This window comes from Nerophis ophidion, linkage group LG18, assembly GCF_033978795.1.
Source record: "Nerophis ophidion isolate RoL-2023_Sa linkage group LG18, RoL_Noph_v1.0, whole genome shotgun sequence".
In the NCBI taxonomy this organism is placed as follows: Eukaryota; Metazoa; Chordata; class Actinopteri; order Syngnathiformes; family Syngnathidae; genus Nerophis; species Nerophis ophidion.
The window spans coordinates 24,846,000-24,897,804 of NC_084628.1; the positions used below are offsets into that span (position 1 = coordinate 24,846,000).

The window sequence follows — 51,805 nt, forward strand, 5'->3', positions numbered from 1 at the left end:
CTGAGATAGGCTTCAGCGACCCCGAAGGGAATAAGCGGTAAAAAATGGATGGATGGATGGATGGCATTTTCTTCCAAAACTGCGTGACTGTGTGCATCCAGCAGGGGGGGCTCCTATATCACGCACCTACTGAACCGCTTGGGGTCACGTGACACGCATTTATCAACAACAACCCCCCCCCCCCCCCCCCCTCCATTGTTTCTCATTCAATTTGCTGTTTATTCCTTGTTCCACTCTTCATATATTATCTCACTCCATCTCCAATCTGAGCCAGTCGGCTAAAACCAGCGCGTTCTCAAAGGATTGAGAGGTGGGCGGGGGGGGCGGTTGACGTCAGGGATGACGTCAGCCAGAGTGTCGGGGTGTGTTTGTTTGTGAGAGGAAGGGGGCTGGCTGACGCTGGGCGGGTCTGAGGAGGGACTCGGCGCCGCCGCTGCAGCTCTTCCCACAGACGACCAGGCGAAGGGGAAGGAGAAGAAGGACGCACACACCGGAACACGGGAGGATGGACCGGCGGGGCAGCCGTCGGTAGCGCTCTGTTTTCGGCGAAGGAGCTCCAGGATGAGCGTGGCGCTGCAGGACCTCCGGAACACCGTAAGTACACGCGCGCGTGCGCACACGCACACGCACTCTCAAACACGCCCAATCAATCGCCGCTCCGCGTGACGTCACCGAGGGATGGGAACAAGTGCAGGATGGCAACACCAATGACGTCATTGATCATCAAACGCCGAATGACACGCGGGGGACGCGTCGCCATAGCAACTGCAACTTAAAAAAAAACAAAAAAAAACCGAGGCCGTCACGTCGGAATTCTCACGCGCGCCGCAAATCACCATGCCCTTAGCTTGACCTTTGCCCCGTCACGAGATTGACGATTGGCGGCCGGGCTGACGTCAGAAGGAGTCTACTTCCTGTTAGACCTTTTGAAGACGATGAGTTGAGGAAATGTTCCGGACCGGTTTGTCCACCCTTTTAGTAAAATGACAGGATGTGGACCTCGTGCACGCCCTGCAACTGTCACTCACCTCAGGCGGGCAATTTGATAATGTTCACGCACGCGCACGCGCACTGTGGCGGGGTCAGGCCTTTGGGTTTCCCGTCAACAGTCTCCCGCGTCCTGTCTTAAGACGCCCGCCTTCACCAGAGACACAAAAGAAGACCAAATGTACAATTTCACACACTGGAAAGTCAAAAGATGCTGTGATATTTTTCTATTTCAAAGGCCTACTGAAATGAGATTTTCTTATTCAAACAGGAATAGCAGGTCCATTCTATGTGTCATACTTGATCATTTCGCGATATTGCCATATTTTTGCTGAAAGGATTTAGTAAAGAACATCCAAGATAAAGTACGCAACTGGAGAAAAGCCCTGCCTCTACCGTAAGTCGCAGACGATGACGTCACATGTTGATGGCTCCTCATATATTCACATTGATTTTAATGGGAGCCTCCAACAAAAACAGCTATTCGGACCGGGAAAACGACAATTTCCCCATTAATTTGAGCGAGGATGAAATATTCGTGTTTGAGGATATTGATAGCGACGGACTAGAAAAAAAAAAAACACGATTGCAATCGCGTTGCATTGAGACGGATTCATATGTTTTTAGAGACATTTACTAAGATAATTCTGGGAAATCCCTTATCTTTCTATTGTGTTGCTAGTGTTTTAGTGAGTTTAACAGTACCTGATAGTCGGAAGTGTACGTCCACGGCCGGATGTTGACGAGCAGTGTCTTGGGGAAGTCGACGGCAGCTGTACGGGAGGCGCAAGCTTAGCTGATATCCGGTAAGTGGCGACTTTTTAATCACAATTTTCTCACCGAAACCTGCTGGTGAAGTTCGGTCGGGATCCATGTCCGCTGTGATCCATAGTAAAGTTTCAACTCCGTGAATTTTAAACAAGGAATCACCGTGTGTTTGTGTGGCTAAAGGCTAAAGTTTCACAACTCCGTCTTTTTACTTCGACTTCTCCAATATTAATTGAACAAATTGCAAAAGGATTCAGCAACACAGATCTCCAAAATACTGTGTAATTATGCCGTTAAAGCAGACGACTTTTAGCTGTGTGTGTGTGCAGCGCTCATATTCATAACAGCCCATGACGTCACGCATACAAGTCATCATTATGCGACGCTTTCAAGAAAAAAGTCCCGGGAAATTTAAAATGTCAATTTAGTAAACTAAAAAGGCCGTATTGGCATGTGTTGCAATGTTAATATTTCATCATTGATATATAAGACTATCAGACTGCGTGGTCGGTAGTAGTGGGTTTCAGTAGGCCTTTAAAATCAATACATTCCTTTTTTTAACCATTAGGGTTCTCCAAATTTTTAAATAAATGTATTTATTTTTACTTTCAACACTTACATCTCTACACCAACCTCAGAATCCATCCATCAATATAAAGTAAATTTTTTGAGAGTGTTTATGCTTTTTTGTCAAAGAAAACCTATTTTTATAGCAAAAATACACATATGCAATATTGCCCCCCCACAACCAAAAAGAACAACAAAAAGCTCATTTAAAGAGGATTTACTGTGAACAGTGTGAAGTAATTGGAACCTTCCATATCTAAATAATTCATAATTGCATTGCTTCTGATTCATTATTATTTTTTTGAGCAATGGACAGTTAAAAACAAAAACAAAAACACGAAAAAAAAACTAAGTTTTTTAGGAGATCAGAAACGCCCCCTCTCATAAAATTGATAAAGGGGAACTGCACTTTTTGGGGGGGAATTTTGCCCCTCATTATGAGAGAACAAAACACATCTTAGTATTATTATTATTATTATATTTATTTATTTATTTTATTTTTTAGGATTCTAAAGATATTTAAAAAAAAAAAATGCTTCCACGATGCAGCTAACGGGAGTACCTTATGTTGCCTCTAAACAACTTAAAAGCCCTCCATCCAACTTATTATACACACGCTTAAAGTACAAAACCCCAAAACCAGTGATGTTGGCATGTTGTGTAAATGGTAAATAAAAAACCGAATACAATGATTTGCAAATCCTTTTCAACTTATATTCAATTGAATAGACTGGCAAAGACAAGATACTTAAAGTTCTAAGTGGAAAACTTTGATTATTTTTTTCAAATATTAACTCATTTTGGAATTTCATGCCTGCAACATGTTTCGAAAAAAGCTGGCACGTGGCAAAAAAAGACGTGACAAAGGAATGCTCATCAAACACTTATTTAGAACATCCCACAGTGAACAGGCTAATTGGGAACAGGTGGGTGCCATGATTGAGTATAAAAGCAGCTTCCATGAAATGCTCAGTCAATCACAAACAAGGATTGGGCAAGGGTCACCACTTTGTCAACAAATGCAAGAGTAAATTGTCCAACAGTTTGAGAACAACATTTCTCAACGAGCTACTGCTAGGAATTTCGGGATTTCACCATCTACGTTCGAAATATCTTCAAAAGATTCAGAGAATCTGGAGAAATCACTGCACGTAACATTAAATGCCCGTGACCTTCGATCTCTCAGGCGCTACTTATCAACAACACCCAGAAACGACGCCGGCTTCGCTGGCCCCAAGCCATCTAAGATGGACTGATGAAAAGTGGAAAGGTGTTCTGTGGTCTGACGAGTACACATTTCAAATTGTTTTTGAAAACTGTGGACGTGGTGTCCTCCGTAACAAAGAGGAAAAGAACCATACAGATTGTTTCTAGGCGCAAAGTTCGAAAGCCAGCATCTGTGATGGTATGGGGGTCTATTAGTGCCCAAGGCATGGGTAACTTACACATCTGTGAAGGCACCATTAATGCTGAAAGGTACATACAGGTTTTGGAACAACATATGTTGCCATCCAAGCAACGTTATCATGGGACGCCCCTGCTTATTTCAGCAAGACAATGCCAAGCCACGTGTTACAAGAGCGTGGCTTCATAGTAAAATAATGCAAGTGTACTCGACTGCCTGCCTGTAGTCCAGACCTGTCTCCCATTGAACATGAGTGGCACAATATGAAGCCTAAAATACCACAAGGGAGACCAAATTAAGTTGTACATCAAGCAAGAATGGGAAAGAATTCCACCTGAAAAGCTTCAAAAATGTGTCTCCTCAGTTCCCAAACGTTTACTGAGTGTTGCTAAAATTAAAGGCCATGTAACACAGTGGTAAAAATGCCCCTGTGACAACTTTTTTGCAATGTGTTGCTGCCATTAAATTCTAAGTTGATGATTATTTGCAAAAAAAAAAAAAGTTTCTCAGTGTGAACATTAAATATCTTGTCCTTTGCAGTCTATTCAATTGAATATAAGTTGAACAGGATTTGCAAAATTGTACTCTGCTTTTATTTACCATTTATGCAAGATGCCAAACTTCACTGGTTTGGGTTTTGTACTGTATTTCCGGACTATGGAGTGCAAATGTATACAAGCCACACCCACTAAATTTTAGAAAGAAAACAAACAATCCACATATTGCCTGCACCGGGACTGTGAGCCGCAGATATACAGAACGATTTTAAAATGTTTATTTACATACCTTAATTGTTTCCAAAAGTGTCTGTAACACAGCAGTAAAACGGCTGATCAAACAAAATAGAAGTCATCGTCATGGACCCACTAGCTGCGGAAGCTAGCTGTCCAATCAGCTAAACAGACTCAAAAACTCCATGTGATGTTTTGGTGAATTTACTGAGGAATTTGTGAAACTAAAAACAATACTAAATAAAATGTAAGTTAATAACACTAACCCAGACACTCGTAAATGTGTTAGCATAGTAGCTAATGCTAACTACGCTAGCGTGATCGCGTTACGATAGCACGTAACAAATATGCATGGAAACACTTCTACAGACACATGGGACAGTTTGGTAAGTAAAACTATGTTTAAGTTATATTGTAACACTTACAACCGTTGCTTAGAGTGATGAATGAAGAATCCATACAAGTAGAAACGCTGTGGATGGCTACAAGACAAAACGGAAACTGTACTTCCGGTAGGTTTAAAAATAAAAAGTCTGAACAGAAGGGCCATGCAGTACCTGCATTAGCTAAACTTGTCCAAAAGATGGCGCCACAGCACTACTAATAACATGCCTATTCAGTGTGCTTGCTGTTTTTTTTTTTTTAACTATTTACTTTATAGCCCGCTGTCAGCACCATTTTATAAACCGCAGGGTTCACAGCCGGAATTTACTATTTATATATATATATATATATATATATATATATATATATATATATATATATATATATATATATTTATATAATATATATATTGTATATACATATGTATATATGTGTGTGTGTATATATATATATATATATATTAAATATATATATATATATATATATATATATATATATATTATATATCCATCCATCCATTTTCTACGCTTATTCCCCTTTTTGGGGCCACGGGGGGCGCTGGCGCCTATCTCAGCTACAATCGGTCGGAAGGCGGGGTACACCCTGGACAAGTCGCCACTTCATCGCAGGGCCATATATATATATATATATATATATATATATATATATATATGTATATATACATATGTGTGTGTATGTATGTGTATATGTTCATAACAATACATAATATTTACCGTATTTTGGTCATTTTTGCATTACTGGAACTTTCGTTCCGTGGAACCTTTTTTTCAGTGCCCATAACAACGCACGTCCTACTTCCGCGTGTGTTTTCTCGGTAGTAGACAACAAAGATGGCTATTTTTGGACAAACGAGGATTCACAACCTTATATTTTTGAAGATGTTTTTTTTATAAATGGTCAATAAAATTTAAGTGCCAATGAAAATACAGCTTCTCCACTTCAGTCATAATTTTTGCGTTTAAAAAATGTATTCTTTTTTTTTAAATTAAGAAATGAATGAATACATTTTATTTATATGAAAAAAAAACTTTCATGGCAGGTTTGTGTTATTAGAGTCAACATTGCAACTTTTTCTGTTTACATTTCACCTGTTTTCTCTTTTATGCCACCACGTATGTTTTTTTTTAGTAATAGTATTTTTAGAATGTGTCGCGGGCCGTTCAAAAATGAGCTGCAGGCCACAAATGGCCCCCTGGGCTGCACTTTGTACATAAAATCATTAGATTATCATCATTATTTGCCCAAGGATCAAAGTTTTTGGAGATGTAAACAAAGGACAACATCATAAATATTTAATAGAATGCAGAAGTATGTGAAACATATTTTAGTAGTGTTTTTTTATTGACCTTCAAAAAGATATATAGATAGATAGATAGATGGATAGATAGTACTTTATTGATTCCGCCAGGAAAATTAAAATGGTAAAATTAAAATGGTAACAACAAATCAAACTCATTATTAATATACATATTTATTACGGTAGATATTCCTACAATGTACTTTGTCACCAATAACACATAGCTAGGAGTTTTTGATCAGGTAGATTAGCATATATTAGATTAGCATATACAAGGCGGCCCTTTGTCACCGATTCTGTTCATAACTTTTATGGACAGAATTTCTAGGCACAGTCAGGGCGTTGAGGGGATCCGGTTTGGTGGCAGCAGGATTAGGTCTCTGCTTTTTGCAGATGATGTGGTCCTGATGGCTTCATCTGGCCAAGATCTTCAGCTCTCACTGGATTGGTTCACAGCCGAGTGTGGGAAGAGAATCAGCACCCCCGAGTCCATGGTTCTCCCCCGGAAAAGGGTGGAGTGCCATCTCCAAGTTGGGGAGGAGACCTTTCCCCAAGTGGAGGAGTTCAAGTACCTGGGAGTCTTGTTCACGAGTGAGGGAAGAGTGGATCGTGAGATTGACAGGCGGATCGGTCCGGCGTCTTCAGTAGTGCGGACGCTGTATCGATCCGTTGTGGTGAATAAGGAGCTGAGCTGGAAGGCAAAGCTCTCAATTTACCGGTCGATCTACGTACCCATCCTCATCTATGGTCATGAGCTTTGGTTTATGACCGAAAGGACAAGACCACGGGTACAAGCGGCCGAAATGTGTTTCCTCCGCCAGGTGGCGGGGCTCTAGCTTAGAGATAGGCTGAGAAGCTCTGCTATCTGGTGGGAGCTCAAAGTAAAGTCGCTGCTCCTCCACATCGAGAGGAGCCAGATGACGTGGTCTGGGCATCTGGTCAGGATGCCACCCAAACGTTTCCCTCGAGAGGTCTTTAGGGCACGTCCGACCAGCAAGAGGCTACGGGGAACACCTAGGACACTTTGGGAAGACTGTCTCCCGGCAGGCCTGGGAACGCCTTGGGATCCCCCGGGAAAAGCTCAACGAAGGGGCTGGCGAGAGGGAAGCTTGGGCTTGCCTGCTTAGGCTGCTGCCCCCGCGACCCGACCTTGGATAAGCGGAAGATGATGGATGGATATATATACATACAAGTATATGACATACAAATAATCAAATGTCAATAAATTGAAATAGGTCATACACTATATGGAAGTCTAGCTTGCAGCAAACTTGAGTAAAGTTGTGTATAAACAAATATATAAAAGGCCATGCAATGTTCATTCCATTATTTTTTACATCAGCGACTTATGTTCAACGTTTCAAAAAATCTTTTAACTAAGTTTTATTTAAAAAACAAAATAACACATTCAAAAAAAAAAACACATTCAAAATAATATACTTTGTAGAAGAAACATTTTTGCAGATAACGGTTACATGTACCTCAAGTATAAATTAAATGTGCATGTGAAAGCAACATAAGCATTATTAACAGTAATGTGGCAGAAACAAAGTAACATAAATAAATACAAATAAATGTAAAAAATGTGAAAGATGGCCATAAGATGTACCTGCATTTGTTTTCCTAGTATACAACAATAGTGTTGATATATATAAGAGGTCTATCTCCTCTTACACACATCAGAGAACATCTCTGAACTAGTTGAAAGTTTGTCTATGAAACATGACAGCGCTGCAGTGAGGTCTTTTGCCATTTTTGATGAAGGAGCATAAGCAGCTGCTTCTTGAAGACATCAGGTATTATATGTGTGATGTCGGTAAATGATGTACTATAACTGTGGCATCCAACTTTCCCGCTGCACGCCCACTCTGCAAAAAGGGAAAAGCAAATGTATCATTATATTTAAAGGCCTACTGAAATGAGATTTTCTTATTTAAACAGGGATAGCAGGTCCATTCTATGTGTCATACTTGATCATTTCGCGATATTGCCATATTTTTGCTGAAAGGATTTAGTATAGAACATCGACGATAAAGTTCGCAACTTTTGGTGTTGATAAAAAAGCCTTGCCTTTACCGGAAGTCGCAGACGATGACGTCACAAGGGTGAGGGCTCCTCAGGTCCTCACATTGTTTATAATGGGAGCCTCCAGCAGCAAGAGCTATTCGGACCGAGAAAACGACAATTTCCCCATTAATTTGAGCGAGGATGAAAGATTTGTGGATGATGATATTGATAGCGAAGGACTAGAAAATAAATAAATAAAGTTGAAAAAAAAAGGCGATTGCATTGGGACGGATTCAGATGTTTTTAGACACATTCACTAGGATAATTCTGGGAAATCCCTTATCTTTCTATTGTGTTGGTAGTGAGATTAAATAATACCTGATAGTCGGAGGGGTTTGTCCACGGGTGTCTTGAGGCCAGTCTCTGAGGGTTGCCGACGGCAGCTGCATGGACGGCGCAAGCTCAGCTGATCTCCGGTAAGAGGCGACTTTTTACCACAATTTTCTCACCGAAACCTGCTGGTTGAAAAGTGGTCGGGATCCATGTTCGCTTGACCACTCTGATCCATAGTAAAGCTTCACCTCCGGGAATTTTAAACAAGGAATCACTGTGTGTTTTTGTGGCTAAAGGCTAAAGCTTCCCAACTCCTTCTTTCTACTTTTACTTCTCCATTATTAATTGAACAAATTGCAAAAGATTCAGCAACACAGATGTCCAAAATACTGTGTAATTGCGCGATGAAACGAGACGACTTTTAGCCGCAAATGGTGCTGCGCTAATATGTCCTCTACAGTCCGTGACGTCATGTCACGCGTCATCATTCCGCGACGTTTTCAACAAGAAACTCAGCGGGAAATTTAAAATTGCAATTTAGTCAACTAAAAAGGCCGTATTGGCATGTGTTGCAATGTTAATATTTCATCATTGATATATAAACTATCAGACTGCGTGGTCGGTAGTAGTGGGTTTCAGTAGGCCTTTAATAGATGCTAATTATTATTACGATCATCTGACTGACACACACCCAAATGCCAAAGTTGTACAAACAAAACACGTTGCAATGTTTTTGCTATGATTTGTTTTTAACGCTGAGTTTTAAAAAGTATGGTAAAGTAGCAGCGGTCATGAACAGCACAAAACAGAATTACATTTCACTCCTCGGTCTTACCGATTGCGCCCAATAAAAAGCAACTTTATGTAACACATGAGTGTGACTATAAGAAGGTTTGACAGACCAACAATGACAATTTCATTTGCCAACACTTTCCCTCTTGCATTCAGCTACAAGTTGACGTGCCTTGCACTCGACGTGGAGTTCTGACTGTTCCTTCCCAAATTGGCTCCACATGTTCAAACTGTTGCCTCCCTTCACAGGGACTTTTTCCCTGCATTTTCTGGTGATGGGCCGACTGTCCTCAATTATTTTACCTTCAGCATGTTTTACCAATTCCAAAATACGTCCAGACTTCAGATGTTGTCTGTTTACCAGGAGAGCAACATCTCAAGAGCGAGGTCGGCGTGTTGTTTTCCACCATTAAAGGCCTACTGAAACCCACTACTACCCACCACGCAGTCTGATAGTTTATATATCAATGATGAAATATTAACATTGCAACACATGCCAATACGGCCGGTTTAGTTTACTAAATTGCAATTTTAAATTGCAATTTAGTAAACTACGGACTGTCAGGAAATATCAGCACAACATTATTATTAGCCAACACCATTTGCGGCTAAAAGTCGTCTCTTTCCATCGCGTAACTAAACAGTATTCTGGACATCTGTGTTGCTGAATCTTTTGCAATTTGTTCAATTAATATTGGAGAAGTCAAAGTAGAAAGATGGAGTTGGGAAGCTTTGGCCTTCAGCCACACAAACACACGGTGATTCCTTGTTTAAAATTCCCGGAGGTGAAGCTTTACTATGGATCAGAGCGGTCAAGCGAACATGCTTACCGACCACTTGTCAACCGGCAGGTTTCGGTGTGAAAATAGTGTTAAAAAGTCGCCTCTTACCGGAGATCTGTGGAGTTTGCGCCGTCCTTGTATCTGCCGTCGACTCCCCTCAGACACTGGCCTCAAGTAACCGTGGACACACCCTCCGACTATCAGGTACTATTTAATCTCACAAAAACACTAGCAACACAATAGAAAGATTAGGGATTTTCCAGAATTATCCTAGTAAATGTGTCTAAAAACATCTAAATCCGTCTCACTGCAATCGCCTTTTTTTTTTTTTAACTTTATTTATTTTTATTTTTTTTCTAGTCCTTCGTTATCAATATCATCATCCACGAATCTTTCATCCTCGCTCAAATTAATGGGGAAATTGTCGTTTTCTCAGTCCGAATAGCTCTTGCTGCTGGAGGCTCCCATTATAAAAAATGTGAGGATGTGAGGAGCCCTCAACGTGTGACGTCATCGTCTGCGACTTCCGGTAAAGGCAAGGCTTTTTTATCAGCACCAAAAGTTGCGAACTTTATCGTGGAGGTTCTCTACTAAATCCTTTCAGCAAAAATATGGCAATATCGCGAAATGATCAGGTATTACACATAGAATGGACCTGCTATCCCCGTTTAAATAAGAAAATGTCATTTCAGTAGGCCTTTAAGTTACGTTAAAGTACCAATGATTGTCACACACACACTAGGTGTGGTGAAATTTGTCCTCTGAATTCGACCCATCCCCTTGTTCACCCGCCGGGACGTGAGGGGAGCAGTGGGCAGCAGCGGTGCCGCGCCCGTAAATAATTTTTGGTGATTTAACCTCCAATTCCAACTGAGTGTCAAGCAGGGAGGTAATGGGTTCCATTTTCATAGTCTTTGGTATGACTAAATAATGAATGACGGTTTTTCGAGAATTAATGAATTAAATAGTATTACTAGCCGTCAGGAATTTTACCGCCTTTTATCATTATACCGTTTACCGTTATATCCCTCGTCCATTAACAAGTACAACAGCAAGGGCGGTCATGGCATGTTCTTTCCGTAAATGCTGGTCATTTTTTAGGGCATTACGGTGGTTGCTGTGGTTAAATTGGAGCCCTGTATGTGTATTTATTTATATGTGTATACAGTCATAGTCAAAAGTTTACATACACTTGTAAAGAACATAATGTCATGGCTGTCTTGAGTTTCCAATAAGTTCTACAACTCTTTTTTTTTTGTGATAGAATGATTGGAGCACATACTTGTTGGTCACAAAAACAATTCATAAGGTTTGGTTCTTTTATGAAGTTATTATGGGTCTACTGAAAATGTTTAGCAAATCTGCTGGGTCAAAAGTATACATACAGCAATGTTAATATTTGGTTACATGTCCCTTGGCAAGTTTCACTGCAATAAGGCGCTTTTGGTAGCCATCCACAAGCTTCTGGTAGAATTTTTGACCACTCCTCTTGACAAAATTGGTGCAGTTCAGCTAAATGTGTTGGTTTTCTGACATTGGACTTGTTTCTTCAGCATTGTCCACACATTTTAGTCAGGACTTTGGTAAGGCCATTCTAAAACTTTAATTCTATAGCCTGATTCAGTCATTCCTTTACCACCTATGACGTATGTTTGGGGTCATTGTCCTGTTGGAACACCCAACTGCGCCTAAGACCCAACCTCCGGGCTGATGATTTGATGTTATCCTACAGAATTTTGAGGAAATACTAATTTTTCATTGTCACAATTACTCTCTGTAAACTCTCCGTGAAGCACCAATTTTATTGGCAGCAAAAGAGGCCCACAGCATAATACTACCACCACCATGCTTGACGGTAGATTGGTGTTCCTGGGATTAAAGGCCTCTCCTTTTCTCCTTCAAACATATTGCTGGGTATTGTGGCCAAAAAGCTCAATTTGTGTGTGTGTATATATATATATATATATATATGTATATATATATATATATATATATATATTTATATAAACATGTGTGTATATATATATATATATATATATATATTTATTTATATAAACATGTGTATATATATATATATATATATGTATATATATATATATATATATATATATATATATATATATATATATATATATATATATATATATATATGTAGGTGTGGGAAAAAATCACAAGACTACTTCATCTCTACAGATCTGTTTCATGAGGGGTTCCCTCAATCATCAGGAGATTTTAATGGAAGCATTCACATACAATGGTTTATATAGAGCACAGGGTGGGTGGGTACAAGCAGGCGTAGGGTGTGGTGATTGGCTCATGTGTTACCTAGGAGGTGTTTCCGTCTATGGCGGCATGTTGAAATGATTTCACTGCGCTTGTTGAGGGATGATAGATCTGGATGATATATAATAAACGTAAGAAAGTAAGCAACCTCATCATAGCCGCCGATAAAACCACAAACTTCTACAGAATGGACATACCAGGACATAACTCTTTACTGGACAAAAGCATCACCAAATCATACAAAAAAGCGCAACCCAACACTTTACAGAACATCCACCTGGAAAACAAGCGGATCGCAACCGAACTGGACATTGAGGACAGGGTGGACGCCACAGCCAACAAAGAAGCCTTCATCACATTGAAGGACCACAAACCCAACTTCGCAAATAACCCAACATGCCGACTAATAAACCCAACTAATTCCGAAATAGGAAAAATCAGCAAAATAATCCTGGACAGAATCAACGCAAAAATCAAGGACAAAACACCACTCAACCAATGGAGAAATACAGCAGCAGTAATCAAATGGTTCAACAACATCCAAGACAAACAACAACACAACTTTATCTCCTTCGACATCGAAGAATTTTACCCTTCCATCACGCAAGACCTACTGACCCAAGCACTAAACTTCGCCTCGGACTACGACTCAATCACAGGCAACGAAAGAAACATCATCATCCACGCAAAGAACTCCATACTCATCCACAACAGTACACCATGGCAAAAAAAGAACAATTCAACATTTGACGTTACAATGGGGAGTTTTGACGGAGCAGAAACGTGCAAACTCGTTGGGAGTTTCCTCCTCTCCCAGCTTGCTAGCCTCAACCTGAACCTTGGTATTTACCGTGATGATGGACTGGCAGTGTGCCGCGCCTCGCCAAGGAGCAGCGAGAACACCAAGAAGCGCATATGCCAAATCTTCAAAGAAAACGGCCTACGGATCACGATTGAAGCCAACAAGCAAACCGTCAACTTCCTCGACGTCACTTTCAACCTGAGAAATAACAGCTACCAACCATTCACGAAACCCAACACAACACTCCAATACGTGCACCACGACAGCAACCACCCACCCACCACCACGAAAAGAATACCTACCGGAATTAATAAAAGGCTATCGATGCTGTCATCCAGCAAAGCTGAATTCGACCAAGCAACCCCCCCGTACCAGAAAGCACTTGATGAAAGCGGATACAACTTCACCCTCACCTATGAACCCACCCCAGGAAACCAACCAAAAAAGAGCAGAAAACGAAACAACATCATCTGGTACAATCCGCCATTCAGCAAAGACATCTCAACCAACATCGGCCGCAAGTTCCTCACTCTGATCGACAAACACTTCCCCAAAGGCAACACCCTAAGAAAAATATTCAACAAGAACAACATTAAATTGAGCTACAGCTGCATGAATAACATGCAACAAATCATTTCAAACCACAACAAAGCAATTGCAAAAGGACTGCCTACCCCCAGACTAAACGACTCTGAAACCAATAATGAATGTAACTGTCGCAAGAAACCTGATTGCCCTCTCAACGGAAGGTGCTTACAGACATCAGTCGTTTACCAAGCAAAGGTAATACGCAAGGACATTAACACATCCGACACGTACGTAGGATTAACCGAAGGAGCGTTCAAAACAAGATGGAATAATCACAACGCCTCCTTTAGAAACCAGACTTTGCAGAATTCTACAGAACTCAGCAAACACATTTGGAACCTCAAAGACAATAATGTTGAATATTCAATAACATGGCAAATTCTTGCATCCAGCACACCTTACAACAGTGGTAATAAAAGATGCAACCTATGCTTAAAAGAGAAACTGTTTATTATATATCATCCAGATCTATCATCCCTCAACAAGCGCAGTGAAATCATTTCAACATGCCGCCATAGACGGAAACACCTCCTAGGTAACACATGAGCCAATCACCACACCCTACGCCTGCTTGTACCCACCCACCCTGTGCTCTATATAAACCATTGTATGTGAATGCTTCCATTAAAATCTCCTGATGATTGAGGGAACCCCTCATGAAACAGATCTGTAGAGATGAAGTAGTCTTGTGATTTTTTCCCACACCTACATATTGCGCTCTACCACGGTATCGAGCACTATTCTCCAGATAATCCAATCAAGACATATATATATATATATATATATATATATATATATATATATATATATATATATATATATATATATATATATATATATATATATATATATATATATATATATATATATATATATATATATATATATATATTCTATTCTACGTCACTTTCATGTCGTGTGTTTCCATGGTAGCTCAGTTGGGGGATGTTGGGGTTCACTGAAAGTTCAGGTGTGTGTGTGTGTCTTTTGTGTCCTCCTCTGTTGCAACATTGGCTAACACTTTAGTAAACGGCACCTTTGGGATTTTATCAACCCTGGGAGACCCCGCAAATGTTGTGAATGTTAAAGGGTTTCAGCCATGAAAGGTCATATTTATAAATGTGGGGTTTTTTGTACTTCCAATGCTTAAATGGGGAACATTATCACAATTTCCGAAGGGTTAAAACCAATAAAAATCAGTTCCCAGTGGCTTATTTTATTTTTTTAAGTTTTTTTCCAAATTTTACCCATAATATCCCGAAAAAAGGCTTTAAAGTGCCTGATTTTCGCTATCTGTAAATCAAGCTTTCCATTTTCCTGTGAAGTCACTGCGTGACGCCAATACAAACAAACATGGCAGATAGAACAGAAAGATATAGCGACATTAGCTCGGAATCAGACTCGGATTTCAGTGGCTTAAGCGATTCAACAGATTACGCATGTTTGAAACGGATGGTTGGAGTATGGAGGCAGATAGCGAAAACGAAATTGAAGAAGAGACTGAAGCTATTGAGTCATATCACGACAGACAAAGGCAACGCGGACGAATTTGGCGATCGCCTTCTAACCAACGATTGCATCTTTTGACAACTGGTGCAACTTGAATCTGTCGATTGGTATGTGTTTGTTTGGCATTAAATGTGGGTGGAGGGAAAGGCTGGATGCAAATATAGCTACAAATGTACATACAGCTAGCCTAAATAGCATGTTAGCATCGATTAGCTGGCAGTCATGCCGTGACCAAATATGTCTGATTAGCACATAAGTCAATAACATCAACAAAACTCACCTTTGTGATTTCCTTGACTTTATCGTTGGAAATGCATCTGCTTTGAGTGTCGCAGGATATCCACACATCTCTGTCGTAGCATCACTATCGTCGGTAAAATGTGCAGAACAAACGACGGACTTTCGCATCTTTTGACACTGGTGAAAATTGAATCCGTCGATTGGTGTGTATTTGTTTGGCATTAAATGTGGGTGGAGGGAAAGGCTGGATATAAATATAGCTACAAATGAGGCATATTGATGCAATATGTACATACAGCTAGCCTAAATAGCATGTTAGCATCGATTAGCATGCCGTGCTAATCGATGCACACTCCACGTAAGTCAACTTGAATCCGTCCCTGATCGTGTTGTTACACCCTCCGACAACACGCCGACAAGGCATAATGTCTCCGAGGTACGGAAAACAGTCGAAAAAACGGGAAATAACAGAGCTGATTTGACTTGGTGTGTGTAATGTGTTTGAGAAAATGGCGGATTGCTTCCCGTTGTAACGTCACGGGTGAAAGGTCATTGCTCCGACAGCAAACAATTGAAAGGCGTTTAAATCGCCAAATTCACCCTTTTAGAGTTCGGAAATCGGTTAAAAAAACAAATGGTCTTTTTTCTGCATCATCAAGGTATATATTGACGCTTACATAGGTCTGGTGATAATGTTTCCCTTCAGGTGGACTTCGATCTAGCCGTCGATATAAAGTTTTTTATAATTTTTGTAGTTTTATTCCCTTTTTGTCCAAAAAAACAATGCAATATTTATATATATATATATATATGTATATATATATATATATATATATAAATTGTATGTTTTCTACCGCTTATTCCCTTTGGGGTCGCGGGGCGGACTGGTGCCTATCTCAGCTACAATCGGACGGAAGGCGGTGTAGACCCTGGACAAGTCGCCCCTCATCCCAGGCTATATATATATATATATATATATATATATATATATATATATATATATATATATATATATATGTATACACTTACAATATTTTTAAGACCACATTCACGCAACTCTTATGTCATTACCAAGTAGGGTTGTACTGTATACCGGTATTGCTATACTACCGCGATACCAATAAATCATATTCGGTATTATACCGACTCTAAAAAGTACCGGTCGTCCACCCCCCCAGTCGTGGTCACGTCGTGTCATTGCTGGTTTTACGAGCAGAGGAGCATGTTCGGCAGTGCACAATCACAGAGTACTTACAAGCAAACACGGTGTGTAGACCTTAAAGGGAGAACGGACGCATTTTGGCTTGAAAACTAAAGATAAAGGTGAAGTTAAAATACTGAAACTCCCTCAGGAAGAGGTGCTTTAAGACATGGCTAGCTAGCTAGCGGCTAAAGTCAGCAGTGTTTTAGCTATTTCTAAATCACTAATCCTTGTCTCCATGGTGACAAATAAAGTCAGTTTTTTACAAGTATCATCCCCGAAGGACAAGGAATAACCAAACATGCTGCACTACACGCCGCAGCTCACCAGAGTCACAATGTGAACAAATGCCATGGGTGGAGATACACCTAACATCCACTGTAATGATACCAGGTATAGGAACGTATGTAGTCGATACTGCTATTATTACATTGATATTTTTTGGCATTAAAACATTTTTCATTTAAAAAAAAAAATGTATTATGTTTATAAACTCCGGACATATGTCCTTGGACATATGAGGACCATGAATATGACCAATGTTTGATTCTGCAACTACTTGGTATCATTGATACCCAAATTAGTGGTATCATCCAAAACTAATGTAAAGTATCCAAACAACAGAAGAATCAGTGATTAGTTACATTTTAACAGGAGTGTAGATAGAACATGTTAAAGGAGAAAGTAAGCAGATATTAACAGTAAATGAACAAGTACATTAATAATTCATTTTCTACCGCTTGTCCTTAATAATGTTGACAAAATAATAGAATGATAAATGACAATATTGTCATGTCTTGTGATCATGTTTTGTTTAGTTATGTTCTGTTTTGCTTAAGACTCCATTGTTTCCTGTTTTTGCACTTCCTTGTTTGCTTTGTTTCCATGTCAACCCATTAGTTTTCACCTGTTCCCATGTCACGCACCTGTTTTCACTAATCATGTAATTATTATTTAAACCGAAAGTTGCCAGGAAGTTAGCCTGGCGACTTTACCTCTGTTCACTTCATGCTATGCTACTGTACCTCTGATACTGTCCATAGCTTTGCTTCTTGCCATGACACGTGAGTTTTTTTTTTTCTTTTTATGTCACAGTTATCAAGTTTTGTTCCATGTTCATAGTTTCTGCCTTTGTGCAAGTTTTTGTTTTATTAGCCAAGGCTTTGTAGTTCCGCCTTGTGCGCGCCTTTTGCTCCTTTTTTATAGTATTAAATAAGTATGTCCCTACCTTCACGCCTTGCCCGCGGCAACTTTCCTTTGCATCCTGAAAAAACAAATCCCAAAGTCCACGTATGAACAAATATGTTACTGCATACGTCAGAAGCTAAATTAGGAGCCTTTGTTTGTTTACTTACTACTAAAAAACAACTTGTCTTGGAGGTTCACTATTTTATTTAAGGACAAACTTGCAATAAGAAACATATGTTTAATGTACCATAAGATTTTTAGTTAAAATAAAGCCAATAATGCAATTTTTTTGTGGTCCCCTTTATTTAAAAAAGTATCAAAGTACAGAAACATATGGAAATCCATTTTGGTACTGGTACAGGTACCAAAATATTGGTATCGGGGCAACATTACTCCCAAGTCACCAACATGGTTTTTATGACATATACTGTAAGTTGTTTGTAGATTCAAAGCAACTATGCATCTAATATGAATATATGGTACTTTAAGGTACTCTGGCGAGTGGTTGAAGGGTGAATTTATATTTCAAAGTGAAATGTTTGCATTCATTTGGTTTTCATGGAAAAAGCAGAATAAAATAACAGCTTTACAGTATATGGAAAAATGGTCATTATAAAAGGGAGTCAATGGGGGACAAAATATATACCTCAACGTATACTCACTTCAAGAAACTTAGCACATTTTTGATTAATTCCTTTACAACTCCTGTGGCCATATTTCATCCCGCTAACTTTTAAAACAAACATTTTGTTGTATGATGTCATCTTCAAAGGCAATAAAAAGACCCATAGAGGTCCCAGGTCTCCCTCATTTAGCACTGTGGTGGTGAAGTAGGAATTATTCATTAAAAATCTAATATTTTCAAGCATATAAAAATTATTGTGAGACTTTCTAAATAAAGTGTTTGACAATATCAGAGCCTTCTAGACATGAAATAACATCGGTACGTGATAGTTTTAGTTCATGTAGACGTTTTTATGCTTAAAGCATGCTTAATTATACTTGAAATAGGATTTAAAACAAACAAAGCAGCCCAAAAAGTCAGCGACTTGAAGCTGCAAACTGTGAAGTGAAGGACCACTGTACCCACATAACTACTAATACTTTTACATAAAGTACTTTAATACTTAAAAATACTTATTTGTTTTCTTTTTCCAACATTGTTAACTCTGTGTGACTCTACTCTGATTCTATTGGAATTATATTTTATTATATTCTGATTCTATTCTAAATCTGATTTAATAAAATTCCTATTCCATTGTGATTGTATTCTTAGCCTATTCAAATCATTTTCTAATCCTAGTTTAATTCTTTTCTGATTCAAATCCTTTTCTATTATATTTCTATTCTGATTCAATTTTAATCATATTCTGATTATATTTTAATTGTATTTTAATTAAATTCTGATTCTATTCTGAATATATTCTAATTCAATTCTGATTCTCTTCTAATTCTATATTAATTCTATTCTGACTCATATATGTTTCAAATTTAATTCAATTACGATTCTATTTTAATTCTATTCTGATCATATTTTAATTGTATTTCATTTAAATTCTGATTCTCTTCTGAATCCTTTCGGATTCAATTCTGATTATTTTCTAACTCTATTCTAATTGTATTCTTATTCAATTATAATTCTACTATAATTGTATTCTGATTCTATTCTAATTATATTCTGATTTATTTGGATACTATTCTAAATCTATTCCGATTCATTTCGTATTCTATTCCAATTATATTCTGATTGTGTTCTAATTTCGTTAAAATTTTAATTTTATTCTAATTTAATTTTCATTCTATTCCATTCATATTTTGATTCTATTCTGACTCAAATCTGTTTCAATTTTAATTATATTCTAATTCTATTTTAACTCTATTCTGATTCTATATTAATTGTATTTTATTTCAATTCTGATTCAATTCTCAATCCATTCTGATTATTTTCTAATTCTATTCTAATTGTATTCTGATTCAATTCTGATTTTATTCCAATTATATTCTGATTGTGTTCTAATTTTGTTTAAATTCTATTTTAATTATATTCTGATTTAATTTTCATTCTATTCCATTTATATTTTGATTGTATTCTGACTCAAAACTAGTTCAATTTTAATTATATTCTGATTCTCTTTTGATTCTATTCTAAATCAATTCTGGTTCTATTGTAATTAAATTATGATCCTATTCTGATTTAATTCAGACTCCATTTGGAATTTATTCTGCTTCTGTTCTAATTCTGTTTGAAGTGTTTAAAATTTTATGTTAGTTCTAATCTGATTCTATTCTATTTACAGTATTTCCTGATTCTATTCTGATTCTATTCCGATTCCATTCTGATTCTGTTGTAAATGTATTATGTTTCTATTCTAATTCTATTCCATCAATATTCTGATTTTATTCCGATTCAATTCTGTTTCTGTTGTAATTCTATTATGATTCTATTCTTATTCAATTCTGATTGTTTTCGGATTCTATTCTGATTCTGCGGACTACCTTCAGATGTCCAGCTACAAGCGGGCCACTCTGGAAGAGGACGAGGTGTCTGACGCCCCGGCTGAGGCGGCGTCCTCTCCAGACAGAATGGAGGTCAGTGAATGCAACACGCAGACTGGAGTAGCGTGGACCACTTAGTCTCACGTGGTCACGTCTCCTCCAGGTGGGCTTCAGGAAGACCGGTGAGAATGTTCTGGGCAGAAGAACCAAGCTGGAGTTCGTGTTGTCGCTGCTGCTGCTCGTCACCCTGCTGGGTCTGCTGGCCTGTTTGCTGCTCCTCGGACTGGGCCTGGCACCAGGTAACGGCGCGGATCAGTGCCGTGCCGCGGCTCGCCCTGGCTTTAATTTCTCTCGTCCTCTTTGGTGGCGGCCAGGCAGTGGGCGGGGCCTGTGCCTGACAGAGGGGTGCGTGAAGGTGGCCAGTCAGATGGTGGAGGCCATGGACCGTGGCGTGGACCCCTGCCAGGACTTCTACCAGTTCGCCTGCGGGGGATGGATACGGAAGAACCCGCTTCCCGACGGACGCTCGCGCTGGTCCACCTTCAACAGCATCTGGGAGCAGAACCAAGCGCTCCTCAAGCACTTGCTGGGTGAGGCAGCCAGCGGCATGGTCGGGGCACATTTCCATAACAACTCTTAACGTCTGGTCTTTCCAATCAGAGAACGGGACGTTTAACGGCAGCAGCGAGGCAGAGAAGAAGACTCAGTCCTACTACCTGTCCTGCCTCAATACCCAGAGGATCGAGGAACAAGGGGCGAAGCCTCTCATCGACCTCATCGCCAAGGTAAGCGACTGCACCCGATCGCCCCATCAAGAGTTCCACTCCCAGCCGGTCGTCAGCTGTGGGCCTCTGTGCTTCTTAGATCGGGGGCTGGAACATGACGGGACCCTGGGAGAAGGACAACTTCATGGAGGTTCTGAAGATGGTTTCGGGGCCGTACCGAGCCCAGCCCTTTTTCAGCGTGGGAGTCAGCGCCGACCCCAAGAACTCCAACAGCAACGTCATCCAGGTGAAGGACGGCCGTCGTTCGTAGGAAACCCAACTTTTTAAGAGTTCCCTGATTGGCAACAGAACCACCATCTGATGTAGTCCACTAGGGGCGTGACTCTTTGGGCAACTAACCATCGGATCCTGGGGTGACGATTTGATTCAGAGACGAATCTCGATTCAAACCGATTCTCCCGATATTTGGTATAGTACAGGGGTCGGCAACCCAATATGTTGAAAGAGCCATAATGGACCAAAAATACAAAAACAAAACCGTCTGGAGCCGCAAAAAATTTAAAGCCATATTATATACCGATAGTGTGTCCATCCATCCATCCATCTTCTTACGCTTATCCGAGGTCGGGTCGTGGAGGCAGCAGCCTAAGCAGCGAAGCCCAGACTTCCCTCTCCCCAGCCACTTCGTCTAGCTCTTCCCGGGGGATCCCGAGGCATTCCCAGGTCAGCCGGGAGACATAGTCTTCCCAGCGTGTCCTGGGTCTTCCCTGTGGCCTCATACCGGTCGGACGTGCCCTAGACACCTCGCTCGGGAGGCGTTCGGGCGGCTTTACTTTGAGCTTCTCCCGGATGGCAGAGCTTCTCACCCTATCTCTAAGGGAGCGCCCCGCCACTCGGCGGAGGAAACTCATTTCGGCCGCTTGTACCCGTGATCTTATCTTTTCGGCCATGACTCAAAGCTCATGACCATAGGTGAGGATGGAAACGTAGATCGACCGGTAAATTGAGAGCTTTGCCTTCCGGCTCAGCTCCTTCTTCACCGCAACGGATCGGTACAGCGTCCGCATTACTGAAGACGCCGCACCAATCGTGACCAATAGTGTGTCATAAGATATAAATTGAATTAAGAGGACTTACAGGAAACTAAATAAGCCTTAAATATAGCTACAAATGAGGCATAATAATGCAATATGTACATACAGCTAGCCTAAACAGCATGTTAGCATCGATTAGCTCACGGTCATGCAGTGACCAAATATGTCTGATTAGCACTCCACACAAGTCAATAACATCAACAAAACTCACCTTTGTGCATTCATGCACAACGTTAAAAGTTTGGTGGACAAAATGAGACGGAAAAAGAAGTGCCATAACACACATCTTAGAAAGTCGGAGAAAGTTATACATGTAAACAGACTACGGTGAGTTCAAGGGCTGCCAAAATTGGTAGGACAAAACGGCGCTCGCCAAATATTCGAATCAGTGAAGCATGTTTAATGTAAACAGTGTGCTTTATAACAGTTAGGGAGGTTTGTGTCATGTTTGTTCTCCAACAGAAACTATATTAACACCAAAAAAATATGTTTTTTTCCCCTCATCTTTTTCCAATTTTCATACATTTTTGTTAAAGCTCCAGAGAACCACTAGGGCGGCGCTAAAGAGCCGCTCTAGAGCCGTGGGTTGCCGACCCCCGGTATAGTAGTTATAATAAACATTTTTCAAAATAGTTTACAGGTTAGAATAAAATAAAATGAACTTTATTGTAATTATATTTGCATATTACGAGATTAAGGACTCCAACTTAAGGTGCGGTAGTGGGAACAAATATGGGGTAAAAAATAAATTACACAAGAGGTAATAAAGAAAAAAACTAAGAATTGAAATAAACAGACTACTCTCCAATAAAAATAATAAGCAATCCTGTACAATATACATAACACTATACAAATACAAAATACTGTACAATATACAGAACAAGACAAGAGTACCGGAGTAATAAATAACAATCAGTGTTGGAAAAGTTCCTTCTGGTTCCATGGAGGTGGCTTAAAAATATTTGTAATCTTTTTTTTTTTTTTGTATATGAAAAATATATAAGTATATATTTTCGAAAATTAAGAATAGATTTAGAATCCGGGATAATAAGAATCACATTTTGGATGTGAATAGATATTCCATCCATCCATCCATCCATCATCTTCCGCTTATCCGAGGTCGGGTCGCGGGGGCAGCAGCCTAAGCAGGGAAGCCCAGACTTCCCTATCTCCAGCCACTTCGTCTAGCTCTTCCCGGGGGATCCCGAGGCGTTCCCAGGCCAGCCGGGAGACATAGTCTTCCCAACGTGTCCTGGGTCTTCCCCGTGGCCTCCTACCAGCTGGAGGTGCCCTAAACACATCCCTAGGGAGGCGTTCGGGTGGCATCCTGACCAGATGCCCGAACCACTTCTTCTGGCTCCTCTCGATGTGGAGGAGCAGCGGCTTTACGTTGAGCTCCTCCCGGATGGCAGAGCTTCTCACCCTATCTCTAAGGGAGAGCCCAGCCACCCGGCGGAGGAAACTCATTTCGGCCGCTTGTACCCGTGATCTTATCCTTTCGGTCATGACCCAAAGCTCGTGACCATAGGTGAGGATGGGAACGTAGATCGACCGGTAAATTGAGAGCTTTGCCTTCCGGCTCAGCTCCTTCTTCACCACAACGGATCGATACAACGTCCGCATTACTGAAGACGCCGCACCGATCCGCCTGTCGATCTCACGATCCACTCTTCCCCCACTCGTGAACAAGACTCCTAGGTACTTGAACTCCTCCACTTGGGGCAGGGTCTCCTCCCCAACCCGGAGATGGCACTCCACCCTTTTCCGGGCGAGAACCATGGACTCGGACTTGGAGGTGCTGATTCTCATTCCGGTCGCTTCACACTCGGCTGCGAACCGATCCAGTGAGAGCTGAAGATCCCGGCCAGATGAAGCCATCAGGACTACATCATCTGCAAAAAGCAGAGACCTAATCCCGTGGCCACCAAACCGGAACCCCTCAACGCCTTGGCTGCGCCTAGAAATTCTGTCCATAAAAGTTATGAACAGAATCGGTGACAAAGGACAGCCTTGGCGCAGTCCAACCCTCACTGGAAACGTGTCCGACTTACTGCCAGCAATGCGGACCAAGCTCTGACACTGATCATACAGGGAACGGACCGCCACAATAAGACAGTCCGATACCCCATACTCTCTGAGCACTCCCCACAGGACTTCCCGAGGGACACGGTCGAATGCCTTCTCCAAGTCCACAAAGCACATGTAGACTGGTTGGGCAAACTCCCATGCACACTCAAGAACCCTGCCGAGAGTATAGAGCTGGTCCACAGTTCCACGACCAGGACGAAAACCACACTGTTCCTCCTGAATCCGAGATTCGACTATCCGGCGAAGCCTCCTCTCCAGTACACCTGAATAAACCTTACCGGGAAGGCTGAGGAGTGTGATCCCACGATAGTTGGAACACACCCTCCGGTCCCCCTTCTTAAAGAGAGGGACCACCACCCCGGTCTGCCAATCCAGAGGTACCGCCCCCGATGTCCACGCGATGCTGCAGAGTCTTGTCAACCAAGACAGCCCCACAGCATCCAGAGCCTTAAGGAACTCCGGGCGGATCTCACCCACCCCCGGGGCCTTGCCGCCGAGGAGCTTTTTAACTACCTCAGCGACCTCAGCCCCAGAAATAGGAGAGTCCACTACAGATTCCCCAGGCACCGCTTCCTCAAAGAAAGACGTGTTGGTGGGATTGAGGAGGTCTTCGAAGTATTCCCTCCACCGATCCACAACTTCCGCAGTCGAAGTCAGCAGACCACCGTCCGCACCATACACGGTGTTGATAGTGCACTGCTTCCCCTTCCTGAGGCGGCGTATGGTGGTCCAGAATCGCTTCGAAGCCGTCCGGAAGTCGTTTTCCATGGCTTCCCCGAACTCTTCCCATGTCCGAGTTTTTGCCTCCGCGACCGCTAAAGCTGCACACCGCTTGGCCCGTCGGTACCTGTCCACTGCCTCCGGAGTCCTATGAGCCAAAAGAACCCGATAGGACTCCTTCTTCAGCTTGACGGCATCCCTCACTGCTGGTGTCCACCAACGGGTTCTGGGATTTCCGCCACGACAGGCACCAACAACCTTGCGGCCACAGCTCCAATCAGCCGCCTCGACAATAGAGGTTCGGAACATGGTCCACTCGGACTCAATGTCCCGCACCTCCCTCGTGACATGTTCAAAGTTCTCCCGGAGGTGTGAATTGAAACTCTCTCTGACAGGAGACTCTGCCAGACGTTCCCAGCAGACCCTCACAATGCGCTTGGGCCTGCCAGGTTTGTCCGGCATCCTCCCCCACCATCGCAGCCAACTCACCACCAGGTGGTGATCGGTAGAAAGCTCCGCCCCTCTCTTCACCCGAGTGTCCAAAACATAAGGCCGCAAATCCGATGACACAACTACAAAGTCGATCATGGAACTGCGGCCTAGGGTGTCCTGGTGCCAAGTGCACATATGGGCACCCTTATGTTTGAACATGGTGTTTGTTATGGACAATCCGTGACGAGCACAAAAGTCCAATAACAAAACACCACTCGGGTTTAGATCCAGGCGACCATTCTTCCCAATCACGCCTCTCCAGGTTTCACTGTCGTTGCCAACATGAGCGTTGAAGTCTCCCAGTAGGACAAGGGAATCACCCGGAGGAGCACTTTCCAGTACTCCCTCGAGTGTACCCAAAAAGGGTGGGTATTCTGAACTGCTGTTTGGTGCGTAAGCACAAACAACAGTCAGGACCCGTCCCCCCACCCAAAGGCGAAGGGAAGCTACCCTCTCGTCCACCGGGTTGAACTCCAACGTGCAGGCTTTGAGCCGGGGGGCAACGAGAATTGCCACCCCAGCCCGTCGCCTCTCACTGCCGGCAACGCCAGAGTGGAAGAGGGTCCAGTCCCTCTCGAGAGAACTGGTTCCAGAGCCCTTGCTGTGCGTTTAGGTGAGTCCGACTATATCCAGCCGGAACTTCTCTACCTCACGCACTAGCTCAGGCTCCTTCCCCCCCAGTGAGGTGACGTTCCACGTCCCAAGAGCTAGCTTCTGTAGCCGAGGATCGGACCGCCAAGTGCCCTGCCTTCGGCTGCCGCCCAGCTCACAATGCACCCGACCTCTATGGCCCCTCCTATGAGTGGTGAGCCCATTGGAGGGATGACCCACGTTGCCTCTTCGGGCTGTGCCCGGCCGGGCCCCATGGGGACAGGCCCGACCACCAGGCGCTCGCCATCGTGCCCCAACTCCGGGCCTGGCTCCAGAGCGGGGCCCCGGTGACCCACGTCCGGGCGAGGGAAATCTGGGTTCATTTTGTTGTAATTCCATAGAAGTCTTTGAGCTGCTCTTTGTCTGATCACTCACCTAGGACCTGTTTGTCTTGGGAGACCCTACCAGGGGGCATGAAAGCCCCCAGACAACATAGCTCCTAGGATCATTGGGACACGCAAACTCCTCTACCACGGTAAGGTAGCAGCTCAGAGAGGAGTGTGAATAGATAGATTCCAGATTTAACGACTAAGTACAACTAGTTGGACCCATACAGTAGATGACGGAATTTTCACACACAAGTTCTCATTGTGTATTTTTTGCTCCTAAAATTAATCTTGTAGCAATTTTCTCATAAAATCAATTAGTTTTTGAGTGTTGGTTAGAAAACATTGGAGAAGTCTGATCTACAAAACTTGCAGGCAGCATACCTTTTCCCCTACGCGCTGTCTTGGATGAATTTAAATTATTTTTTTCCAATCATTTTGGAACTTAAAAATGTACTTCTTCATCTTAGTTGTGCTAGCTATGCTAACTCTTTTAGCCACTTTGGCTGCCATACACCAAGTCATATAGCTTGGTACGTGACATATGCTAGCTGTAAGTATGCTAACATTAGCATGTTAAGATTTTTAGCCATTTTTACAGCCGTACATCTCCGAGTCATATAACTTGTTACTTGACATATGCTAACTCTTTTAGCCACTTTTGCTGCTATACACCTGAGTCATACAGCTTGGTGACATACTAGCTGTTGGCAAGCTAACAATAGCATGCTATGTTTTTGAGTTTATTTGACGGCCGTACATCTCAGAGTCATAACTTGACTCATTGTAGCATTTACATGTTAAGTTTTTTTTAGCCAATTTTGCCACCGTACCTCAGAGTCATATAACTTGGTATGGGACATACGCTAACAGTAGCAGTCTAGCATGCTAACATTATTGTGCTAACTTTTTTAGCCACTTTGGCCGCCATACACTCTAGTCATACAACTTGTTACTTGGCCTAGGCTAACTCTTTTAGCCACTGTGGCTGCCACACATCTCCGAGTCATATAGCTTGGTACGTGACATATGCTAGCGGTTAGCATGCTAAAATTAGCATGGTACGTTTTTGAGGTAATTTTAAAGCCGTATCTCAGACTGATATATAACTTGGTACTTGACATACAGTTTGCTAACTGATAGCATGCTAACTTTAGAATGCTACCATGCTGACATTAGTCTGCTAGCCTTTTTAGCCACCTTTGCCGCTGTACACTTTAGTAATATCACTTGGTACTTATGCTAACTCTTTCAGCCACTTTTGCTGCCTTACACCTCAAAGAGTCATTAAGCCTGGTACGTGACATATGCTAGCTTTTAGCACGCTGACATTAGCATAATACGTTTTTGAGCTAATTTTAAAGCCATATCTCAGACTGATATATACCTTGGTACTTGACATACAGTATGCTAACTGATAGCATGCTAACTTTAGAATGCTAGCATGCTGAAATTAGCGTGCTAACCATTTTAGCTACTTTTGCCGCCGTACACCTTAGTAATATAACTTCGTACTTGACATATGCTAACTCTTTAGGCCACTTTTGCTGCCTTACACCTCCGAGTCATTAAGCTTGGTACGTGACATGTGCTAGCTTTTAGCACGCTAACATTAGCATGATACATTTTTGAGCTAATTTTACAGCCATATCTCAGACTGATATATACTTTGGTACTTGACATACAGTATGCTAACTGATAGCATGCTAACTTTAGAATGCTAGCATGCTGACATTAGCGTGCTAACCATTTTAGCCACTTTCGCCACCGTACACCTTAGTAATATAACTTGGTACTTAACATATGCTAACTCTTTAAGCCACTTTTGCTGCCTTACACCTCCGAGTCATTAAGCTTGGTACGTGACATGTACTAGCTTTTAGCACGCTAACATTAGCATGATACGTTTTTGAGCTCATTTTTCAGCCATATCTCAGACTGATATATAACTTGGTACTTGACATACAGTATGCTAACTGATAGCATGCTAACTTTAGAATGCTAGCATGCTGAAATTAGCGTGCTAACCATTTTAGCTACTTTTGCCGCCGTACACCTTAGTAATATAACTTCGTACTTGACATATGCTAACTCTTTAGGCCACTTTTGCTGCCTTACACCTCCGAGTCATTAAGCTTGGTACGTGACATGTGCTAGCTTTTAGCACGCTAACATTAGCATGATACATTTTTGAGCTAATTTTACAGCCATATCTCAGACTGATATATACTTTGGTACTTGACATACTGTATGCTAACTAATAGTGTGCTAACTTTAGAATGCTAGCATGCTGACATTAGCGTGCTAACCATTTTAGCCACTTTCGCCGCCGTACACCTTAGTAATATAACTTGGTACTTAACATATGCTAACTCTTTAAGCCACTTTTGCTGCCTTACACCTTCGAGTCATTAAGCTTGGTACGTGACATGTACTAACTTTTAGCATGCTAACATTAGCATGATACGTTTTTGAGCTCATTTTTCAGCCATATCTCAGACTGATATATAACTTGGTACTTGACATACAGTATGCTAATTGATAGCATGCTAACTTTAGAATGCTACCATGCTGACATTAGCGTGCTAACCTTTTTAGCCACTTTACCCGCCTTACACCTTAGTAATATAACTTCGTATTTGACATATGCTAACTCTTTTAGCCACTTTTGCTGTCTTACACCTCTGAGTCATTAAGCTTGGTATGTGACATATGCTAGCTGTTAGCATGATAACATTAGCATGCTAAGTTATTTAGCTAATTTTACAGCCATACCTCACTTAGTGCGTGGCCTATGTTAACGTTATCATGCCAGCTATAGTCACTCTATTTTACGTGTAGGCATCATGTTTAGGTCCAGAATTACGAAATAAATGCCAATGTCGTGTTCCGTGCACCCATCCAGGTGGACCAATCAGGTCTCTTCCTGCCGTCCCGGGACTATTACCTCAACAAGACAGCCAATGAGAAGGTGAGAATGTTCCGCAGCACGACAATGTTGTCGGAGTTGCTCCTGACTGCTCATTCCAGGTCTTACTGGCGTACCTGGACTACATGGTGGAACTGGGCATGCTGCTGGGCGGGGCCAGGACCGCCACCCGGCTTCAAATGCAGCAGATACTGGACTTTGAGACGGCCCTGGCCAACATCACCGTGCCGCAGGACCAGCGACGGGACGAAGAGAAGATCTACCACAAAGTGACCATATCCGAGCTGCAGGTGAGGTGGGCGGGGCTACGGGCCTCTCGGCCGCGCGAGCAAACAAGGAGCATTGTCGCTTTGTTGACGTTCAGCTCTGCACTGCTCGGTTATTAGGGTCGCCACGGCAACCGTTACTAGGTGCTGTTGCTATATGACTGCATCCCCTAAGAAAGCAATTTATTACATAACGACGGAGGGGGCATCAGCTGTGGAACATTGCATACACACACACACACACACACACACTGTCCAGTGGTCATAAACTGCCATGAGGCCAAGATGGAAGGCGAGATGAAAATCCATACAGAAATAAACATGCTAATACAGCAACGCTGTGTATCTACCGATACCAATAATAATCCACTAACCTTTTTTTCTTCATTCCTCTTTCAATAATGTCCTTTTTTTCCCCATTATTTTTAATGTGAGAGGCAGGGTAGACACTGGACTGGTTGCCTGCTACTTAGTTTGGACTGGGAGTGTCCCGGTCTGATATTGATATCGGTTATTGGTTTGATATCAGCAAAAAAAAACAAGCATGGGATTATATGGCCTTGTATGTAAAATGTGCGATACAGCAGCCTTGCAGTGTGTTTGGTTGTGTGCCAAATCATGAGCAATACAAGGAGCCCTGCAGCGTGTTTACTTGGGTGTGATATCATGTGCGATACAAGCAGCCTTGCAGCGTGCTGACTTGTGTGCGATATCATGTGCGATAAAAGCGGTCGTGCAGCGTGTTTACATGTGTGTGATACAAGCAGTCCTGCAGCGTGTTGACTTGTGTGCGATATCATGTGCGATACAAGCAACCCTGCAACTTGTTTACTTGTGTGTGATATCATGAGCAACACAAGGAGCCCCGCAGCTTGTTTACTTGTGTGTGATATCATTTGCAATACAAGCAGTCCTGCAGCGTGTAGACTTGTGTGCAATATAATGTGCGGTACAAGCAACCCTGGAACTTGTTTACTTGTGTTTGATATTGTGCGATACAAGCAGTCTTGCAGCCTGCTGACTTGTGTGCAATATCATGTGCGGCAAAGGCGGCCGTGCAGCTTGTTTACTTGTGTGTGATACAAGGAGTCCTGCAGCGTGTTGATTTGTGTGCGATATCATGTGCAATACAAGCAACCCTGCAACTTGTTTACTTGTGTATGATATTATGAGCGATACAAAAAAAACCTAAACCTTAGATGAATTGGTGGGCCACCTTAGATGACTTGGCTTGCCACATTAAATGATGAAGAGGGGCACATTAAAACATGTGGTGGGCCACATTAGAGGGTCACCTTAGATGAAATGTCGAGCCACGTTAAACAATGTGGCAAACCACCTTAGATGATTTGGTGGGCCACCTTAAACAACGTGGCAGGCCACATTAAACGACATAGTGGACCACTTTAAACGACGTGGCGGGCACCTTACATGAATTGGCGGTCCACCTTAGATGTCGTGACGGGCCACTGTAATGATGTGGTGGGCCGCATAAAACAAACGTGGTGGGTCGCATAAAACAAACGTGGTGGGTCACCTTAAATGATGTGGCAAGCCACCTTAGATGAAGTCATCAGATCAGTCATACTGGAAATAGGTCAACATTGGAAAGAGATTTTCATTCACAATCCTTATGTTAGACAAGAACATGTTTGGCTTTTTTATGCATTCTAAATCGTAAATAAATAGCTAACAATTGAGCCAACAGCTCAAAGGTCCTCTGTTGTGCTCATTATACTCTCTAAAAACATCCAGAAAGCACCAACAATACTCCATTTACATGTTGTGAGCTGAATATTAACCAAATATGAGTGATATTGTTATTATAAGCGCTAACACAGACGGACTATTACAGCAGCACACTGATAGCAGTGAGCTAAAGCTAGCTTACGTTCCTATTGTTAACACACTGAGCCAACTTCTGCTTGGTCTCAAACTTGCTCAAAGTAAATTCTAGAATTCTAGTAGACACATGTGGCCATGGACCCACAGGCTGGTCCACTTTCACGTGCCCGGAAATGGCGAAAAAGACGCTAGTTCGGCAACTTGTTTTAACCCTTTGTGAGGATTGTGATTGATTCTTCATCTAAACGGAACTATGTGAGCTTCCCGTCGGTCGGCATCCCAGCGAGAGTGGAAATATTAAAGTAAACGTTTGTTTTATTATGGCTAGTTTGTATGTTTAGCACCTAGCAATGCCGCTCATGCTATAGTGTCACAATAAAGCTACATCCGTTTAGCACTCGGCTTCTAAAATCTATTTCTCCTCCTCCCTGTGTTCGGGCTCAAAAATATAAGGTACTGGATCATATTTTTCCCTAAAGTAATCGTTGTTGGCTCTCACAAAGTCTGCTTGATTAGCATTGTTGTTGATGGGGAAGGGATCTATGGTCCCTAGTGAGACGTCATGCGATTGCTAACTCTCATAACAACTCGGGTCTCTCTGTGACTTTGATACTATTTGATCATATTTATTTATTTGCAAACTTTTAAGTCTTTTGGGGTCAAAAATCAGACATGAATGATAATAGCTTCAATATAGAGGCCTAGTGGTTAAGGTGTCCGCCTGAGATCGGTCGGTTGTGAGTTCAAACCCCGGCTGAGTCATACCAAAGACTATAAAAATGGGACCCATTACCTCCCTGCTTGGCACTAAGCATCAAGGGTTGGAATTTGGGGTTGAATCACCAAAAATCATTCCCGGGCGTGGGCCACTGCTGCTGCTCACTGCGGCCCTCACCTCCCAGTGGGTGATCAAGAGGATGAGTCAAATGCAGAGAATAATTTTGCCACACCTAGTGTGTGTGTGACAATCATGGGTACTTTTAACTTTTTAACTTTAACTTATTTTTTACGCTCCACTTCAACTTAAAGACAGCGTCAGTCCATTCTAGACTGTTAATAACAAATAGGTTAGTGTTTTTGTTCATCTGTACCATTGTTCTGTTTGACTCATTCCACTTCATCAAACTTTTTCTCGCATTCCACACTACAAAATAATACAAGAAATTGTTGGATCGGGACACCCTCAGTTTTTTTTCTCCCCCGATATCCAAGCCAGTTTTTTTGAGCAATATCACGCCAATAGTGAGTACTTTTTACAGTACCATCCCGGGTACATTTTTGGGGTACAGAAAGTCCTAAATGAACTTAGACGCTAATGCTAGCATGCTAACTGAAGGCGTGAAGTACCAAGTTATATGACTCTGAGGCGTTCAGCTCCAAAATTGACTAGAGAAAATTAGCACGCTGACGTGAACATGCTAACAGTTAGCATGCGTCAAGTGACTCTAAGGCGTTGAACTGCGAAATTTATCTAAAATAAGTTAGCATGCTAACAGTCAGTATCAAGTTGTCATGCTAGTGCTAGCATGCTAAAAGAATTTGTCAAGTACCAAGTTATAGTGCTCTGAGGCGTTCAGCCAAAAAATTGGCTTGAAAAAATGAACACGCTAACAGTTATCATGCGTCAAGTGACCCTAATTCGTTCAACTGCCAAATTGGCTTAAATAGGTTAGCATGCTAAGTCAGTACCAAGTTGCCACAAAGTCCTAGATTAACTTAAACGCTAAAGCTAGCATGCTAGCAGTATGCGACAAGTACCAAGGTATATGACTCAGAGGCGTTCAACTGTAAAATTGTCTTAAAAAAAAATAGCATGCTAACATTAACATGCTAACCGTTCGCATGCGTCAAATTACTCTAAGGCGTTCAACTGCAAAATTGGCTAAAATAACCAAGTTGCCACAAAGTCCTAAACGAACTTAAATGCTAATGCTAGCATGCTAACCGAATTTGTCAAGTACCAAGTACTAGGGCACTGAGGCGTTCAGCTGCAAAATTGGCTTGAAATAATGAGCATGCTAACGTTAACATACTAACAGCAATGTTCCCTCTAAGGTACGCGCCTGTGCAAATGCACACTGCTCACGCGTCCTCTGCGCACGGCAAATCTAGGCCGCGCACAAAACCGAATAAAAAGATAAGCGCATAACAGTGTGCATGTCTGCCGTCGCTCACCTGTGCGCCGCTGAATGCTCAAGGAGTTTTGGCGTTTGCTCACACATATGAAAAATTGAAGGGAAAATTGGCTAACAGTTAGCTTGCGTCAAGTGACCCTAAGGCGTTCAACTAAAAAAATGTGTTAAAATAAGTTAGCATGCTAACAGTCAGTACCAAGTTGCCACAAAGTCCTAAATTAACTTAAACACTAATGCTAGAATGCTGACAGAATGCATTAACTTCCAAGTTATACGACTCTGAGGCATTCAGCTGCAAAATTGACTAGAAAAAATTTGCATGCTAACGTTAACATACATCAAGTGACTCCAAGGCGTTCAACTGCAAAATTGGATAAAATACGTTTGCATGCCAAGAGTCAGTACCAAGTTGTCACAAAGTCCAAAATTAATTTTAAACACTAACGCTAGCATGCTAACAGAATGCGTCAAGTATATGACTCTGCGGCGTTCAGCTGCAAAATTGGCTTTAAAAAATTTGCATTTTAACAGTTAGCATGCGTCACAATACTCTAAGGTGTTCAACTGCAAAATTGGCTAAAATAGGTTTGCATGCTAACAGTCAGTACCAAGTGGCCACAAAGTCCTAAATGAACTTAAATGCTAATGCTAGCATGCTAACAGAATTTGTCAAGTACCAAGTTATAGGGCTCTAGGGCATTCAGCTGCAAAATTGGCTTTAAAATGTTTTGTATGCTAACATGAATATGCTAACAGTTTGCATGTGTAAAGTTACTCTAAGTGGTTCAACTGGAAAATTGGTTAAAATAAGTTAGCATGCTAACGTTAGCATGCCAACAGTCAGTTCCAAGTTGCCACAAAGTCCTAAATGAACTTAAATGCTAATGCTAATATGCTAACGGGATGCATCAAGTACTAAGTTACAATTACCACGATAATGTTAACATGCTAACAGTTAGCATACTTCAAGTGACTCGAAGGCGTTCAACTGCAAAATTGGCTAAATAAGTTAGCATGCTGAACTGCTAAATTGGTTAAATTTACACCAGGTAGAACCCTCTGCCACTAGATGGCGGAAGATTTGTAACTATTGGATAATTGCCATTACCAAACAGCAGAATAAGTCATGGCTGTCATCCTCAGACGCTGGCGCCGGCAGTGGACTGGCTGGACTTCCTGTCCTCGTCTTTGTTGCCTCTGGAACTCAACGACACCGAACCCGTTGTGGTCTACGCCCGGGAATATCTGCAACAAGTCTCAGAACTCATCAACCGGACGGAGCACAGGTGATACTCATACACAATCATAAGAATCACACAATCGTCATACAGTCGTCCCTCGTTGATCGCTGTTAATTGGTTCCGGACATGACTGATGAATGAGTTTCCAAAAAGTAGGAATCATTAATAAATGAAATATTTTTTATAGCCAGAGCAAAAAAAAATGTTTATGACCTTATAAATGTGTGTTGAACCTAATGTGAGCCCTTTAGACCTTAAATAACAGCCACATTGTCACCTCTACACTTTTTGAATGATGCCTGAGGCTGAGCCAATCATTGGCCACCATACTTGACAGCGCCCAATACTACTGTGAGCGCTTTGAGTATATAACAATAGAAAAGAGCGATATAAATCCAATCCATTATTATTATTATTATTATTATTATTACTGTAGTATTGACATTTTTCATGTAAAATTAGCAACAACAACAAAAAAAACTACCATGCTAACAGTTAGCATGTGTTATGTACCAATTTATATGACTCTGAGGCTTTCCGCTGCAAAATTGGCAAAAAATGTAAGCATGCTAACAATTAGAATATGGCAAGTACCAAGTTATATGATCCTGAGGCTTTCGGCTCCAAAATTGGCACAAAAAAGTTAGCACATAATGTTAGCATGCTAAAAGTTAACATGTGTCAAGTACTGAATTATATGACTACAGCGTTCGGCTGCAAAATTGGCTGAAAATGTTAGCATGCTAACAGTTAACACATGACAAGTACGAAGTTATATGAGTCTGAGGCGTTTGACTGCAAAATTGGCACAAAAAAGTCAGCACATAATGTTAGCATGTGTCAAGTCCTGAAATATATCATTAAAGCGTTCAGCAGCAAAATTGGCTGAAAGGGTTAGCATGCTAACAGTTAACGTGTCAAGTATTAAGTTATATGAGTCTGAGACGTTTGACTGCAAAATTGGCACAAAAAAGTTAGCACATAATGTTAGCATTTGTCAAGTACTGAAATATATGATTAAAGCGTTCAGCAGCTAAATTGGCTGAAAGGGTTAGCATGCTAACAGTTAACATGTGTCAAGTATGAAGTTATGAGTCTGAGGCGTTTGACTGCAAAATTGTCACAAAAAAGTTAGCACATAATGTTAGCATGTGTCAAGTCCTGAAATATATCATTAAAGCGTTCAGCAGCAAAATTGGCTGAAAGGGTTAGCATGCTAACAGTTAACGTGTCAAGTATTAAGTTATATGAGTCTGAGACATTTGACTGCAAAATTGGCACAAAAAAGTTAGCACATAATGTTAGCATGTGTCAAGTCCTGAAATATATCATTAAAGCGTTCAGCAGCAAAATTGGCTGAAAGGGTTAGCATGCTAACAGTTAAGATGTGTCAAGTATGAACTTATATGAGTCTGAAGCGTTTGACTGCAAAATTGGCACAAAAAAGTTAGCACATAATGTTAGCAGGTGTCAAGTACTGAAATATGACTAAAGCGTTTAGCAGCAAAATTGACTGAAAAGGTCGGCATGCTAACAGTTAACACGTGTCAAGTACGAAATTATAAGTCTGAGGCCTTCGGCTGCAAAATTGGTACAAAAAGTTAGCACATAATGTTAGCATGTGTCAAGTACTGAAAAATATGACGAAAGCGTTCGGCAGCAAAATTTGCTGAAAAGGTTGGCATGCTAACAGTTAACATATGTAATGTACGAAGTTATATGAGTCTGAGGCGTTCGGCTGCAAAATTGGCACAAAAAAATTAGCACACATGTTAGCATGTGTCAAGTACTGAATTATATGACTAAAGTGTTCGGCTGAAAAGGTTGGCATGCTAACAGTTTAGCTACGTGTCAAGTATGAGTTGTATGAGTCTGAGGCGTTCAACTGCAAAATTGGCACAAAAAAGTCAGCACATAATGTTAGCATGTGTCAAGTACTGAAATGTATGACTAAAGTGTTAAGCAGCAAAATTTGCTTAAAGAAAAGGTTGGCATGCTAACAATTAACATGTGTCATGTACGAAGTTATATGAGTCAAAGTGTTTGGGCTGCAAAATTGGCACAAAAGAGTTAGCACATAATGTTAGTATGTATCAAGTACTGAAGTATATGACTAAAGCATTCGGCTGCAAAATTGTCTTAAAAGGTTGGCTTGCTAACAGTTAACATGTGTCAAGTACAAAGTTATGAGTCTGAGGCGTTCAGCTACAAAATTGACACAAAAAAGTTAGCACATATATGTTAGCTTGTGTCAAGTACTGAATTATATGACTGAAGCGTTTGGCTGCAAATTTTAGCATGCCAACTGTTAACATGTGTCAAGTACGAACTTATATGAGTCTGAGGCGTTTGACTGCAAAATTGGCACAAAATAGTTAGCACATAATGTTAGCATGTGTCAAGTACTGAAATATATGACTAACGTGTTCAGCAGCAAAATTTGCTTAAAGAAAAGGTTGGCATGATAACAACATGTGTCATATACAAAGTTATGTGATTCAAAGGTGTTCGGCTGCAAAATTGGCACAAAAGAGTTAGCACATAATGTTAGCATGTATCAGGTACTGAAGTATATGACTAAAGCGTTTGGCTACAAAATTGTCTTAAAAGGTTGGCATGCTAACAGTTAACATGTGTCAAGTACAAAGTTATGAGTCTGAGGTGTTCAGCTACAAAATTGACACAAAAAAGTTAGCACATATATGTTAGCATGTGTCAAGTACTGAATTATATGACTTAAGTGTTTGGCTGCAAATTCTAGCATGCTAACAGTTAACATGTGTCAAGTACGAACTTATATGAGTCTGAGGCGTTTGACTGCAAAATTGGCACAAAAAAGTTAGCACATAATGTTAGCATGTGTCAAGTACTGAAATATATGACTAAAGCATTCAGCAGCAAAATTGGCTGAAAATGTTAGCATGCTAACAGTTAACATGTGTCATGTACGAAGTTATGAGTCCGAGGCGTTCGGCTGCAAAATATGTACAAAAAAGTTGGCACATAATGTTAGCATGTGTCAAGTACTGAATTATATGACTAAAGCGTTCGGCTGCAATATTGTCTGAAAAGGTTGGCATGCTAACAGTTAACATGTGTCATGTACGAAGTTATGAGTCTGAGATGTTCAGCTGCAAAATTGGCACAGAAGGGTTAGCATAACATTTTAGTATGCTAACAGTTAACATTTGTCAAGTACTGAGTTATATCACTAAAGCGTTGGGCTGCAAAACAGTTAGTAATGCTGGTGAGGCTGAGCCAATCAGTAGCCACAATACTCAACAGGCTGATTGTTTTGGTCTCGAGTGGCCAATACTATTGGACTATTGATATTTTTAGTTCTTTTAGCCATTTTCATTCTTGAAATGCTTAATTTAGGCCAACGGTGAAGTAGAATATACTTTGTTACTAATATCAGAAAGCTAAAAGGGATGTTATTGTGAGATAGTTTGGCATATTTTAATAGACTCACATTGTATTGTATACAGTATCTTTCACGTCTAGTGTGCCCCCCTCAGCCCTCGCTGGAAAAAGTTTGGACACCCCTGTGGTAGAATTTGCAGGAAAAAAACAGGATGTGTTGAAGCATAATATATGAAGCAAGAAATGGCGAGAAAGGACTATAATCACGCAATTATTATATCTGCTGCCCCCTTCTGTCCATAACAGTTAACACAGGCACTGATGATGCTCTCTCTCTCTCTCTCTCTCTCTCTCTCTCTCTCTCTCTCTCTCTCTCTCTCTCTCTCTCTCTCTCTCTCTCTCTCTCTCTCTCTCTCGTGTGTGTGTGTGTGTGTGTGTAGTCTGTTGAACAATTACATGATATGGACGTTAGTTCAAAAAAGCGTCGCTAGTCTGGATCAACGTTTTGAGAACGCTCAGGATAAACTACTGGAAAGTCTCTACGGGACAAAGAAGGTATTTGCAGCATTTTTACGAGTATTAATTGGAGTAGTACACTGACCAGTTGTGTGTGTGTGTGTGTGTTGCAGTCGTGCACGCCACGCTGGCAGACGTGTATCGGGAACACTGACGAAACTCTTGGCTTTGCATTGGGGGCGCTGTTTGTCAAAGCCACCTTCGACAAGCACAGCAAAGAAATTGTAAGTCCAAAGGGGTCAAAGGGCATCTGAGGGGTTCAAAATGGTATCTCGGGGGTCTGAAGGGGTCAAAAGATGTTTGAAGGTGTGAAAGGGGATCTAAAGGGGCCAAATTAATCTAAAGAAGTCGGGTCTAAAGTGCATCTTTGGGTATCAAAGGGGGTCTGAAGGCATCTAAGAAGGTCAAAGGGGGTCTAAAGTGCATCTATGGGGGTAAAAGGGTGTCAAAGGGGGTCTAAAGCACATCTATTTGAGTCAAAGGGGTCAAATGGCGTCTGAAAGGGTCAAACGGTGTCTAAGGGTATGAATGGAAAAAACAATGTCTGAAGGCGTGTAAGGGTTTGAAAGAGATCAAAAGGCATCTGGGGATCAAAGGGGGTCTAAATTGCATCTAAGGGGGTCAAAAGGGGTCTAAAGTGCATCTAAAGGGGGACTAAAGTGCATCTAAGAGGGCCAAAGGGGGTCTAAAGTGCATCTAAGAGGGCCAAAAGGGGTCTAAAGTGCATCTAAGGGCATCAAAGGGGTTCTAAAGTGCATCTAAGAGGGCCAGAGGGGTCTAAAGTGCATCTAAGGGCATCAAAGGGGTTCTAAAGTGCATCTAAGAGGGCCAAAGGGGTATAAAGTGCATCTAAGAGGGCCAAAGGGGATCTAAAGTGCTTCTAAGGGCATCAAAGGGGTTCTGAAGTGCATCTAAGGGGGCCAAATAGGGTCTAATGTGCATTTAAAAGGGCCAAAGGAGTCTGAAGTGCATCTAAAGGGGTCAAAGGGGGTCTCAAGTGCATCTAAGGAGGTATACGGGGTGTCTGATGGCATCTATGGGGGTAAAAGTGCATCTATGGGGGTAAAAGGGTGTCAAAGGGGGTCTAAAGCGCATCTATGGGAGTCAAAAGGGTCAAATGGCGTCTGATAGGGTCAAACGGTGTCTAATGGATATAAAGGGAAAAAACAATGTCTGAAGGCGTCTAAGGGTTTTAAAGAGATCATAAGGCATCTGGGGGTCAAAGGGGGTCTAAATTGCATCTAAGGGGGTCAAAAAGGGTCTGAAGTGCATTTAAGTGGGCCAAAGGGGGTCCAAAGTGCATATAAGGGTGTCTAAAGTGCATCTAAGGGCATCAAAGGGGTTCTGAAGTACATCTAAGAGGGCCAAACGGGGTCCAAAGTGCATCTAAGGGAGTAGAAGGGGGTCTAAAGTGCATCTAAGGGGGTCTCAAGATCCTCTAAGGGGGTCAAAAGGGGTCTAAAATGAATCTAAGGGGGCCAAATGGGGTCTCAAGTGCACCCTTGGGGGTAGAAGGTGGTCTAAAGTGCATCAAATGTGTTTTGAACTGCATCTAATGGGGCAAAAGGGGGTTCAAAGTGCATCGAAGAGGGCCAAAGGGTGTCTAAAGTACATCTAAGGGGGGCTCAAGTGCATCTAACGGCATCAAAGGGGTTCTGAAGTGCATCTAAGGGGGCCAAAGGGAGTCTTAAGTGCATCTAAGGGGGTCAAAAGGCATATACAGAGGTGAAAGGGGGTCTAAAGGTGTCTAAGGGGTCAACGTGCATCTAAAGCTGCAAAAGGATCTAAAGAGGTGCAAGGACATCTAAAGGGTTCAAATGGCGTCTGAAAGCATCTAAGGGTTCTAAAGGGCTCAAAGGATGTAAGGGGTCTTAAGGGGTCAAAAAGCATTTAAGGCGGCGGCCAAAGGGGGTCTAAAGTGCGTCTAAGGGTTCAAAGGGCATCTAAGGATGTCAATGGGGGTGAGAGGGCATCTAAAGAGGTCAAATGGCATCTGTAAAAGTCAAACAGTGTCTAAGGCAGGGGTGTCAAACGTAGGGTGAAAGGGCGTCTAAAATGGTAAATAAATAGTTGTACTTGTATAGCGCTTTTCTACCCCAATTTTAAGGAGCCCAAAGCGCTTTGACAGTATTTCCACATTCACCCATTAGCACACACATTCCCACACTGATGGCTGGAGCTGCCATGCAAGGCGCTAACCAGGGCCCATCAGGAGCAAGGGTGAAGTGTCTTGCCCAAGGACACAACGGACGTGACTAGGATGGTAGAAAGTGGGGATTGAACCAGTAACCCTCAGATTGCTGGCACGGCCACTCTCCCACCTTCGCCACGCCGTCCCCCTGGAGACCTATTTAGACCCGTCTAAAGAGGTCAAATGGCACCTGAAAGGGTCAAACAGTGTCTAAGGGGTCTAAATTGGTCCAACAGTGTCTGAAGGCATTTAAGGGCATAAAATGGCATCTAAGGGTTCTAAACGGCTCAAAGGACGTCTAAGGGGGTCTAAGGTGCGTCTAAGTGGGTCAAAGAGGGTCTGGAAGTGTCTAAGGGCATCAAAGGGTGTCTATGGGATGAGAAAGGGCATCCAGGGGTGTCAAAGGGGGTCTAAAGGGGTTAAAAGGCATTTGCAAGTTTCTGAAGGCATCTATGGGGGTCTAAGGGTTTCAAAGGGCTCAACGGACCTGTAAGGGGGTCTTGTGGGCTCAAAAGCCATCTAAGGGAGTCTAAAGTGCATTTAAGGAGTTAAAGGGGGTCTGAAGGCGTCTAAGGGGGTCAAAGGGGATCTTAAGGGGTAAAAGGGGGCCTGAAAGCGTCTAAGGGGATTTTAAGGATCTAAAGGGGGTCCGAAGTGCATTTAAGGTGATCAAAGGGGGTCTGAAGGCGTCCAAGGGGGTCTGAAGGTGTCGAACGGCATCAAAGGGCAAATAAGGCGTTCAAAGGGCATCAAATGGGATGAAAGGAGGTATAAGGGGGTCAAAGGGCATCTGAGGGGGGTCAAAGGGGTCCAAATGTTCTGTGCTTACCTGGTCGGGTGTTGTTGTCTTTTGTCAGGCTGAGGAGATGATAAACGAAATCCGTGCCGCATTCAAACATGCTTTGGATCGACTCAACTGGATGGATGATGACACCAGACAAGCTGCTAAAGACAAGGCACACACACACACACACACACACACACACACACACACAAAAGTAAGCAGTGCTGACAGGTGTGTGTTCATTGTGTCATCAGGCCGACTCTATTTATGACATGATCGGCTTCCCAGAATTTATAATGGACCCCAAAGAACTGGACGACGTTTATGACGGGGTGAGTGACATCCTGTCATGTGTGACGGGGTGAGTGACATGTGTGACGGAGTGAGTGACACCCTGTCATATATGACGGGGTGAGTGACATCCTGTTATGTATGACGGAGCGAATGACGTGTGACGGAGTGAGTGACATCCTGTCTTGTGTGACGCGGTGAGTGATGTGTTACGGAGTGAGTGACATCCTGTCATGTGTGACGGTGTGAGTGACATGTGTGAGGAAGTGAGTGACATCCTGTAATGTGTGACGGAGTGAGTGACATCCTGTCATGTATGACGGAGTGAATGGCGTGTGACGGAGTGAGTGACATCCTGTCGTGTGTGACGCGGTGAGTGATGTGTGACAGAGTGAGTGACATCCTGTCATGTGTGACGGGGTGAGTGACATGTGTGACGGAGTGAGTGACACCCTATCATGTGTGACGGGGTGAGTAACATCCTGTTATGTATGACGGGGTGAATGACGTGTGACGGAGTGAGTGACATCCTGTCGTGTGTGACGCGGTGAGTGATGTGTTACGGAGTGAGTGACATCCTGTCATGTGTGACGGGGTGAGTGACATGTGTGACGGAGTGAGTGACACCCTGTCATGTATGACGGAGTGAGTGACATCCTGTCGTGTGTGACACGGTGAGTGATGTGTGACAGAGTGAGTGACATCCTGTCATGTGTGACGGGGTGAGTGACATGTGTGACGGGGTGAGTGAAGTCCTGTCATGTATGACGGGTGAGTGACATCCTGTCATGTGTGACGGGGTGAGTGACATGTGTGACAGAGTGAGTGACATCCTGTCATGTATGACGGGGTGAATGACGTATGACGGAGTGAGTGACATCCTGTCATGTGTGACGCGGTGAGTGATGTGTTACGGAGTGAGTGACATCCTGTCATGTGTGACGGGGTGAGTGACATGTGTGACGGAGTGAGTGACACCCTGTCATGTATGACAGAGTGAGTGACATCCTGTCATGTATGACGGAGTGAATGGCGTGTGACGGAGTGAGTGACATCCTGTCGTGTGTGACCCGGTGAGTGATGTGTGACAGAGTGAGTGACATCCTGTCATGTGTGACGGGGTGAGTGACATGTGTGACGGGGTGAGTGAAGTCCTGTCATGTATGACGGGTGAGTGACATCCTGTCATGTGTGACGGGGTGAGTGACATGTGTGACGGGTGAGTGAAGTCCTGTCATGTATGACGGGTGAGTGACATCCTGTCATGTGTGACAGGGTGAATGACGTGTGACGGAGTGAGTGACATCCTGTCATGTGTGACAGGTTTGAGTGACATTTTCGACGGGGTGAGTGACATCCTATCATGTATGACGCGGTGAGTGATGTGTCACGGAGTGAGTGACATCCTGTCATGTGTGACGGGGTGAGTGACATGTGTGACGGGGTGAGTGACATCCTGTCATGTGTGACGGGGTGAATGATGTGTGACGGAGTGAGTGACATCCTGTCATATGTGACGGGGTGAGTGACGTGTGACAGAGTGAGTGACATCCTGTCATGTGTGACAGGTTTGAGTGACATTTTTGACGGGGTGAGTGACATCCTATCATTTTTTTTTTTTTTTTTTTTTAATTGATCTCAACTCTGTACGCTGCTGCTGGAATTTTAATTTTCCTGAAGGATTCAATAAAGTACTATCCATCTATCTATCTATGTATGACGCGGTGAGCGATGTGTGACGGCGTCACTCACCCTGTCATGTGTGACGGGGTGAGTGATGTGTGACGGGGTGAGTGACATCCTGTCATGTGTGACGGGGTGAGTGACATCCTGTCATGTATGACGCGGTGAGTGATGTGTGACGGAGTGAGTGACATCCTCTCATGTGTGACGGGGTGAGTGACATCCTGTCATGTGTGACGGGGTGAATGAGGTGTGACAGAGTGAGTGACATCCTGTCATGTGTGACAGGTTTGAGTGACATTTTTGACAGAGTGAGTGACATCCTATCATGTATGACGCGGTGAGTGATGTGTGACGGAGTGAGTGACATCCTGTCATGTGTGACGGGGTGAATGACGTGTGACGGGGTGAGTGACATCCTGTCATGTGTGACGGAGTGAGTGACATCCTGTTATGTGACCACAGAGAGACGGAAGACATATTTTCTTTTTTTCTTCTGTGTTCCAGTACGATGTGTCAGATGACAGTTTCTTCCAGAACATGCTCAACTTTTACAACTTCTCCTCACGCGTCATGGCCGACCAACTGAGGAAGACTCCCAACAAAGACCAGTGAGAACACACTGCTATACACACACTACTACACTACAACACACTACTACACTACAACACACTACTACACTTCAACACACTACTACACTTCAACACACTACTACACTTCAACACACTACTGCACTCGCTACAAAACACTACTACATTACAAAACACTTCTACATTACAACACATTCAACACACCACTACAAAGCACTACAACACTACAAAACACTACTACACTACAACACACTACTAGACTACAACACACTACTACACTTCAACACGCTACTACACTACAACACACTACTGCACTCTCTACAAAACACTACTACATTACAAAACACTTCTACATTACAACACATTCAACACACCACTACAAAGCACTACAACACTATCAATCAATCAATCAATCAATGTTTACTTATATAGCCCTAAATCACTAGTGTCTCAAAGGGCTGCACAAACCACCACGACATCCTCGGTAGGCCCACATAAGGGCAAGGAAAACTCACACCCAGTGGGACATCGGTGACAATGATCCAGTGGGACGTCTGTGACAATAATGATTATGAGAACCTTAGAGAGGAGGAAAGCAATGGATGTCGAGCGGGTCTAACATAACACTACAAAACACTACTACACTACAACACACTATGATACACTGCAACACAACACACACTATTATAATACAACACAACAAAACACTCAACACACAATGATAAACTAAACTGCACTGCAACACACTACTACACTACAAAACACTCAACACACTATTACACTATTACACTACAGACACTACTACACTACAACACACTACTACACTACAACACACTACTGCACTACAAAACACTACTACACTACGATACACCACTAGAGTGGTTCTCAACCTTTTTTTCAGTGATGTACCCCCACTATGTCTTCAGTTTCTGATTTATTAAATTGTATAACAGTGCAAAATATTACTAATTTGTAGTGGTCTTTCTTGAACTATTTGGAAAAAAAGATACAAAAATAACTAAAAACTTGTTGAAAAATAAACAAGTGATTCAATTATAAATAAAGATTTTTACACATAGAAGTAATCATCAACTTAAAGTGCCCTCTTTGGCAATTGTAATAGAGATCCATCTGGATTCATGTGTAACAATTGGGGCGCATGGTGATGCAGAGTCGTTCTCCCAATGATGCAGTCGGGCTTCGAACACAGCGTGAAGGTAAGAAACAAATGAACTAGCATGGGAGCTAGAAAGAACAAAAGGGGTAGCGTGGAAGCTAGCATAAGCAGAACTTGGTAACCAAAGTCGTCACTGTTGTGCGAACACAAACTAGGAAGCAAGACTGAATGAACGGAAAAGGCAGGCTTAAATAAAGACAGTAATCAGAAAACACAGGTGCGCGTTCGGAACAGGCGGCAGGTGAAAATAATGAGTTACCATGGAAACAAACAGAGGACCACAAACCGGAACCGAATGAGTCCAAAACAGAAAACACAAAAAGACTCAAAAATTTTAATCAAAACATGATCCGGGCAGCTGATCACAAAATCATGAACTTAATTCTAAGCATTTCTTCACAAAAAAGACATCGTTAACATCAATATTTATGGAACGTGTCCACCAAAAAAATATTGCCGTCAACACTGAATATTGCATTTTTGCATTACTTTTCACAGTTTATGAACTTACATTCATATTTTGTTGAAGTATTATTCAAGAAATCTATTTATAAAGGATTTTTGAACTGTTGCTATTTTTAGAGTATTTTTTAAAAATCTCACATACCCCTTGGCATATCTTCAAGTACCCCCAGGGGTACGCGTACCCCCATTTGAGAAAGACTGCACTACTACACTGCAACACACTAAAATACTATAAAACACTACTACACTACAACACACTAATATACTATAAAACACTGCAACACACTACTTAACTACAACACACTAATATACTGTAAAACACTACTACACTACAACACAATACAAAACACCACTACAACACACTAATATACTATAAAAAACTACTACACTACAACACACTACAACACACTACTACACTACAAAAAACTACTACACTACAACACACTACTACATTACAAAACACTACTACACACTAATATACTATAAAACACTAATACACTACAACACACTACCACACTAAAACACACTGCTACACCACAACACACTTTTATACTACAAAAAACTCAACACACTACTACACTACAAGACACTACTACACTACTATCGGAGAAGCTTACCGTTCTGCAAGGCCAAATTATGATTTGAGAACCAGAATGAACAAATCGACCAAGCCTATCCATTACCTACATTTGGGCTCCCTTTGTAAGTGGTCTAGGCAAAGCTGTGCTGTGAAAATCCCAGCGAGACCAACGCGACTAAAGACGCTCTGAATCCCTCTCCGCCTTCTTGGAGAACACCTGGGGATGTTGTCTCTGTTGGTGAACGCCGAGTAGAGTGACTTCCAGGCTACTACACAGACACAGGCAACTTTATATTGCTTGTCTACTTTTGGAGAAGAGGCGACACACAGTAGACAGCAAACCACTGAAGCTTGTCTTTTCCTCTCCTTGTCTCCTCGCCAGGTGGAGCATGACTCCGCCCACAGTCAACGCCTACTACATGCCCACCAAGAATGGCATCGTCTTCCCAGCCGGGATTCTTCAAGCTCCGTTCTACGCTCGAGATCACCCCAAGTCAGTTTGTCTCTTTTTCCTACCCCTGAAGTCTTTGAAGTCATTAGCATGCCTATTTTTGGCAAAGTCCGGTTACAGGACCGGTGCTCCGTGCCGCCATTTGTGCACTGTTTTGTGTGTCTGTGCTGCAGGGCGTTAAACTTCGGGGGCATCGGGGTGGTCATGGGCCATGAGCTCACGCACGCCTTCGACGACCAAGGTGAGTGCCAGACCGGGCCGGGGCAAAAACCAGGAACAAACGAGCGACACTCTGAACTGGGCGCAGGTCGCGAGTACGACAAGGAGGGCAACCTGAAGCCGTGGTGGCGGAACTCATCCGTGGAGGCCTTCCGGCAGAAGACAGAGTGCATGGTGGAGCAGTACAACAGCTACACGGTCAACGGCGAGCACGTCAATGGGAAACAGACTCTGGGGGAGAACATCGCCGACAACGGAGGCCTGAAGGCCGCCTACAACGTTAGTGACCTGGACTCGCCGCAAAAACGATAATAATAATAATAATACTGATAATATTAATAATGATAATAATAATATTAATAAGCCACAAAGAACATCATATTGTGTGGCTGATCTGAGTGAAGAGTTGTTTGTCCCCAGGCCTACCAGATGTGGGTCCACAAGAACGGAGACGAGAAGAGACTCCCTGCTGTCAACCTGACCAACGACCAGCTCTTCTTCGTTGGTTTTGCTCAGGTGAGGACCAGGACACATGTTTACCAGAGAAAGTCTCTGGGGCGTGACCAAGGACCCGCTCTGTTTACCAGGTGTGGTGCTCGGTTCGAACGCCGGAGAGCGCTCACGAGGGCTTGGTGACCGACCCCCACAGCCCGCCTCTCTACCGCGTCATCGGCACGCTCACCAACTCTCCGGATTTCAGCCGCCATTTTAACTGCCCCTCGGGCACGCCCATGAACACCGGCAGGCGCTGCGAGGTGTGGTAGGCGCGCCTGTCAGCGTCGCTTGGTCTGTCCGTGAGCGTGGGGCTTGAATTAAAAGTGGATGCAGATTAGTCTTAACGAGGTGTTAATGAAGCGGCTAGGGTATTTACTTCCTGTCTGGAAAAAAGATGGACGCGGTGGACGTCACCTCTTTGGACTGACGAAGATGATGATGAAGATTTCATTCTTTCATGTAACTCTCTTCCTGATGACGTCACTGTGATGATGGAATTATGAACTCTTACAATCTGAGTCACGACTCTGCTCCTTTTTCACCCCCAGCAGAGGCCACCCCTCTACAGGCCCCCCCGAGTACTGCAGGCTCTGAAAATACTTAGTAGACTTTTTTAATCACATTTTTTAGTTTCAATTTGTCCACAAATTTAAAATCTTTATTGCAGTGTAGTTTAGAAATGATTAGCACTTAAGATGTCCAGCGAATAGCACTCTAATTGCCAGCTAGCGAGTAATGCTAATTAATTAATTGTTTGGTAGTTGCTAACTATTGAATTAGCGCGGCAGTTGCCAGCTAACAATACAGGTGCTAGTTGTCAGCTATCGATTAGCGAGGTAGTTTGTCAGCTAGCAATTTGCGTGGTAGTTTTTCAGCTGGAAAGTATTGCGCCAATTGTTAGCTAAAGATTCGGATGGTAGTTGCTAGCTAGTCATTAGCGCATCAGCTGACATCTACGGTATTTGCTGCTAGATAGCGATTAGCGTGCCAGTTGCCATCTTGTGATTATTGCGCCTTTGGCCAGCTAGCAATTAGCTTGCCAGATTCCAGCTGTGGATTAGTGCACAAGTTGCTTGCTAGCGATTAGCGTGCCAGTTTCCGGATAGCGATTATAATGTGCTAGTTGTCAGCTATCGATTAGTGCGTCTTTTGCCAGCTAACGAGTAGCGTTGTAGTTGTCAGCTAGTGATTAGCGTGCCAACTAGAAATTATCCTGCCAGATGCCAACTGTGGATTAGTGCACAAGTTGCTTGCTAGCGATTAGCGTGCCAGTTTCCAGATAGCGATTATAATGTGCCAGCTGTCAGCTATCGATTAGTACGTCTTTTGCCAGCTTACGAGTTGCGTTGTAGTTGTCAGCTAGCGATTAGCCTGCCAATATGTAGCTAAGAATTATTGTGCTAGTTGACAGCTAAAAATTAGGGTGTTAGTTCTCAGTTAGTGATTAGCACAGCAGATGAAAACTGAAAACTCATTTCGTTGTACTTTTTTAGTGCAATGACAATCATTTACATTCTATTATTTTCTAGTTGCCAGCTAGCAATTATATTTAATTTGCTAGCTAATGATTATCATACTAGTGGTCATCTAGCAATTAGCGCGCCAGTAGCCAGCTAATGCTTACGGCATTAGTTTTCCACTTGCGATTAGTGCGCTAGTTCTCAACTAGCAATTAACGTGACCAAATACGAGCTAGCAATTAGCATGTTAGTTGCCAAGTAGTTATTAGTGCGCCTTTGGCCAGCTAAGGATTAGCGCATTCGTTTTCAGCTAACTGTTAACCCGCCAATTGCTAACTAATGGTTTGGATGCTAGTTGCCAGTTAGTGATTAGCGCACCAGATGCCAGCTAACAGTGAATGTTAGTTGACGGCTATCAATTAGCATGCTTGTGGTCAGCTATTATATAGCATGCCAGATGCCGACCAACGATTAGGACGCTAGTTGCCAGCTAGTGACTAGTGCACAAAGTTGCTAACTAGCAAATACTGTGCCACTTGCCAGCGAATGGTTATGGCACCAGTTGAGATCTTGGGATTACCGCACTAGTTCCAGCTAGCAATTAATGCGCCAGTTGCCAGCTAACAATTAGGTTGTGAGTTTACAGTTAGTAACCAACGTGCCAGTTGCCATCTAGCGATTGGTGTGCTAGTTTTCAGCTAGTGATTAGGGTGCCTTTGGCCAGCTAGCGATTAGCCTCCTAGTTGTCAGCTAGCAGTTAGCCTGTCAATTGTTAGCTAATAATTTGTAATCTAGTTTCCAGCTGGCGATTAGCCCATCAGATGCCAGCTAACAATTAGAATGTTTGTTTACAGCTGACAATTAGAGTGTTGGTTGTCAGCTATTGATTAGCATGCCAGATGCCAACTAAAGATTAGGGTAAAAAGTTGCTACCTAACGACTAGTGCGCAAAGTTGCTCATTAGGGATTGGCATTCTACTTGTCAGCTAGTGATTAACGGTCCAGTTTCAGATAGCGATTAGTTTACTAGTTGTCAGATAGCAATTAATCAATCAATGTTTATTTATATAGCCCTAAATCACTAGTGTCTCAAATTAATGTGCCAGATATGTGACACACACAGATAATATAATCTTAATGGGGGATTTTATTATCTATGTGATTACCCCATCAGACCCTCCGTGCGTGGCACTCCATACTATAGTTGATAGCTGTGGTCTTACACAAATTATACATGAACCCACACATCACTACGGTAATATGATAGATCTAATCCTTTTCCCGGGATGTCACCGCCTCTAGAGTTATGGTACTCCCGTACACTAAAGTAATGTCCGATCACTACCTTATAAAATTCAAAGTTCCTACTCATTGTCAACAAACCACTAATAACCACTGCTTTAGCAGCCGCAACATTAATGCTGTCACAACTATGACTCTTGCTGGCCTTTGTCTTTGGTAATGGCGCCATACCAAATTATGGTATGGGCTCTATCTTTAACGATGTCCTGTGCAACGCCATTTATAGTATAGCGGTGCTAAAGCTAAAAAAAGGTTTTCCATTTGGCTGATGACTTTATGAATTTCTTTACAAAGAAATGTAACTCATTAGAAAGGACATTAACGACAACGCGTCCCAGCTCCAACTGGGTTCTCTTAACGCAGATACGGATGTATGTACGACGGATATTGCCCTCCAAAAGAATCTCTCTCTTTTTGAAGAAAAAACATTAGAGGAACTCCTGCGGAGTGTAAATGGGATAAAACAAACAACATGTTTACTTGACCGAATTCCTGGGAAACTTATCTAGGAGCTGTTTGTAATATTAGGACCTTCAGTGCTAAATATTAACTTATCACTTTCCTCTGGCACTGATCCCCTAGCATTCAAAACAGCGGTCATTCGTCCTCTGATCAAAATACCAAACCTCGATCCTGACCTCATGGTAAACTACCGTGTACTACTGTCCCACCATATTTACATATATATATATATATATATATATATATATATATATATATATATATATATATGTATATGTATATGTATATATGTATATGCATATATATATATATAAATACATATATATATGTATATGTGTATATATATATAAATACATATATATACATGTATGTATATATATACATATATACATACATGTGTGTATATATACACATATATGTATGTATTTATTGATCTAGACCTCATGTAAACTACCGTCCACTACTGTCCCACCATATATATGTATATATATATATATATATATATATATACATATATATATATATACACACCGATACTGTATATACCTATATACATATACAAATACTGTATACATACACACATATATATATATATATACACACCGATACTGTATATACCTATATACATATACAAATACTGTATACATACACACATATATATATATATATATATATATATATATATATATATATATATATATATATATATATATATATATATATATATATATAAGCAGGAAAGCCCAGACTTCCCTCTACCCAGCCACTTCGTCCAGCTCTTTCCGGGGGATCCCAAGGCATTCCCAGACCAGCCGAGAGACATAGTCCCATAGTCTTTATATACCTATATACCTATACTGGCTCACCTGCACTAGCTTCCTGT

At 42.1% G+C, this 51,805-nt stretch overlaps 1 protein-coding gene across 1 annotated transcript; it reads left to right on the top strand.

The window, feature by feature from the left end:
- Positions 1–383: 383 nt before the first annotated feature.
- ece2b (endothelin converting enzyme 2b) lies at positions 384–48,216 on the top strand. Its single transcript, XM_061877823.1, has 19 exons — positions 384–594; positions 20,388–20,474; positions 20,545–20,680; positions 20,756–20,971; positions 21,042–21,166; positions 21,246–21,392; positions 29,383–29,448; positions 29,508–29,696; positions 34,796–34,938; positions 38,697–38,811; positions 38,886–38,996; positions 41,821–41,919; positions 42,002–42,079; positions 44,229–44,332; positions 46,916–47,026; positions 47,158–47,225; positions 47,292–47,482; positions 47,624–47,719; positions 47,791–48,216. The coding sequence occupies exons 1-19, from the start codon at positions 562–564 to the stop codon at positions 47,965–47,967; spliced, it is 2,292 nt and encodes a 763-aa protein (XP_061733807.1). The 5' UTR covers positions 384–561; the 3' UTR covers positions 47,968–48,216.
- Positions 48,217–51,805: the final 3,589 nt, after the last annotated feature.

Bases quoted from the DNA above. Each gene is read 5' to 3' on its own strand.
- ece2b (XM_061877823.1), top strand. From the start codon at position 562: ATGAGCGTGGCGCTGCAGGACCTCCGGAACACC. The intron at 20,972-21,041 runs GTGAGGCAGCCA...CTTTCCAATCAG, and splicing joins GCTCCTCAAGCACTTGCTGG to AGAACGGGACGTTTAACGGC. The intron at 29,697-34,795 runs GTGAGGTGGGCG...TGTCATCCTCAG, and splicing joins TGACCATATCCGAGCTGCAG to ACGCTGGCGCCGGCAGTGGA.